This window comes from Nicotiana tabacum, chromosome 8 (assembly GCF_000715075.1).
Source record: "Nicotiana tabacum cultivar K326 chromosome 8, ASM71507v2, whole genome shotgun sequence".
Taxonomy (NCBI): Eukaryota; Viridiplantae; Streptophyta; class Magnoliopsida; order Solanales; family Solanaceae; genus Nicotiana; species Nicotiana tabacum.
This window is the reverse complement of record NC_134087.1, coordinates 28,631,028-28,703,116: the sequence shown is the minus strand read 5'-3', so window position 1 is coordinate 28,703,116 and position 72,089 is coordinate 28,631,028. Positions and strand designations below refer to the sequence as shown.

At 36.5% G+C, this 72,089-nt stretch overlaps 3 protein-coding genes and 1 pseudogene across 3 annotated transcripts; 2 read left to right on the top strand and 2 right to left on the bottom strand.

Annotated features, from left to right (window-relative positions):
* Positions 1-27,591: 27,591 nt before the first annotated feature.
* Positions 27,592-34,769, top strand: LOC107816589 (uncharacterized; annotated as a pseudogene).
* Positions 34,770-35,420: 651 nt separating this feature from the next.
* Positions 35,421-37,096, bottom strand: LOC107816590 (auxin-induced protein 22D-like). Its single transcript, XM_016642315.2, has 3 exons — positions 36,780-37,096; positions 36,524-36,699; positions 35,421-36,061 (listed from the first exon to the last, which is right to left on the bottom strand). The coding sequence occupies exons 1-3, from the start codon at positions 36,962-36,964 to the stop codon at positions 35,889-35,891; spliced, it is 534 nt and encodes a 177-aa protein (XP_016497801.1). The 5' UTR covers positions 36,965-37,096; the 3' UTR covers positions 35,421-35,888.
* An 18,617-nt stretch (positions 37,097-55,713) lies between these two features.
* Positions 55,714-61,590, bottom strand: LOC107775655 (F-box/LRR-repeat protein 17). The gene is made up of 11 exons (XM_016595405.2): positions 60,686-61,590; positions 60,205-60,306; positions 59,632-59,776; positions 59,374-59,558; positions 59,159-59,263; positions 57,963-58,060; positions 57,653-57,870; positions 57,510-57,576; positions 57,326-57,411; positions 56,154-56,252; positions 55,714-55,969 (listed from the first exon to the last, which is right to left on the bottom strand). The coding sequence occupies exons 1-11, from the start codon at positions 61,330-61,332 to the stop codon at positions 55,907-55,909; spliced, it is 1,815 nt and encodes a 604-aa protein (XP_016450891.1). The 5' UTR covers positions 61,333-61,590; the 3' UTR covers positions 55,714-55,906.
* A 5,494-nt stretch (positions 61,591-67,084) lies between these two features.
* LOC142163017 (uncharacterized) lies at positions 67,085-70,673 on the top strand. Its single transcript, XM_075220264.1, has 8 exons — positions 67,085-67,586; positions 67,697-68,041; positions 68,128-68,210; positions 68,277-68,390; positions 69,099-69,193; positions 69,263-69,504; positions 69,592-69,687; positions 69,901-70,673. The coding sequence occupies exons 1-8, from the start codon at positions 67,085-67,087 to the stop codon at positions 70,671-70,673; spliced, it is 2,250 nt and encodes a 749-aa protein (XP_075076365.1).
* Positions 70,674-72,089: the final 1,416 nt, after the last annotated feature.

Below are 72,089 nucleotides of genomic sequence, written 5' to 3'. Positions count from 1 at the left end.
AATTAGTATTTTTCATACAATTTCTGCACTTTTAAAATATTTTAATCAATCCCAGCGTTCATTTTATAAAAAAAATTACTAATTGCATCACAAATAGCTTTAAAATAATTTTTTTGGTTTAATTGTATCATTTACATTTGTACTAAGTCTTAATTGTTGCACAAATAGTTTGTATTTTAGGCTGCAACTGTAATTACTTTACAATTATAGCCCACACATGCATTACTATATTATTTTACCAGAAAATAACCTTTTATATTTTTAAAATATTAAGTAATGCCTATTGGTTATTTTTAAAAATTATTTTATCAATTAAATATGGTATTTAACAAATGGCCCTCTTATTTCAAATTTAGCCTAAATATCCAGCTCAATTTTAACCCCAATTTCAAAATTAAACCAGCCCAAATAGACCCAGCCCAAACCTTAATGTCCGATCCGGGCCCAAACCTTTTCAATCTCAGCCGTTGATCATAGAGATCAATGGTCACAATTAACCCTTTCCTTTTTTAGTTCCAAACGACCCCCCAAACCTGGCCATTTCACACCAACCGCCGCCCTGAAACCCCTTTTCCTCTCCAATTATCTCTGAGACCTAAACCTAACCCTAGCCACCGCCACCCAAAATCAGCCCTAATCCCTTGAATCCATGTCTGTTCTATGGCGTCCTATGGCTGTACGAAGCCTCTACTTACCTCATATCTCCCTGGTTGTTCGATTGTGTGGTTTTTGTGGAAGGACCTCGAAGAGATCTGGTCCAGATCTCGTTTAAGGCTCTTCAAGAGTTTGTCCATGGTCTATGAATGATTTCTATCGAAGTTTCACGGTTCAAAACCTTAATTCAAAGGCCAGATTCTCTTACCCTTTCTCTTTTCTTCGAGAAACCCAATGTTTGGACTTGAATTGGTTCAGATCTCCATAGATCTGGAACGATCCTAAGTTCATCGTTGAATTTCCTAAGAGTTCCTTTACTTCTTTACTAGTTTATAGATGTCTGAATATTTTTGTTATATTAGGGTTTGTTTTCTTGTTGTTTGTTGGTCGAACCTCTAGGTGTCTGAAACATTTTTTTAAACTTCCATGGCTACCCTTCTGGGTTCTTTTACTCCTTTACTACTGACTGATTTTTAAACACTAAAATACTTTAGGTTTTGATTTCTATGACTTTTGTTTGTTTGAATCTCTGTATGTTGACATGCCTTCAAGTTTTCTTCTTTAAGTGTTTTTAAACTAGGGTTCCATCCCTTTAAGTTTTCTTCTGAATTTCTTAAGTGTTTGACTGTGGTTCTCTTTACTTGTTCGACCAATTTTTCATATCTATGTTTTAATCCCTAGGTTTTCTGCTTACTTCACATGATTATTTCAATATTTTACCCATTATTCTTTAGTTCTGTCAATTAAAGGGATTGACTGATTTTGTTTGCCTAATTAGGGTTCAAACTATATTTTTGCTGAGATTGGTACTTCCTTGTGATCTCTTTCCTTATTTGTGACTCATGACTGGTACTACTTGTCTTAATTGGTTTATTAGCCTGATTTATGGGATTTCATTGCTTTAACCGACTCCTAGAGGGTCTTTGATTGACTTATTTACCTTATTGAACATGTAACTTGGTTGTTAATTGATTCTCCCTAATTTAAAGGGTGCTTTCCGAATTCTGTTGAATTATTTGATTGGGTTTAGCCCCAATTAACCATTTAATTTTACTCGCATACCTTATCTGGAACTCTTAATTATTCTTTGCCTTATTTTTTTTACTCTGGTAAGTGCAATTTAATCTCCCCATTCTGACTTTTGAAAGACACGAACACTAGTTCATCTATACTCTCACTCTCTCAAAAACTCTCACTCTCTCAAAAACTCTCTATTCTCTTCTGTTACTTGCAATTCTCACTAATTTAGCCGGTTGTAAGCCAAGGGTGGTTATTTGCACCATCTCTACTATATACTATGTATTCTATCCTTAACTGGTATGTCCTGATTCAATTCACATTCCAAAACTATGTGTTTTCTATATTGCTGTAGTTCATTAGTTGTGATTTCCAATTCTATTTACTATTCTGTTGTCATGTGCTCAATGTCTAACCATCATGCTTAGATTACACTTCCTAACTACTGTATCACTTAGCATGTTGAAGTCTATTCTGACTAGTTTATATGACCACAAGGATCTGTTTACTGTTTAGCATGTCGTTTCTGTTTTGAGATAATTGCATGAGTCTTGTCTGTTCACTAGTAAGTCCAAGCTACATTGTTTGTTTATTGTCTCGCCCAGCATGTCTACATCCTGCTTGTTCTATGTGTGTAATATTTCTAAACTTTGAATTGCTTCATGAAGTACTTGCCTAGTTTGTACATTTGAGTCCTACCTACTCTATTTTTGAGATCTTGTTAAAGCATCTAGCCCTATAAAGAACTCTAATTGTATGCCTAAGACTTATGTGTTCTCAGCATGTCTTTGTTGTAATCTTTGTAACTAACTTATCAATTCCACAACCTCTTGAGAAATTTGTGTATCTGTTTGCTTATACACTAGGATGTATTCTATGTGTCCCCAACCCCCCTCTCTCTCCATATATGGAAACTGTTTGCCCTAAAATGTATCTGAAACTGTGTGTTCTGTGACTTGCACTCTAATTTCATAATATTCTTTATGATTCTTCTAAAACCGTTTTACCACCCAAACTAGTACTAGTTTCAGAAAGTCTTTTCACTCATAAGGCCCTCTTGTACTGTTTACCAAAACTCTTTCAAGCACTCTCACTTAGTCTTAGGTTATTGATTTCTGCCCCTCTGGTATGTGTACTGCTTAGAGGTCCCTGAGATCTCTCTGAACTCATGCATATCAGGGCTAGCACTTCCACACTGCACATAATCAGTCTTTATTTGAGGAAAGTCTGGGTGTGAGCAAAGTCCGAGATCCTTGAGGTCCTTAGGGAACTCTGACGTACCTAGACATGAATTGGGCTATGGAACTTTGGGCATTTAAGACTAGTGAAGGCTTGGTACACCAGGATTACTTTGGGCCTCCTTCAGGCTCCCTATAGCTTAACTTCTATCCTATTTATGTAATTTTTATTCAATCATTGGTTTGTAATAATTATTGTAAACAAATATTGGGGTGACTAGTGAAAGGGAGGGTAGTTTTAAACTGTGGGTAAAGTGGGGTAGATAACATGCCTATAGGGTCCATTTCGACTCAAATGTGTTTTTGTTAGATGACATGCCTATAGGGGTTCATTTGGTTCAAATGTGTTTGTTAGATAATATGCCAATAGGATCTGCTTTGGTTCGAATAAATTCTGCTTGCTTTACTTTTACATAATTAGAAGCCATGCCTATAGGGTCTAAAATCAGCTTAACTGTAGAAATCATGCCTATATGATCTAAAATTAGTTTTAGTTAGGCCTAAAAATTAGTTTAACTCACACTTGTAGATTCTGAATCAGTTTAATTAACTAACTTGCTCATCTCTTCAACGCTGTGTTAATTAATATCACTAAAAAGCATGCCTATAGGATTTTAATTGTCTGTTTAAAATCGTTTACTGTTTTACTGCATTCCTGATCAATAATTAGCTACCATGCTCATAGTACATCACTATTATATGCCTAGGCAAGCCTGTAGGGTGACTAAAATTCTACAAACTGTAAAACTACGCCTTGTTATTTGTGACTGCTCATATTCAACAGGTTAAAGTCAGTAGACAAACGGATTAAATTCTTTTACACTTTGGTTTTAAATCAATACTGCATATTCTCTGCTCACCTAGATATCATGTTCTATGGCTTCTCTTAAATACCTAAAATTGTGTTTAAGACGTGCACTTGCTTGCTCTGTTTGTGGAGGTAAAACATGAGCCTTTTAACTGTTATCTCTTTAAGTTTAGTCCTAATTATTTTGGTTGTCGCCTAGACTTTTCTCCTTTAAACACCTTAGGATGGTCTAGAACTACCTAAATTAGAGGTCCTAAATACCTCCAAGGCCACAAGGAAGGGACGGGTAGTGCACGCATAGGATATTTTTTAAGGTTGCAAGAACACTTTAGGCTATGACCAAGGAGAAGGGAGTTGGGTAGTAAGGATATGATGACTACGCGCTAATGTCACGTGTAGCCCCTCATTGAGGAGTGATTACCGAGCATTGCATGGGTATGATCATGTAGGCTAACCAACCTAGGACCCCTCTTTCCCAATTCCTATGTGTTTTAAATGAACTTCCTTTTCTTTAAGTATATAAGGCAAGTTGTTCAAACCTCTCCCTTGCTTCCCTTATCTGAATTGTACATGTGTTTAGAATGTGAAAACCTTCCATTATTTGTGAATATGTGTTGGAATTATTTACTTGTAAAGGGACTAATTCACATAGTTTAAGTTCGACCGGGACCCACTGTTGTGGACCACGAGGGGTGCCTAACACCTTCTTCTCAAGGTTATTTCGAGCCCTCGTCCTAATCTCTGGTAATGCAAACTAGTCCATGAGTTAATCGCTCTAGGTGCCATAACGCACCGTAATCCGTTAGGTGGCGACTCTTCAAATACCCAATTCCCAAAAGAAAACGGGTTGTTCCCAATTAATGTAAAAACCCAGACTCCGCAAGGAAAAAGGGGGCATGACAGTAAGCTCGTAACAAACCTCCACGCTCTTTATGCATCGGTGGGGAGTATCATAAGTGCATGGCAAGACTACTCAGAGAATCTCGCCTCCTAGTCGGTCACTAACATCTAACCCTGCTAGAGCTACTCAAACGTAAACCGCAACTCTTCCCTCTTAGAGGGTGGAATATACCTATCCAGAAAGATACGTATGAACTGGTCCCAAGTCAAGGAAGGAGAACCTGCTGGTCTGCCAAGAAGATAGGACTGCCACCATCTATGAGCCTTGCCCTCCAGTTGAAAGGTGGTAAAGTCCACCCGTGGGACTCCAATATCCTCATGTTGTGTAGTCTGTCCCTGCACCGATCAATAAAGTCCTAGGGGTCCTCATGTCTCTCACCTCCAAAGACAGGAGGATGAAGCCTAGTCCATCTGTCCAATAGCTTCTGTGGCTCGCCGGTCGCAGCTGGTCTAGGCTTATGTATAGCTACTGCAACTAGATGGGCTCTGCCCACGGGTAGTGCACCGGGAGTCTGATATATGACAATTGCATCCCCAGAAGCCTGAGCGGTAGGGGTCTGTGCTCCCCCTCCTGCCCCTGCTCCTCAATGACAGGATCCTCCACTGGATTCGCTGGTGGTACAACTAGAGCAACTTTAGGACGCCCTTGTCCTCTACCTCGGGCTGGATCCCTCCCTCGGCCAATTTCTCCTATAGGTCGTGATGGCGCCCAACGTCGTTGTTAGGAAAGCCAATGCTGAACTAACCATGTGATTTTTCCTTTTAACAATTTAGAAATAGTTAATTTTTAATTATTAGATAAGTAAAAGGTGATAAATTTAATAAAAATAAAGTGTAAACAATTATAAGAACAAGTGTGGTGAAATAAATACTCAAAAATCATCAAATGTCTACTAGCATATTTTCCAAAACCTGGTGTCACAAGTGTATGAGCTACTAGTAGAATATACAAAATACTAAACTACTATCTGAAATAGAGTAGATAGAAACTAAATACAGAGAGAGAGAGAGAGAGAGAGAGAGAGAGAGAGAGAGAGAGAGAGAGAGAGAGAGAGAGAGAGACTCCAAGTGCTTTAGAATAGGCTCGAAAAAACAGGTCACCACTAACTCTCTGGGTACCAGGGGTGCACGCCGGGATGACTGCCAGATGCACCTGCCTCAGATCCTGCACGATTAGTGCAGAAGTGCAGCATGAGTACATAAATAACATGTACCTAGTAAGTATCCAGTCTAACCTCAAAGAAGTATTGACGAAGGGTCAATATCGACACTTACTATGGGCCAACAAATAAAATACAGAAATTCTAAATAAGCATGAATTATGTAAACAATAATAATAACTCAATAACAAGCAGTGAATAAATAATTCTTCAACTAATAGTAAATTCCAAGTCAATTTTTGTAATTAAATAATTATAACCTCTCAAGCCATAATATAATATCGAGTATACTTAGGCTTCGAGTATTTTCACGCACGATTTATGCCGAGGTCGTATGGCTCAATCCCAATAATATATTGTGTGCACTGTCGAGGGTCGAATGACATGAACCATAGATGTATCTATTAACCTGCCGAGTCGTACGACCCGCTTCCATGAGAATAGAGAAGTTTACTCGCTCGCGAAAGTACTTGCGGCGCAAAAGGACATAGATTTCTCAGAGTTATTAAATATTCCTCAATTCTTTCCCGAAAATAAGAAATCTAACTTGGATGTTTCGACTTTAAAAAATCTCTAGTATCAGCTCTATTTTGAGATAATTAATATGCATAGCAAACATGACAATACAATGAAAGCATGATGTAAATCTAAGACTATCCGGACATCTCATGGAATATAGCCATACAAGACTCTCGTCATCTAGTGAGTACGTAGCTCCCCACACAAGTAATTCACAACAAAAATATATCTAAGAGGATGAGTTCCCTCTTAGAAGGTTAGGCAAGAGACTTACCTCGTTCTCAATTTCATTACCCCAGTTCGCCCTCCGTGAACTATCGTGATGGCACCTAGTCTCTACGACTAGGTAAGCCTAACAAATGCGGAACATAAATGAAACTTGCGGAAGAAATATTCAAAACCAAAATAACTGAATGGAAACAATGGTTATAATGCCATTCGGCATATATATCGCAACATTCCCAAAACCCAGAAACTCACGGAAACACAAGCCTTTGGAATATCTAACAGTCTAACTCCAGAATATCTAACAAGAAGGAAAATACAAAAGGGCAATGTTTAACAGCTAGAATAGAAAGGGACTTCTCGGTCTAAGGACGCGGAAGATGTACCTCGAAGTCTCTAAAGCAGGCAAAGAAGCTACCAGAATCCCACATCCGTAGTCCCAAAATAAACAGGCAAGGGGGAGCTACCAGAATCCCACATCCGTAGTCCCAAAATAAATACACAGCAGCAACAGGAAAATATACATTTTCATATTAAGACAACAAGTGATTCTAGCCTAGCATGGTGCACAGAATTCAAGTAAGTCAGGTTGAACAAATAAAGTAATTAAGTCACTTAGACATGCTTTCCTAAGCTAACAACAGACTTAATAGTGCAAGTAATAGAAACAGGAAAGGAAACATGCTAGTAATTACTTAAAGAAAACCGGATTTCCAACAATTAGCACAAGTACACAAGCGTCACCTCACGTACAAGGCATTTCAATTATCAAATATACCAACTCTAAGGGGAAGGTCCCCCCCACAAGGTTAGACAAGCCACTTACCTCGAATCGGCTCAAAAATCAATCTGCAACCACGCTCTTGCCACGAGTACTCGACTCCAAATAGCCAAAATCTATTCAATTCAATTTCATAATGTGAATAACATTTCAAGTAACTAATTCTACAATTAAATTCTAAGCTAATACGTGAAATTAGGTAAAATGACCAAAACGCCCCTCATGCCCACGTCTCGAAATCGGGTAAAATTTATAGTTTCTGAATTCTCGCACTCTCACAAGTCTAACCATATCAAAATTATCCCAATCCGATGTCAAATCCCCAATCAAAACTCAATTTCTTGGTCTAAGAACGTTTCCCCCAATTTCCACCAAAATTTCAAAAGTAAAGGATGGATTTAAGTGTAGATTCATGAAAATTAGTCTAAACCGAGTAGGAATCACTTACCCAAATCGCCCAGGTGAAAATCTCTTCAAAAATCACAATCTGCCGAGCTCCCAAGTACAAAATATGAATTATGGCTAAAACCCTCGATTTTGGGTTTTAAAAATCTGTCCATGTGTTTCCTTCTCCGCGAACGCGGTCAAATCTCCGCATTCACGAAGCACAAATTTACGTTGACCATTTTTCCTTCTTTGCGAATGCGTCCCCTTCTTCGCGAATGTGAAGGCTCAGCTCTCAGCCCATAGCGAACGCGACCCCCATCTCGCGAACACGAGACCTCCCTCGCGAACGCGAAGGCCAAACCTTCAGCTCCACATCCTATCCCTTCGCGAAAACGATGGCCAGTCGCGAATGCGAAGAACAACTGTCTGCAACACACCAGCAGTTTTTCTGTAACTTCAAACATTAAGAAATGGTCTGGTTAACCACCCGAAACTCACCCGAGGCCCCCAGAACCTCTACCAAACATACCAACATATCCTATAACCTCATTCGAACTTGTTCCAACCTTCGGAACGCACAAAACAACATCAAAACACCTATTTCTCATCGGATTCAAGCCTAAGAATTCCAAAAATACTAAAAATACGCTTTCGATAAAAAAGTCTATCAAACCTCGTCCGAATGACATGAAATTTTGCACACACATCACATTCAACACTACGGAGCTACTCCAACTTCCGGAATTCTATTCCGACTCTCGGATCAAAATCTCACTATCGAATCGGTAACTTCAAAAATTCAAATTTCGGCATTTAAAGCCTAAATTAGCTACGGACCTCCAAAACACAATCCAAACACACCCCTAATCCCAAAATCACCCAACGAAGCTAACGGATCCATCGAATTTCCATTCCGAGGTCGTCTTCACACTGTTCCAACTATGGTCAACTCTCCAACACTTAAGCTCTCATTTAGGGACTAAGTATCCCAAAACTCTCCGAAACTCAAAATAGAACATCCCGGCAAATCAAATTAGCAGAAATAAACTTGGGGAAAGCAGTTAATAGGGGATCGGGGCATAAGTTCTTAAGATGACCGGCCGGGTCGTCACATCCTCCTACACTTAAACATTCATCCGTCCTCGAACAAGCATAAAGATATACCTGAAGTAGTGAAAAGATGAGGGTAACAGTTGCACATATCCTGCTCGGTCTCCCAGGTCGCCTCCTCGATCGGCTGGCCCCGCCACTGAACCTTTACCGAAGCAATGTTCTTTGACCTCAGCTTTCTAAACTGCATGTCCAATATTCTCACTGGCTCCTCAACATAGGATAGATCCTTCTTACCAAATCTCATAACGCCCTTCATAGGCGAAACCCGAAGTAGAACCCGCTCTCCAACCATATAAGAAACATCACAAACCTTCCGGTCCGCGTAACTCTTCTGTCTGGACTAGGCTGTACGGAGTCTATCATGAATCACCTTAACTTTCTCTAAAGCATCCTGAACCAAGTTTGTGCCCAATAGTCGAGTCTCACCTGGCTCAAACCAACCTATTGGGACCTACACCGTCTCCCATATAAAGCCTCATACGGTGCCATTTGAATACTGGACTGATAGTTGTTGTTGTAAGCAAACTCCGCCAATGGCAAGAACTGATCCCAAGACCCTCCAAACTCGATCACACACGCACAGAGCATATTCTGAAGAATCTGAATAGTACGCTCGGACTGTCCGTCCGTCTGATGGTGAAATGTTGTACTAACTCCACCCGAGTACCCTACTCATGCTGAACAGCCCTCCAGAATCGTGATGTAAACTGAGTACCCCTATCTAAGATGATGGACATTGGAATACCATGCAACGAACAATCTCTCGGATATAAATCTTCGCCAACCGCTCCAAAGAATAAGTAGTACACACAGGAATAAAATGAGCGAACTTGGTCAGCATATCCACAATCACCTAAATAGCATCGAACTTTCTCAAAGTCCGTGGGAGCCCAACTACAAAGTCCATGGTGATCCGCTCCCACTTCCATTCCGAAATCTCTATCTGCTAAAGCAACCCACCCAATCTCTGGTGCTCATACTTCACCTACTGACAGTTGAGGCACCGAGCTACAAATCCAACTATATTCTTCTTCATCCGCCTCCACCAGTAGTGCTGCCTCAAATCCTGATACATCTTCGCGGCACCCGGATGAATGGAATACCGCGAGCTATGGGCCTCCTCCAAAATTAACTCTCGAAGCCCATCAACATTGGGTACACAAATCCGACCCTGCATCCTCACTATACCGTCATCACAAATGGTCACATCTCTGGCATCACCATGCTGAACCTTATCCTTGAGGACAAGCAAATGAGGGTCATCATACTGCCGCTCCCTGATACGATCAAATAAGGAAGACCGAGAAACCACGCAAGCTGGAACCCGATTGGGTTCCGAAAGATCCAATCTCACAAACTGGCTGGCTAAGGCCTGAATATCCATCGCCATAGGCCTCTCCGATGCTGGTAAATAAGTCAAACTCCCCAAACTCTCCGCCCGACAATTCAAAGTATCGGCCACCATATTGTCCTTGCCTGGGTGATACAGAATAGTGATGTCATATTCGTTCAGCAACTATAACCACCTCCTCTGGCACAAAGTTAGATCCTTTTGCTTGAACAGGTGTTGCAAGCTCCGATGGTTAGTATAAATCTGGCAAGGCATACTATATAAGTAATGGTGCCAAATCTTCAGGGTGTGAACAATGGCAGCTAACTCAAGGTCGTGAACAGGGTAGTTCTTCTCATGTATCTTAAATTGTCTAGACGCGTAGGCAATCGCCCTACCGTCCTGCATCAACACCGCTCCGAGGACAACCCTCGAGGTATCACAATAGACCATATAAGACCCCAAACATATAGGCAATACCAAAATTGGGGTTGTGGTCAAAGCTATCTCGAGCTTCTGAAAGCTCGCGTCACACTCCTCTGTCCACTAGAACGGAGCACCCTTCTAGGTCAACCTGGTCATAGGGGCTGCAATCGATGAAAACCCCTCCACAAAATGACGGTAGTAGCCCGCTAAACCAAGGAAACTACGGATCTCGGTAGCTGAGGATGGTCTGAGCCAACTCTGCACGGCCTTTATCTTCTTCGAATCCACCTGAATACCATCACTCGATACCACGTGGCCTAAGAATGACACTGAATCCAACCAAAACTCACATTTCGAGAAGTTAGCATATAACTTCTTCTCTCTCAAAGTCTAAAGCACAGTCCCCAGGTGTTGCCCATGATCTTCCCGACTCCGGGAATACACCAGAATATCATCAATAAAGACAATGACGAACGAGTCAAGATACGGCCGGAACACACTGTGCATCAAATGCATAAAGGTTGCTGGGGCATTGGTTAGCCCAAATGACATAACAAGGAACACGTAATGACCATACCGAGTCCTGAAAGCAGTCTTCAGGATATTTGGCTCCCGAATCTTCAACTGATGGTAACCTGAGCGTAAATCAATCATAGAAAACACCTATGTGCCCTGAAGCTGGTCAAAAAGATCATTAATACGAGGCAAAGGATAACGGTTCTTCACTATAACCTTGTTCAACTGGCGATAATAAATGCACATACGTATGGAACCATCCTTTTTCTTCACTAACAAGACAACAACACCCCAAGGTGATACACTGGGTCGAATAAAACCCTTATCAAGCAATTCCTGTAACTGATCCTTCAACTCAAGAGGAGCCATACAATACGGGGGAATAGAAATGGGTTGAGTGCCCAGCAATAGATCAATGCCAAAATCAATATCTCTATCAAATGGCATGCTTAGAAGATCAGCTGGAAACACATCAGGAAAATTTCGTACTACTAGGATTGAATCAACTGAAGAGGTATCAATACTGACATCTCTCACATAAGCTAAATACGTGTCACACCCCTTCTCAACCATACACTGAGCTTTATGAAAAGAAATAACTCTACTAGGAGTGTGATCTAAAGTACCCCTCCACTCAACACGCGGTATACCTGGCATAGCCAGCGTCACGGTTTTGGCGTGACAATCAAGAATAGCATAATGGGGTGACAACCAGTCTATGCCTAAGATAATGTCAAAATCTACCATGCTGAGCAACAATAAATCGGCTCTGGTCTCAAAACCACTAAGAGCAACCAAACACGACCAATAAACACGATCCACAACAAGAGAATCTCCTACGAGAGTAGAAATATAAATAGGAGAACTCAAAGAATCCCGAGATACACCCAAATGTGGAGAAAAATAAGAAGACACATAAGAATAAATGGAGCCTAGATCGAATAGAACCGGTGCATCTCTGTGACAAACTAGTATAATACCTGTGATGACAGAATCGGAGGTAATAGCCTCGGTATGGGTAGGAAGGGCATAGTATCTGGCCTGGCCTCACCCTCTAGGGCAACCTCTACCTCCCCGACCTCCACCTCTAGTTGACTGAGCAGGTGGTGTAGCAACTGGAGCTGTAACCATAGCCTAAGAACTCTACGGGGCACGTTGTGGCTGAGAGGTCTGTAGAAGTGCACCCCTCCCAAGTCTGGGGCAATGCCTCACCATATGACGTGTGTCACCACATTCAAAATAAGCTCTGGGAGGACGTGGTGGTTGTGACTGGCTCGAGCAAGGTCTGTTGGAATAACCTCTGAAAACACCTCGCGTAGGAGGCGCACTAGAAACCGGAGGTGCATAATAAGGCTCCTGAGGCCTAGGATGAGCTGGAGCATTACTGGCTACTGGAAGAGCTAAATAAATAGGGCGACTCATAGAACCCCTACCATGACGACCTGCAGTTGGGGTACGGGCACCAAAATAATGGCCCAACTCTCGAGACCTCTTGGCCTCCCTCTCCTCTCTCTCCCAGGCATGCATACCCTCAATCCTCCTAGCAATGCTCACCACTAACTAATAAGAAATATTCATCTCCAACTCACGAGCCATGCTAGATCTGATACTAGGAATAAAGCCCTCAATAAACCGGCGAACCCTCTGGCAAACAGTAGAAACTAAGGCTGGTGCATGCCTAGCCAAACTGGTGTAATGGACAGCATACTCTGAGACAGTCATAGAACCCTGGCGCAAATGCTCAAACTCTATGCGCCATGCATCCCTGAGGCTCTGAGGAATATACTCTCTCAGGAATAGATCTGAAAACTGAGTCCAAGTCAGTGAAGCAACCTCATCCGGACTGTCTAACTCATAGGTGCGCCACCACTCATAGGCGGCTCCTCGAAGCTGGAAAGTAGTGAAGGAAACCCCGCTCGATCCTGATATACCCATGGTACGGAGAATACGGTAACAATACAGGAGGCTTGTACCTCTTGAACCTCTCAAGCCTCAGTTGCTCCTCCTCGGAAGCCGCTGCCTTGTCCTCGGGCTGAACTGGCACTGCAGACGATACAGGAATAATCTCAGGGACCTGCTCAACATGCACTCGCTGCTCAGGACTGCGGGCGGCGGGAGTCTGTGCCCCTTCCCCAGCCTGAGATGTAGCTATAGTAAGGGGAATCAACCCTGCCTGAGCCAGAGTGGTGTACATGCTCATAAACTATGCCAAAATCTCCTGAAGAGCTGGAATAGTAGTATCAGTAGGCGTGTCAGGTGCCTGAACTCTAGATGGAACTACTAGTGGTACCTCGGCGGCAGCTCGCGTAGGTGCTCTGGTTGCACCATGTGCGCGTCCTTGACCTCTACCCCGACCTCGGCCTCTGACGGCTGTAGTAGGAGGTGCGAGTTCCTGATTATCTTGGGTAGCACGTGTCCTCACCATCTGTGAGAGAATAGAAGATAGAAGTTTAGAATTGTGATGTCAAAATATCGCACGACAAGAAAATCAAATGAAGTGGAATTTTTCTAAAAGTTACATAGCCTCTCGTAGATAAGTACAGACGTCTTCGTATTGATCAGCGAGACTCTAATAAACTGGCTTGTGATCCATGACTCCAATGAACCTAGAGCTCTGATACCAACTTGTCACGACCCCAGTTTGCCCTCCGTGACAAATGAAGTGGATTTATGTTCCGCATTTCTTTTGCGGAACATAAATGAAACTTGCAAAAGAAATATTCAAAACCAAAATAACTGAATGTAAACAATAGTTATAATGCCACTCGGCATATACAACGCAACATTCTCAAAACCAAGTACACTATCCCAAAACCCGGAAACTCACGGAAACACAAGCCTTTGGAAAATCTAACAGTCTAACTCCAGAATATCTAACAACAAGGAAAATACAAAAGGGCAATGTTTAACAACTAGAATAAAAAGGGACTTCTCGGTCTGCGGATGCGACATATGTACATCGAAGTCTCTAGAGTAGGCAAGGGGGAGCTACCAGAATCCCACATCCGTAGTCCCAAAATAAATACACAACAGCAACAAGAAAATATACAGTTTCATATTAAGGTGTGATTCTAGCCTAACATGCTGCAGAGAATTCAAGTAAGGCAGGTTGAACAAATAAAGCAATTAAGTCACTTAGACATGCTTTCCTAAGCTAACAACAAGCTTAATAGTGCCAGTAATAGAAACAGGAAAGGAAACATGCTAGTAATTACTTAAAGAAAATCGAATTTCCAACAATTAGCACAAGTACGCACTCGTCACCTCACGTACAAGGTATTTCAATTACCAAATATACCAATCCTAAGGGGAAGGTCCCCCATACAAGGTTAGACAAGCCACTTACCTCGAACCGGCTCAAAAATCAATCTGAAACCACGCTATTGCCATGAGTACTCGACTCCAAATAGCCCAAATCTATTCAATTCAATTTCATAATATGAATAACACTTCAAGTAACTAATTCTACAATTAATTTCTAAGCTAATACGCGAAATTAGGTAAAATGACCAAAATGCCCCTCGGGCCCACATCTCGGAATCGGGTAAAATTTATAGTTTCAGAATTCTCACACTCTCACGATTCTAACCATATCAAAATTATCCCAATCCGATGTCAAATCACCAATCAAAACTCAATTTCTTGGTCTAAAAGTTTTTCCCCAATTTCAAAATTAAAGGATGGATTCAAGTGTAGATTCATGGAAATTAGTCTAAACCGAGTAGGAATCACTTACCCAAATCTTCCAGGTGAAAATCTCTTCAAAATTACAATCTCCCGAGCTCCCAAGTCCAAAATATGAATTATGGCTCAAACCCTCAATTTTGGGTTTTAAAAATCTGTCCAAGTGTTTCCTTCTTCGCGAACGCGGTCAAACCTCCGCGTTCGTGAAGCACAAATTTACGTTGACCATTTTTTCTTCTTCACGAACGCATCCCATTCTTCGCGAACGCGAAGGCTCAGCTCCCAGCCCATTGCGAACGCGGCCCCCATCTCGCGAATGCGTAGATCAAGGCCCCAGCCTTTCTCGAACGCGGGACCCCCTCGCAAACGCGAAGGCCAAACCTTCAGCTGCACGTCCTATCCCTTAGTGAACGCGATGTCCAGTCGCGAATGCGAAGAACAACTGGTCTGCAACACACCAGCAGTTTTTCTGTAACTTCAAACATTAAGAAATGGTCTGGTTAACCAACCGAAACTCACCCGAGGCCCCCGGAACCTCAACCAAACATACCAACATATCTTATAACCTCATTCGAACTTGTTCCAATCTTCGGAACGCACAAAATAACATCAAAACATCTATTTCTCATCGGATTCAAGCCTAAGAATTCCAAAAACACTAAAAATATGCTTTCGATCAAAAAGTCTATCAAACCTCGTCCGAATGACATGAAATTTTGCACACACGTCACATTCAACACTACGGAGCTACTCCAACTTCCGAAATTCCATTCCAACTCTCGGATCAAAATCTCGCTATCGAACCGGTAACTTAAAAAATTCAACTTTCGGCATTTAAAGCCTAAATTAGCTACGGACCTCCAAAACACAATCCAAACACACCCCTCAGACCAAAATCCCCCAACGGAGCTAACGGATCCATCGAATTTTCATTCCGAGATCGTCTTCACACTGTTCCGACTATGGTCAACTTTCTACCACTTAATCTCTCATTTAGGGACTAAGTGTCCCAAAACTCACTGAAACTCAAAACCGAACATCCCGACAAATCAATTTAGCAGAAATAAACTTGGGGAAAACAGTTAATAGGGTATCAGGGCGTAAGTTCTTAAAACGACTGGCCGGGTCGTCACACTCAAGCTCACTTTCGGTCCACAGATACGCTCTAAATCATCTACTTGGTATCAAACAACCCGAAACAAGCCAAATATTATATAAATAAGTCAATATGTACTCAAAAGTTCATAATCTAACTATTAGAGTAATTACCCAACCCAAATTGGAAGATTCCTAAAATTTACCCCTGGTCCCACATGGCCATATTCCGGAAATTTTCAAAGAATAATATTACCCATAACCTTACGAACTCAAATATATCCTTTTCACCCAATTCAATAATCATTTTTCGTGGTTAAATCCCATTTTTGTCAAAACCTAGATTTTTCAACTAAACCCAAATTTCCAATATTTTACATGTTAAAATCTCCCTATAATCTATGTATTTAACTTACATTGGATAGAAATTACATACCTTCAATAGTTAGGTGAAAACCCCTCTCCAAAAACTCCAAAATTGCCCAAGGGATGAAAGAAATGAGTCAAAAATGGTCTCTATCCCGACTTAAATGGACCTCATTGCCCAACGGTTTTTCGCACCTGTGATGCCACTATCGAACCTACAGTTTTGCTTCTGCAGACAAAACCTCGCAGGTGCGAACCAAGCCCAGGTCGGCCTCCTTCACTTCTGCAACAAACTGCTCGTTTCTGTTTTGAGATAATTGCATGAGTCTTGTCTGTTCACTAGTAAGTCCAAGCTACATTGTCTGTTTATTGTTTCGCCCAGCATGTCTACATCATGCTTGTCTATATGTGATTAGTATTTCTAAATTTTGGATGCTTCATGAAGTACTTGCCTAGTTTGTACATTTGAGTCCAACCTACTCTATTTTTGATATCATGTTAAAGCATATAGCCCTATAAAGTACTCCAATTGTGTGTCTAAGACTTATTGTTCTCAGCATGTCTTTGTTGTAATCCATGTAACTAACTTATCAATTCCACAACCTCTTGAGAAATTTGTGTATTTGTTTGCTTATACACTAGGTTGCATTCTATGTGTCCCCAACCCCTCTCTCTCCATGTGTGGAACATGTTTGCCCCAAAATATTTCTGAAACTGCGTGTGACTTGCACTCTGATTTCAAAATGTTATTCATGATTCTTCTCAAACTATTTTACCACCCAAACTAGTACTGGTTTCAGAAAATCTTTTCACTCCTAAGGCCATCTTGCTACTGTTTACCAAAACTTTTTCAGGTACTCTTACTTACTCTTAGGTTATTAAGTTCTACCCCTCTGGTATGTGTACTGCTTAGAGGTCCCTGAGATCTCTCTGAACTCTGGCATATCAGGGCTGACACTTCCACACTGCACATAATCAGTCTTTGTTTGAGGAAAGTCTGGGTGTGAGCACTGCCCGAGATCCTTGAGGTCCTTAGGGAACTCTGACGCACCTAGACATGAATTAGGCTATAAAACTTTGGGCATTTGAGACTAGTGAAGGCTTGGTACACCAGGATTGCTTTGGGCCTTCTTCAGGCTCCCTATAGCTTAACTTCTATTCTATTTATGTAATTTTTATTCAATCATTGGTCTGTAATAATTATTGTAAACAAATATTGGGGTGACTAGTGAAAGGGAGGGTACTTTTATACTGTGGGTAAAGTGGGGTAGATAACATTCCTATAGGGTCCATTTCGACTCAAATGTGTTTTTGTTAGATGACATGCCTATAGGGGTTCATTTGGTTCAAATGTTTTTATTAGATAATATACCTATAGGATCTACTTTGGTTCGAATAAATTCTGCTTGCTTTACTTTTACATAATAAGAAGTCATGCCTATAGGGTCTAAAATCAGCTTAACTATAGAAATCATGCCTATAGGATCTAAAATCAGTTTTAGTTAGGCCTAAAAGTCAGTTTAACTCACGCTTGTAGATTCTGAATCAGTTTAATTAACTAACTCGCTCATCTCTTTAACGTTGTGTTAATTAATATCACTAAAAAGCATGCCTATAGGATTTTAATTGTCCATTTAAAATCGTTTACTGTTTTACTACATTCCTGATCAATGATTAGATACCATACTCATATGACATCACTATTATACGCCTAGGCAAGCCTGCAGGGCGACTAAAATTCTGCAAACTGTAAAACTACGCCTTGTTATTTGTGACTGCTCATATTCAACAGGTTAAAATCAGTAGGCAAATGGATTAAATTCTTTTACACTTTGGTTTTAATTTAATACTGCATATTCTCTGCTCATCTAGATATCCTGTTCTAGGGCTTCTCTTAAATACCTGAAATTGTGTTTAAGACGTGCACTTGCTTGCTCTGTTTGTGGAGGTAATGAGCCTTTTGATTGTTATCTCTTTAAGTTCAGTCCTAATTGTTTTGGTTGTCGCCTAGACTTTTCTCCTTTAAGTACCTTAGGATAGTCTAGAACTACCTAAATTAGAGGTCCTAAATACCTCCAGGGCCACAAGGAAGGTACGGGTAGTGCACGCATAGGATATCTTTTAAGGTTGCTAGAACACTTTAGGCTATGACCAACGAAAAGGGAATTGGGTAGTAAGGATATGATGACTGCGCGCTAATGTCACGTGTAGACCCTCATTGAGGAGTGATTACCGGGCATTGCATGGGTATGATCATGTAGGCTAACCAACCTAGGATCCCTCTTTCCCAATTCCTATGTGTTTTAAATGAACTTCCTTTTCTTTACGTATATAGAGGCAAGTTGTCCAAAACTCTCCCTTACTTCCCTTATCTGAATTGTACATGTATTTAGAATGTGAAAACATGCCTTTATTTGTGAATATGTGTTGGAATTATTTACTTGTAAAGGGACTAATTCACATAGTTTAAGTTCGGCCGGGACCCACCGTTGTGGACTGCGAGGGGTGCCTAACACCTTCCCCTTAAAGTTATTTCGAGTCCTCACCCTAATCTCTGGTAATGCAAACTAGTCCATGAGTTAATCGCTCTAGGTGCTCTAACGCAAATCTATTAGGTGGTGACTCTTCAAATACCTAATTCCCAAAAGGAAACGAGTTATTCCCAATGAATGTAAAAACCCAGACTTTGCGAGGAAAAGGGGGCATGATAGTAAGCTCGTAACAAACCTCCACACTCTTTATGCATCGGTGGGGAGTATCATAAGTGCATGGCAAGACAACTCAGAGAATCTCGCCTCATAGTCGGTCACTAACATCTAACCCTGTTAGAGCTGCTCGAACTGAAATTGTAACTCTTCCCTCTTAGAGGGTGGAATATACCTATCCAAAAAGATACGTGTGAACTGGTCCCAAGTCAAGGAAGGAGAACCTGCTGGTCTTCCAAGAAGATAGGACTGCCACTATCTACGAGCACTGCCCTCTAGCTGAAAGGTGGTAAAGTCCACTCGTGGGACTCCAATATCCTCATGTTGTGCAGTCTGTCCCTGTCCTAGGGGTCCTCATGTCTCTCACCTCCAAAGACAGGAGGATAAATCCTAGTCCATCTATCCAATAGCTTCTGCGGCTCGCCGGTCACAACTGGTCTAGGCTTATGTATAGTTGCTGCAACTGGATGGGCTCCGCCCATGGGTAGTGCACAGGGGGTTTAATATACAGTAGTCGCATCCCCAGAAGCCTGAGCGGTAGGGGTCTGTGCTCCCCCTACTGCCTGAGATGTGGATGGGTCTGCTGGAAAAAACCAACCTGAGTCATAGAATCCATGAACTGCATCATACGACCCATGACCTCCTGGAACCCTGGTGCGGACATGTAATCCACTAGGGTTGGCCCTACTGCAGGTACCTCCCCTGCTCCTCAATGACTGGATCCTCAACTGGATCCGCTGGTGGTACAACTAGAGCAACTTTAGGACGCCCTTGTCCTCTACCTCGGGCTGGATCCCTCCCTCGACCAATTTCTCCTATAGGTCATGATGGCGCCCAACGTCATCTTTAGGAAAGCTAACGGTGAACTAACCATGTGATTTTTCCTTTTAACAATTTAGAAATAGTTAATTTTTAATTATTAGATAAGTAAAAGGTGAGAAATTTAATAAAAATAAAGTGTAAACAATTATAAGAACAAGTGTGGTGAAATAAATACTCAAAAGTCATCAAATGTCTACTAGCATATTTTCCAAGACCTGGTGTCACAAGTGTATGGGCTACTAGTAGAATATTTAAAACTCTAAACTACTATCTGAAATAGAGTAGATAGAAACTAAATACAAAAGAGAGAGAGAGAGAGAGAGACTTCAGGTGCTGCAGAACAGGCTCGCAAAAGCAGCTCACCACTAACTCTCTGGGTACCAGGGGTGCACGCCGGGACTACTGCCAGATGCACCTGCCTCAGATCCTGCACGATTAGTGCAGAAGTGCAGCGTGAGTACATAAACAACATGTACCTAGTAAGTATCCAGTCTAACCTCAAAGAAGTATTGACGAAGGGTCGATATCGACACTTACTATGGGCTAACAAATAAAATATAGAAATTCTAAATAAGCATGGATTATGTAAACAATAATAATAACTCAATAACAAGAAGTGAATAAATAATTCTTCAACTAATAGTAAATTCCAAGTCAATTTTTGTAATTAAATAATTATAACCTCTCAAGCCATAATATAATATCGAGTATACTTAGGCTTCGAGTATTTTCACGCACGATTTATGCCGAGGTCGTATGGCTCGATCCCAATAATATATTGCGTGCACTGTCGAGGGTCGAATGACACGAATCATAGATGCATCTATTAACTTGCTGAGGCAAACAACCCGCTCCCATGAGAATAGAGAAGTTTACCTCGCTCGTGAAAGTACTTGTGACACGAGAGGACATGAATTTCTCAGAGTTATTAAATATTCCTCAATTCTTTCCCGAAAATAAGAAATCTAACTTGGATGTTTCAACTTTAAAAATTTTTTAGTCTCAACTCTATTTTGAGATAATTAATATGCATAGCAAACATGACAATACAATTAAAGCATGATGTAAATCTAAGACTATCCGGACATCTCATAGAATATAGCCACGCACGGACTCTCGTCATCTAGTGCGTACGTAGCTCCCCACACATCTAATTCACAACAAAAATATACCTAAGGGGATGAGTTCCCTCATAGAAGGTTACAAAAGAGACTTACCTCATTCTCAAGCTCACTTCCAGTCCACAGATACGCTCTAAATCCTCAACTTGGCGCCAAACAACCCGAAACAAGCCAAATATTATATAAATAAGTCAATATGTACTCAAAAGTTCATAATCTAATTATTAGAGTAATTATCCAACCCAAATTGGAAGATTCCTAAAATTTATCCCCGGTCCCACGTGCCCAGATTCCGAAAATTTTCAAAGAATAATATTACCCATAACCTTACGAACTCAAATATATCCTTTTCACCCAATTCCATAATCATTTTTGTAGTTAAATCCCATTTTTGTCAAAACCTAAAATTTTCAACTAAACCCAAATTTTCATAATTTTACATGTTAAAATCTACCCATAATCTATGTATCTAACTTACATTGGATAAAAATTACTTACCTTCAATATTTAGGTGAAAACCCCTCTCCAAAAGCTCCAAAATTGCCCAAGGGATGAAAGAAATGAGTCAAAAATGGTCTTTGTCCCGACTTAAATGAACCTCATTGCCCAACGGTTTTTGCACCTGCGGTTTTGCTTCTGCAGACAAAACCTCGCAGGTGCGGACCAAGCCCAAGTCGGCCTCATTCGCTTCTACGACAAACTGCTCGCTTCTGTGAGCTCGCTTTTGCGGCATGCGTGTCGCACCTGCGACCTTCCCCACTTCTGTGATCTCCTGCATTGCACCTGCGCCTCCACTGGTGTCGTCCCTACCTCGCTTTTGTGATCACTGGGCAGCCCACGTTGGGCCACTTCAGCGGTCGTTTTCTCGCTTCTACGAGCTTGCACCTGCGGCTAGCCCATCGCAGGTGTGATTGCACCAGAAGTTTTGCTCTTCTGCCATTTTTTCCAAGTCCAAACGAGTTCAGTGCATAGTCCGAATGGCATTCGGGGCCCCCGAGGCCTCGTCCTAATATACCCACAAGTTCTAAATCATAAAACGGACCTACTCGACCTCTCGAAACATGGAAAACAACACCAAAACTAAGAATCACACTCCAAATCAAATCGAATCAACTTATGAACTTCAAGTTCTTCCAACTTGCTTCGAACGCGCCGAATCATACTTAAACTACTCGGAATGACACCAAAATTTGCATGCAAGTCTTAAATCACCGTACGAAATTATTCCCCGGCTCGGAATCCCAAACAAACCTCGATAACTCCAAAACCTACTCCAAACCAAATTTATAGAATTTTAAAACCTTCAATGCACCAACTTTCAACTTTATACACTGAAATTATGTCGAGCCATTCAAAACCCGATTCAAACATACTACCAAGTCCAAAATTATCATAAGAACCTATTGGGACCGTCATATCCCGATTTCGAGGTCGTTTACTAGAAATGTTGATCCAAGTCAAACTTAACCCTTTAAAGCCAATACTAAGGAACTAAGTGTTCCAATTTCAATCCAAACCCTTCCAAACCCGAAATAACCATCCCCTCAAGTCATAAAACACTAAAAGCACATATGGGGAATTTTATTTAGGAGAACAAGGATCTAGAAAGGGAATTGACCGATCGGGTCGTTACAGTTGATGGCGGGGGTGAATTTATGCCCGACCTCTCTTACTGGGGTGGAACGGGTCGAAGTTTAATTTGTGTGTGGCAATTTCCCTTGGGATGCTCGACATATCTGCATAGCTGAATTTACCTGGTTCCCAGAGTTTGTAACCAATATAGGCCTTTTTTCTGTGGTCATTGAGGTCCAATTGAATGGCGTCAAGGTCTTCTATGGTCAAATTTGTGGCCTCGACCATTGCGGGATACATGGTCACGTCTCCGGTCTCTCCTTGCATCGACCTCGGTCTTGCTGATTATTATGCCTCTTTTGCCTTGTCTTTTTCTGTTGGGTTGTCGTGCTGTCTATGGCAATACAGTAGCATTCCCGGGACATGAGCTGTTCTCCACATACGTTGAATATTCCCTATAGTGTTGGGAATTTAATTATTTGGTATAGACTATAGGGGATGACTCTCATAGGATATATCTATGGTCATCCCACTATAGCATTGTATGTGGTGGCCTGATCCATAATGTGCAGTGTCATCTCCAGTGTTATGCCACCGGCCAGACGGAGAGTGTAATTTCCCCTGATGTTTGCAAAGCTGCATTATCAAAACCGGTTAGCGTGATGACCGCGACACTATTTTATCCTCTAGTCTTATTTAGGTAAGGACTTAATGATGGATAATGCATGCCCCTCTTACATCATCCACCATGATACATTTGACATCGGTATCTAAAATTCGTAAAGTAATAACGAGGGCATCATTATGAGGAAAAGTCAAATCGTCGGCATCCGTCATCGAAGATGATACTTTCTTCGAGTTCGTCGTATCATTTGCGGGTGATAAATTGCTTGAGCTTGTGAGTGGTGGTGAAATTCACGACGTTGATAGAGGCATCAACGCCACCATCGATGATCATATTGATAGTACGAGATGGTGATGGTGGCTTCAGTGGGCCTTGGTGTTCGCGTCCTCTGACAAAGTTGTTTCTACCCTTGTCGCTTAGCAACTCTTTGAGGTGTTCCTGTTGTAACATATTTACAACTTCTTGTCTGAGGACAATGAAATCTTTTATTTTGTGCCACGTTCCTAGTGGAACTCACAGATGGCGTCTAATTTTTTGGTAGTCGGTTCTGATCTCATCTTCTATAGCCACTTCAACTTTGGTCCAAGTTTCTCAAGAGCGTAGACTATTTCTCTAGGTGACACACAAAAATTGTGTGCGGATAATAAAGGGTGCATACCTTTTTTGTTCCGGTGAGTCCCTATTCTTTGCCAGGATGGGCATTCTTCATAGCGTGGGGAAGGTGCGGCGACCGCCTTAATATATGGTGATGTTGTTCCCTATTGAGTCGCAAAACTGGGTGATCCCTCCTGATGTTTGTCTCTTTATTCTTTTCTAGATTCAATTTGTACTGAGGTTACTTGGTGAGTTGGTCCATTGAGGTCATCTTCATATGCTCGGACCTCAACACAATAGACATTATGGATTTCGTCCCAAGTGGTTAGAGATTTCATCAATTGGTTAAATAGTTTTCTAGTCTCTCTCGAACCATCTCTATTCAACCCGTTCTGGTAGGCAGCGACCGCCATCCATTTGGATACGTTTGGCAGAGTCATCCTTACTTTGTTGAATCGGGCAAGGAAGTCAGTTAGTCCCTCTCCCAAGGACTGCTTTGTAGCGAATATGTCGTTTACTCTTGCTTCGACCTTTTTAGCTCCAGCATGAGCAGTTACAAACTTATCGGCCATTTCCTCGAAAGTCTCTACAGAGCGAGCCAGTAGTTTTGAATACCATGTAAATGCCCCTCCCGTACGAGTTTCTCCAAACTTCTTCAGCAAAATAAAGGACATTTGTTACTTGGTGAGGTCGTTGCCTTTCACGGTGGTGACATAATGGGTCACATGATCCTCAGGATCGGTCGTCACATTGTATATCCTGAGGCAGGACGGCATTTTGAAGGTCTTTGGTATGGCATGAGGGGCTGCATTAACAATGCACGGTTGCTCTTCGAACCTGCCAGCATCGATTTTTGGCAATAGCTTATGAGCGCCCAGTATCTTGTCGAGTCGTTCTTAGTGTTCTTTCATCTGATCTCAGAGAGCTTTGTTTTCATTCTCCATTTCCTCCATCCTATTTAGAATGATAGCGAGGTCATTTTCGCTTGCACTATTAGTATTATTGTTTGTTATACCTATCATCGGAGGGCTTGGTCGGTTACACTGCTCGTCCGTTTGTTGTATCATGCAAGCTCTTGTGGTTTTCGTAGTCATGCCTGGACCGGGTCTGTTGAGGATGCTCACCAGCGTGTCGGTTAGCCATGCTTCGAGGAGGCCTCTTTTTCATTGGGTTTTGTTATGCTGCAGCGGGGGGGGACCTCTCACGCCTAGGGGAAGCGCTGGGCAGCACGTCCTCGCCTACTGTTTCGCAGCTCTTGTTGATAGCATTCATGAGGTTGCTGGGGAGATCATTTGTTATTCTCGTCCTCTCTCCTTGGTTATGTGCCATGTTGGTTTCTGTACGTACAAAGAGAGAAGAAGATCTTTGGGGTTTGCGAGGTTAGTGACTTCCGTTAATTACGGATCTGAAGGAAACTATAAAATTAACAAAGAAATCACCACAGACGGCGTTAAATTATTTGATAAAAATGTAGATCTCGGTTTAACTAATTAAATTTATATAAATGAAGGTTAATCTTTGTTAACAATAATATCCTAAAAAGAAATTCCTAGTGGTGTAACAAATGATGCGCAGATCTGCTCCAACAGATATATATGACATCATGCAATAGTCAATAGTCAAGAATCAAAATAGAAGTAATGCAATATTGAATGTTGATGAACAATAATAAATGGTATTTATATAAATAAATGTAAAGGAGTCACCCGAGACAAGATGGAAGTAATAAATTCTCTCTGACAATCCAGAATGATGAATAAATCTTTGAGTGCCATAGATATTCTCGGATCTAGTGGAAAAGTGTAGGCAAGAATCTTCGAAAAAGGGTTATTTTTGTGTGATTATAATTGAAACCTGGTTTTCTCTTTCTCAAGTCAAAAGTGTCTTTTACAAAACAGCAAAGGGCCAAATATATCCCTGTACAATGAGAATATATTTAAATATAACCTTTGTTATACTTTGGATCCAAATATATCCCTACCATAATATTATTGGTTCAAATATACCCTTTTTCTTTTACATTTATCTAAGGTGGACATTCAGTCATACGTGGACTGACATTTGATAAAGTGGAATGTCACATGGCATGCCATTTTAGTACCCCTAATCTATATATAAAAGACTAAAATTTGAAATGCAATATTTTTCATGGTAGGGATAATGGTGAGAATAGTGGTAGAGGAGTAGGAAATTTTAGTGGTAGAAAAAAAACTAGAAGAGAAGGGTAAAATGGGTTAGGGCGCTGAGGTGGCAAGCCATGTGGCATCCACCTCATCAAATGTCAGTAGCATGCAAGATTAGATGTCCATTTTGGGCAAACTTAACGGAAAAAGAATATATTTGAACCAATAGTATAATTACAGGGGTATATATGGAGCCAAAGTATAACGAGGGGTAAATTTACACCTTTTATGATAGTGCATGGATATATTTGACCCTTTTCCGTTTACAAAATGAATATCACATGTCTCTTGTCATTGTCTCTCTTTTCTTTTATAGGGAACATGTTTGTAGAAACCCTAATAGTACAAGTGCAGAGAATATCTACTAACAATATTCTCCTTCAAGTCCTATCTTAAAGCTAGCCATTATAACTCTGTCAAGGGCATACAACATCGGCATCTAGGGGTGTTCATAAAAATCCGAAAACTCGAATCAAACCGAAAACCAAACCGACCAAAAAATCCGATACTTTTTGGTTTGGTTTGCTCTTGGTTTTGAAATTTAAAAGTCGATCAAATTTGGTTTGGTTTTGGTTTTAATTAAAAAAATCGAACCAAACCGAATATAGGAGTAACTATTTTAAATTTATTATTACACCTATATATATATATATATATATGTGTGTGTGTGTGCGTGTGTGTGTACTTTTATACAAAGTTTTAAAAAAATTATAGTAAATATTAATCGTTTGCACTTTTAGTACAGTTCTTTACCTTTACATTCTAGTTTAATTGGTAGTTTTCTTTTGTTAAGTGTAAGAATCTATTTTATGTTAAAAATAATATATTTTTAATTGAGTCCTTCAATTATTCATCACTATTTGATTCAATTATCATCAATATATCTTGGTAAATAATAGACTTCTCAAAGGACAATTGATTTAATAGTGTTACGTTGAAAATGTGATCACCGAAATGTGTGTTTGGTAGTGTATGTCTTATATTTAAGAAAAAACCGACAAATAACCAAAAAAACCGAAAAACCGACATAAACCGAATCGAGAAAAAACCGACTTAATTGGTTTGGTTTGGTTCTAATATTTGAAAAACCGACTTAATTGATTTGGTTTCTTTTTAGAGAAAAACCGATCCAAACCGAACCATGAACACCCCTATCGGCATCGATTATTGACGACTCCTCGACTTTGATCGTTGGTGACTCTTCGACCACGACCTTCATTGTTGATTAGATCACTCCGACCCATGATGACCTGGAGATGCTTTACCGATATCATTTTAACTTATATTCTAGAAATAGATTTTGACTCATATACATATCTCATGACATGTATCAAATCAAATGGCAAAAATTTTACTTTGTCTTTTAAATCAAATCAAATAGATTTACATGAAATAAAACAGATGGAATATTTAGTCCAACATAAAAGTTGAAAAACATATTTGTTCAACGTAAGGGGGTTGACTTTTAGCACGAAGATAAAATAGAGCAAACTAAAAAAAAAAAGATAAATAAAGCTGCTGATTAACGAACTTAGAAGCAAAGTCATCCCAAATCCTTATTACGATTTCTTCTCTCTCTCTCTCTCTAAATTTCTCTTACATTCCAAATTTGGGCGGCAAGAATCTCCTACTTTGCGCTCACCTGCTGTTTTCTGAAACATCAAAATACAGACAATTTCTTATAAACAAAAAACAGACCAAGATCCTTAACCTGCATCCTCGGACATGGCTTCTCCTTTTTCTTAAGATCACACGCTTCCCTTTCTCAAAACATTTCCACAAAAAAAAAAGTTGTTCTTTTTTCTTCATTTTGTCCTTCAAATGCTCTTTTTAGCTGAATCCACTTGTAACTTTAAGGCATTTGCAAGATAACAAGTAATACCCAAAATAAATGAAGTTTTTTTATCAAATCAGCGTTTTCTCCTTCATTTTCTGTGTTCTTGCAACTGGGTCCTTTTCTATTGATAATTTTCATCAAGCGTAAGCCGTTTTACTGAATTTTGTACATGCCCTTTTCTGCATGCATCTTAAAATTTACTTCTTTAACTTTGAATTTTTGCTTTCTTTATAATCTTGGAGTGGCATTAGTAATGTCACTAAAAAAAAAAAAAAAAAAAAAAGCTGGAATTAGCTATAAACTTGGTGTTAAGTCTCTCGTAGCTAACATAATTTTTTGTTAATTCGTCGTTAAATAGGAGTAGCAACGGATTTTCTGTTTAGCTACATAATTTGTCTGTTGCTATTTTAGTAGTGTGTGGTTCGTTCCATGATATTTGTATGGTACACTTAGCAGTTGCCTCTTAGTCTTGGTATCAGCATTTCATATAGTTTTTTGTGCATCGGCTGGCGTAAAATATAGCTACACAATCAGGTCAAATACTAGGTAATTACAAGTAAATCTCTGATAAAAATCGTAATTGACCTGCTATCACAGGTTAAATTCACTACTTTATATTATCAGTGTATATAACTTAAAATAGTGTTTTTTTGAGGTATCATATTAGTATGATAAAGAGTTATATCAATGAAATTTATCCCCAAAAAGAAGCTATTTTATTATTAAAAATCTATGTAGTGTGGACCAATAATGTTTATTGAGCATGAAGGGCTTCAACTTTTGATAAGATTATGCCATTTTGTGGCTTAGTGGAACTGTTGATGTTGTTTCATTAAACTTTACTTTGTTTGGTTTCAGTTTTTTCTTTTTTCGTACATATTGAGACTGTTACTTTTGCTATCTTTGAATTGCTTCATGTCTTTTTGATGTTTCTAGATATTGCTATGGTTATATTTGACAGGTTTCCTATTGTAGAGCCTGATACCGGTCACACGAAACTTCGCCTTTCAAGAGAAGGACTAGAGGCAATAGAGAAGATAACAACACCCATTGCAGCTGTTGCTGTATGTTTTGCATTAATCTCTTGGTTATTGACCAAACTAAAAATATTATGTGACCAAAAAGCTTTGAAATATGAGTCACCTTGATATTATTTGGTGATTTGAGTTATTGAATAATTTTTGCACTGGCGAAATATGTTTACGCTGAAGCATTTGCTAAACATCTGTTCTTGTTATCTAAATTTCCTGTTGCACCTTCTCTTTCTGTATTATAACATTGCTGCTAAGAATTTCACCAGGTGATTGGCCCATATCGTTCTGGAAAATCGTTCCTCCTTAATCAGCTTCTTTCCCTTTCTTGTAATGAAGGTGATTCCTCAATGATTGCTAGTTCAATTCCCACTTCTGTTTTTACTTGTTAGGTTTCTGCTAATTGGGCAGCCTTAGGTTTTCATGCATTTTCATAAGCAACTGATTTTTCGAGCTCTATGTTTACAGGTTTTGGTGTTGGGCATATGCGCGATACTAAGACAAAAGGTGAGTATGCAAGATTTTGCTGGGTGCTGTCTGTCCTAGGGAGATGTAGACATTATTTAACATGATGTTTACCTTTTCTTCCAGGGATATGGGTTTGGGGTACTCCAATAGAGTTGGACATCAATGGAGTAAAAACTTCTGTTTTCTACCTTGACACTGAGGGTTTTGAAAGTATTGGAAAGTCAAACATATATGATGATCGGTAATATGAAACCCCTGAGAGATAATATTTCTACAATAATGTGTGACTAGTCATGTTTTTCTATTCTCTGTTATGCAGGATTTTTGCCCTTGCAACTGTTCTGAGTTCCGTGCTTATATATAATTTACCTGAGACGGTTCGTTTCTCTGTCTATGACTTCCACTCTCTTTGTTTGCGATATTCGGAGTGGATATCTCTTAGTCTTTTCATCTTCTGTTGCAACAGAAAAAAGAATTAGATATCCATAATACTGAGTGGTGGAATAAAGATATTAGTAATCAATGGATGAGAGATTGGTTGTTGCGTCAAGTTACTTGTGCAAATCTATGCTGTGTTAGGTTAGGATGCTCATTTAAATGATGCTACATAACAAAGTTTAAATCAATGCCCACCAAAACTTTGTTTTAAGTGCAAGCATGATGTATATATTGACAAACAAAATGCTTTAGAAGATGTACGCATTATGTTTGGGCTTGTGTATTACTGGAAAGAATATGCAGGGTTCCACAATTATATATATATGTGATAAAAATACTGTCTGCGGTGAGCCGGTGACCTAGTTCCTTTAATCAGGTTTTCTCTTATGGTAGAGTAATTCTTGTGAGGTAATTGACAAGAGCAATAATTAAGAAGGGCTAATAGATCATGATACAAATGTGAGTATTTTTCTGCTGAGAACAGTTAATGAATAGAATTAATCTTAATCTAGAGTCTCCTTCAAGCTCTGTTGCATTTAGCAATATTGAAACTGGTTGAGTCAGATATGTATTGCTCTGTTATAAAGAGTATCTTAGCTGATTCAAAATCGTATCTGCTACTATTGTGCAAAAGCAAATGCTTTATTCTGTCATTCATATAATCCACGTGAGAGGCCAGCACGTGCAGAGTTAACAGAACAAGATTGTACTGAAGATGTACAGTCCTTGCCCCACATATTCATGTCTAAATAGATTGAATATTGGTGTCTTAATTAATATGCTTCAGGTTGTGACTCTATGGGCGGAAGCTTATATACTAGCCTCTCGGTACAAGAAAGATCGACTTCCTTAATGGTGTTTTGTGCATTTGTTTTATGTTTTAGATCCGTGAAGCTGACATATCCCGACTGTCATTTGCACATGAACTTGCTGAAGAGTTCTATGGAAGGTCCAATTTTTAATCAATTGTTTCAAAAGTTTTCAGTCTCATGTTATGACTTTTTTGTTTCTAAGTTATTCACAGCCTCTTTTCTTTTCTGACTATGTTGTTTCATCGATGTTCATCACTTTCCAGAGTGAAGGTAAGCATTTATCTTTGATTTATCTTTCACCTCAACAAAGGGCCAAAGAAAGAAAGGAAGAAACAGATTCTTAACAAGATAAGTGACATGCTTATGGGGTGGATGTTGTGTAGGGGCAAGGCGTCGCTTTCGAACCTGCAAAACTCCTATGGCTTATCCAGCGTGATTTTCTACGTAAGTCGAGAAAAATTGCCATATATGTTCCTAACTGCATTTTAATAAATGTGGATGTCGTGTGTTTATGGAATACAGCCTCCAATATAATCTATTTGTTACTATCAACAGAAGGAAAATCTGTGCAAGAAATGGTCAACGAAGCTCTGCAACGAGTCCCCAATAGTGATGGTTGGTTCGCTTATCTTTATTTGCACGTATAATAAATAACTTTAGTGTCTATTGAAAAGTTAACTATGGTTTTATCTTTATGTTTCTGCAGGTAATAAAAATATTGATAAGGTACTTCTATATACTGCATTCTGCAAATTATAAAGATACTTGCATAAATAGGTATGTTTTACTTGTTCGTTTCATCATATCAGGTGAATCAGATTCGAGATTCGTTAGCTGTAATGGGCGACAATAGCACCGCCTTCAGCTTACCACAAGTATGAACTTACCTTTGCTATGAATTATTACCCGTAAAACGGTATAGTTAAATTTATATGTGGTTTATAGACAAGTGAATTAATTTGATCCAAAAAATTAGACAAAAATATAAGACTTAGCCATAAAATCGAGATAAACGACAGATATCTTGGTTCCGAACGCAAAGCTACCAGGAGCAATAAGAACAATGCACATAAACAAGAAAGTAAAATGTTATTTGAGCTTTTGATGAAGTATAGTGTCTGTTTGTCAGAAAATTCGTGTCTTTACCATGATGATAGAGCTCTCTATTTATAGTTATACCTAGGAAACAAGGTCCTAGGATTAAGCTCCTCTTTAATGACAATTATGATGGCCATTGAAGAATGTGTAACGGTGGACAGTGAATGTCATATTCTCTGTAACGGATCATGCACTTAATGCTGTAAATATTTTTCATTGAATACTACCAGATGGCGACATTTATTTTGTCTTTATGAGTATCATTCTCTCCGATGACAAGCGGGATCATTGCCTCCAGGTTTGGCTATCCTCTGTCTTCGGTTCCACATGTCGCTTTCTCATGCGATCATTAAATATGAACATAATTTACCCCGTACAATGCATCAATCTTTTCTTCTTGATTTTGTAATTCACAACTTACCGCAATGACAATAGTTGACTTGGATTCATTTAGACATCAATCTTTGTTCATTGATTTTTTTCTTTGTATGCTCTTATATTATTCCTGTATACTAATTTCTTGATGTTATTTGTTACCTAGTGGTAGACACCAGGCACTTCATTATTCTTCTTATGGTTAGCAGTTGTTGTCTCTCCAACAATTCTGTTGCTCCAAAATAGATTAGATAATCTTCTTGTTTTTGGAGGTAGGTGTGGGTGGAGGAAGGTTTGGGATAGTAGGGAAGGGGAAAACAAATAAATTCTTTGTACTAGAATTTGTTTAAATATCCGTAAGCAGGTGTATCTGTGGTTAAGCTATCTATATTACAATTCCAACTTAGTGTTCATCAAGAAACACGAGGAGCTTAGCCCCCCCCCCCCCACCCCCCACCCCACCCCCTTCCCATTTTGTGGAATAATAAAGATGCATGCTGAGGATATTGTAGCAGCCTTGATATCTTGTCAGCTAAGCATTTTTCTTATTAGAACTTGGAATGATGCATCAACACTCTTAGCTTTTCTGCAGCCTCATCTTCAGCGTACGAAGCTTTGTCACATGAAGGACGCTGAGCTGGATCCTGATTATGTCAAGAAGAGGGAGCATTTGAAAGAAGTTGTAGCATCTATTATTCGTCCAAAGATTGTCCAGGGTAAATCTCTCAATGGAAAGGAGTTCGTATCATTTCTTGAGCAGGTTTTTGTCTCTTATCTGTTAACTTTCCTTCTTTCCGTTCAACTGCTTTTTGAGAACTGATGCGATTGTTCTAACCCTGTCTCTTTAATGGTAAATTGGTGTCAGATACTTGATGCCTTGAATAAAGGAGAGATCCCAGCGACGGGTTCCCTTGTGGAGGTTTTTAACAAGGGTATCTTAGAACAATGTCTAAAACTGTACACTGACCAGATGGCTAACACGGTTTTACCTATGCGAGCAGAGTCTTTGCAAAAAGCTCATGAAGAGCAGAGAGATGCTGCAATGAAAGTTTTTGACGAACAGCATTTTGGTCGTCAGCATGCAAGGAGATCAGTTGATCAAATGGAAGAGGAGATTAAAAAGGTTAAGATTTAGAGTAGCAAAGCATGGTTTTTATGCATCCCTATAAATTTTGCTTAATTTCATGTATTTGCAGGAGTATGAGAATATCATGTTGGCAAATGAATATCAATCCTCAAAGGTGTGTGAGGCTTTTTATACTAGATGTGAAGACAAAATGGACGAACTTCAAACCCTCAGGCTTCCTTCAATGGCAAAATTCAACGCTGGCTTCCTCCAATGCAACCAAAGTTTTGCAAGAGAATGTGTCGGACCTTCTAAAAGCAACTATGAACAGCGAATGATGAAGGTTTTCCCACACTTAGTTTTTAGCTCTTTCTAACTTCATCATTGGATTTTTTTATTACTATTTTTAATTGTTGTGTTTAATGTAACCTACTCTCAGCAGTAAAAAATGTATATATCTTATAATTATGCAGATGTTGAGGAAATCAAAATCATTATTCATTAAGGAATACAATCAGCGACTATTTAATTGGCTGGTGGTTTTCTCACTTGTTATGGTGGTGTTAGGGCGGTTCGTTATAAAGTTGTTTTTGGTCGAGATTGGCGCATGGATACTTTTTATCTTCTTAGAAACATATACAAGGATGTTTTGGTCCGCTGAGTCACTTTACTACAATCCAGTCTGGCATTCTTTTCTAGCAACTTGGGAAACACTTGTGTATAATCCTATCCTTGATCTGGACAGGTGAACTAACTTTACCTTTTATTGCTTAAATTTAGTATCATTTTTAAGTATCTTTGTGAATTTCTAATTTTCTGTTTCTACGAAGCATAGTACAAGAGTATTGTAGGAGCCATTAAGCAGAGTTGCTTTCTGTTATTGTCATTCATGATGTGTTAGATATGGCCATCCTTGTGTATCATTGTCATATGACAACTAGGCACATTTTGTAGTTACTTCATTTTGAAGCTCAAACTGTAAAAGAATTTTAGTTTTGTAGTCTTGAAGTAAAAGTAATTTCTCCGTTCCATTTTATATGACATTTCTTTTTTAGTAAAGGACAACCCGATGGACTAAGTTCCCGCTATGCACAAGGTCCAGGGAAGGGCCGGACCACAAGAGTCTATTGTACGTAGTATTCTCTAGACTGTTTCCACGGCTCGAATCCATGATTTCCTGATCACATGGTGTAACTTTACCAGTTACGCCAACTTTTTAGTATGTTTCTGAAAGAATGATCTTTTTATTTTTTTAAACTCTTTAAATTTCTCATTCTACCCTTAAAGACATACTCTTATAGTCGTAGAAATGTCATGGGATGTTTGAGATGACAAAAACTGAGGGTCCTTTTGTATGTGCCAAAAGTTTTTTGTGTTTTCCTTAACCTCCATGTTTAGTCAAACATTGCAATATAAACTGAAACGGAGGAAGTAGTGTTATAGCAGCGGATTTAATGACGATTGAGGATATTCTAATATTTTGGTTTCTAAAAGTTTCACTTGTTTGGTGCTGCAGATGGGCAATTCACATTTGTGTGATAGCTGTGATACTTGTGGTTTGTTGGCGATGTTATGGGAGAAGGAACATTAGCTCCATGTTGTTGTTACCTGTGTACAGCAGTCATAAAGATAGTCGAAGATCAGAGTAGTTGATCAGTAGCTTCTTAGGTATATACAAATGTTACAAACTTTTCATTTTCAATTCTCTTTATACCCTTCAATCCAAAATTGTAACATTTGGAAATGTTGTATTGCTATCATTCATTCTCTCTTTAACACTAACAATACACAACAGTTTACTTCCCTCCAACCTGTAACCTTCGTTTACTACTGTTATTCAGAGGCGGATCTAGGATATTTAGAACATCGATACACCACTAAAGAAAGGAGTAAAAAAGTATTAAGTGAGAATCGATCCCTATTCCTTTGGATAAATAACTTAGTATTCTATCAAGTGCACCATTCAGTCTTTTTGGAGTATGAATACCAACAAATAATATTAGAATAATTTTAGAAAAATACATACATAAAATACGTAGTTTGGCAAAGACTATGGGTTCACATGCCCTATAATCTAGCTTGTAAATACGCCTTTGCTGTCATTATACAATGAAAAGTAAGACATATAAATTGGAACTGAGGAAGTATCTTTTACTGGAGGGATTAAGAGGGTAGAAATAAATTACATTTTGAATAGAGTTCTACTTTTTTAGTTGTCTTCTATTGCTTGAGTAGTTTTGTGGTAATTGCTCTAGTCATACATTTTTAAAATGTTTATGGGAAAATTACGTTTACTCTAAAATTGAGTATACCCTTAAAAAAAATTGCGCTTATAACTCCGTATTACAACACTTGTTTTGGCCAAAAAAACTACAATACTAATTGAGCTTTTAAATGATTTACTGCTTTTCTCGGATTCAGTTTAGCAATTAACATTCAACATAACATTTGATATTGCGCTAATTTTTTAATCTCTGACCCCATATTGTATATGTATATGTATATACTCTTTGAAAATATATAGCAAATTCTTCAAAAAAACAAATACAAAAAACTCTTTGTACAAGAAAAACTGAAGCTATACATTCTCTATACAAGACTAAAACCATGGAGATATAAATCCCCAGCCTTCTCTCTTTCTTGTTCACGTTGATTTGATTGCAGATCTGAGTATATTTCCCAGCTTAGGCTTAGGATTTTATACGTAGCGGCGGATACAACAATGAGTTCACAGGCTTAGTCTTTCTGAAATGACGGATCCAACAATGAGTTTGAAGATTAGGCAGATCTAATCCAGTACTTTGAGGCCGAACCTTATACTATGTGTCGTGAAAACACAAGTACATAGAGTTAGATAAACATTTTAGAACTCTTCGAACGCAAGACACGAAAACATCGTCTAAATTCTGGATTCGTCACTGTCTACAAAGATGCTAAACCTTTAGCGTCAGATCCTTTCATAATTCTAAGTCTTTTGCAAGAGTTGATGAACATATCCCAAGGTACATCCCCAGCAAGCATCCAATCACCATCTTTGTCTTCATAAGTTGGTACATAATCAGATCCATTGTAACCTTCTCTTTCTGAGTATACTCCTGAAATTCATAAATAAAAAAGAAAAGGTAAGACTTTGATCCAGCAGGTACGATTACATATAGGACTAAATGCGAGGCAGATCTATGGCGGGTTAATTATGTGGATTCAACTGATTCATTATTTTCAGCTCAATCTATGTATGTATGTAGAAAAAAAAAAGTACTTTCGTCCAATTGATGTGGCGGTGTACAAAGTTTCAAACAAGTTTTTCGTTGATCATAAAAAATTTCATATGTCTTTTAATTATTTTGAACTGTTATTATTGTGACTTGTATTACTTTTACATAATTTTCAAATATGCAAATTTTGTTCCAAAAAAACAGATTCTATGTCAGAATTCAGTCAAAATTAAGATTCTGCGTCCTAATATACGGTCAAAATTTGACATATAAATTGGAACAAAAGGACAACATATATACATCTAATGAATTCGCTCTCTAAATTTTGAAATATTAACTTACCAATGGAGCACTTGAACATGTTCTCTAAAGCCTCGAGTAATTGTGAGTAGCTTTTGTAAAGATTAAGGTCAATTTTTCTAAGGTAAGCTGCTCCATCCATGCTCACTTTCACGTAGCTTGCTTGTAAAACATTCTTTCTGTAAGATCGAACTGGTGGCCAACCAACAACTTGTGCTCTGAGAATTATCAAAACAAAAGTTGTTAATACATCATTAAAATATTCTAAAAGAAAATATTGTCACATAAATTGACTTACTTTGGCACGGGCTCATCAGTATTTCCATTATCCATCTCTGATGAAAGTCTTTTGTTGCTAACTTTAGCACCAAAATTAGTAGAAGATGATGGCTTCTCGTGTTGATCATCTGACCCAGGTAAACCTAATCTTAGCTCAGTTGCCTTTAAATTCAGATCATCTTTCTCGTACGTTACAGCTGCCATTTCTATTCTTGGATGATAACTTATTTGTTTGTGAGTTTTCCGATGAAATCTTGAAGTAGTTCCGATGACAAATTAAAAAAAACGAGATGAAGAATAGTTTGCAATTGTTGTGAATAATGAATGAGAAGGGAACGTAGGACTCAATGTTTTATAGGATGATTAAAGAGAGACAATCCGTAGACGACTTATTCTCTCTGTGCATGAATTTCCTAACACGCCAATTATTACTTCTTCACGCCCTTTCTACCCACGCGCTCCCTACAAATTAATTATATTCATGTCCAAACACAACTCTAATTTTTAAATATCATTTTCACATAAATTTTTATTTTTTTATTTTTTTAAAATTTTACAATTCTTATGTCCAAACGCCCACTAGGTATTCGCTTTCGAGTCCCAAATAATTTAAATTTGTATCTTATAAGGGCTATTAAAGGAGGAAAGCACTTCATATTAGAATTCTTTTTAACTACTTGAACTCGAGAAATTTAGTTAGGATGAATTGGACCACAATCCTTGTTAGTTCAGAGATTATGGGGCACGTGAACCCATAGTTTTTATGTAAAATAAGATAGTTTACGTACATATTTTTTAAAATTGGTATAATATCAATTGTTGGCACTCATGCTCTATGAAGGCCGGATGGTGAACTTAGTTGAAGGTTGAGTTTATTTAACAAGAGAATAGAGATAAATTCTCACTTAATACACTTTTTTCTCCTTTTTTTAGTAATATACTCATGTACTAGAAATCCTAAATCTGCCCCTGTGTTGGTTCTCTCAATTTATTTTATGTGACTATCTTTTTAGCACTTTTTCTGGTCCATCTACTTAATACTCTTTACTTATGGATTTAATTTAAAATATGCACTTTATAAATTTTAAAAATTTATCATTTTATCTAATAACATACTTTTATAGTCATATAAATAATACGAAACATTCAAAATTATAGAATTTAAAATTCTCTTTTTCTTTCTAAAATTCCTTACCCAATCAAAAGCCACCATACAAATTAAAGCGGAAAGAGTATATTTTCATAAAAATGATCCCTTATACAAATTTTGGGCTATTTAATTTAAACAATTATGCAACAAAAACACATATTCTCTCCATTTCAATTTATGTGAACTTGTTTTCTTTTAATAGTCACACAAAATATGTGCCTTATTTTATATTATAAGTTTAAAAATCTTCTCTTTTTTCTTAAATTTCGTACTCAATCAAATAGGAACACATAAATTAAAACGAAGGGAAGGGAGTATATAACATATTAGAATAACAAGTTTAGTTTTTTTTAAAGATTTAAATAAAACGGGTAAGAGTGAAAAGTGAGGTGGCACGTGTGTTCTACGCGCGTTTGGCGTAGGATGGTCCCAGAACACGGGTTGTAAGTGAATTTGTCGGTCACATGAGAGACATGAATGAGTCGACTGAAGTGAGATGAGGGAACATGGAACAGACACCGACAACTTGAGGTATTTAAGGTGGTGGTCCAGAAAATGGACGGTCCAGATTTGTTGTACTGAGATTGACCGAGTGAATTCAGGAGCGTTGGATCATGCGGAAATCGTTAAAGGGTAGTGGGTCAAAACTTCCCGCATGTGAGGTGGGTCCCAAGCATTTTGGTTTGATGAGGTTTTAGGTATGGGCAAAAAAGCTACAATTGTTTTTTAATTTTCCAAAAAAAAAAAAAAGTATATTGCTTTTCATTTACTTTTTTTTTGGCTAAATAGAAGGATTTGTTATTAATAAAGTAGGAAATTAAAAAATATCAGTACAACATGGAACTGCATCGTTATCCCTAAATAGTCTTTGCAAAATAGTAAAAAAATAAATAAAGGTTGTTTACTTCAAAATGCGTCTTCGCACTCACCACTTATATGTGAGTCCAAGGTACTCCCATATTTTGCTAAAATATGTGCGACTTGATTCCTTTCACGGCAGGTGTGCCTAACGGGCAGTTGACCCACTGCCTCAAGCAGGAACCTGCGGTCATGTAGAAAATTAACATAAGCTAAGCTTTGGTGTCCTCTTGCTTTTTTATTTCTCATCTCGTATATTTGATATCTGCAGTCGAGCTCCGACTAATTGATACCCACTCAGTATAAAATTCACTAATGGAGAAATGCTTCCTGTGCCTTACCAAAAAAAATTATTGCTAGAATTTGGACCCAAAATCTCTAACGAAAGTGAAGGAATTCTATTATTCTTACCACATCATAATAGTGAATGTAAGTTACATGAATTATGCATTATAATTAGTGGACCTACCTTCAAATTTGTTTAGAATTTTATATTGTTGCTAGTATAGTTTATTATATTAATTCTAACTATAATAAACTCTGAAGTGATAATAATTGTGTAACTATTTAGCAGAAATTACATGGATGAACTATGCTTTATTTAACTATAATTATTAATATCCAGCCATAGTTAACTACCATATAAACAAATGACATATGCTATCACCTTAAATTTATTAGTAACATGAATCATTTGTTTAAGGTCCAAGTTCAAGGAATTCTGATGAACATGAGATAGTGTGGGAAAAAATAAAAAATAATTAGATTTACGGCCGGTACTTGAAAAATAGCCACAATTTTAAAAGTAATTGAAATTTAGTCACTTTTTATGTAAAGATAAAATATAAACAAAAATACCTTTAAAAATACAGAAATATTCTAGCATAATATAATGGAGTTCAAATTTTTTTACATATAAACTTCCAACATAATGTGTTGGAGTTCTAACATAACATACGCAGATGCGGAACTAGGATTTGAAGGTTATGGGTTATGACATCATTGAACCCTAGCTCGTGTTAGTTACTGGGTTCGCAAAAAAAAATTCTATAAATTTAATGAATTTTTAATACAAATACAGGATTTAAGCAAAAACTACTCGGCTCGTCTCAATCCGTAGCTACTACACTGTCTCCGCCCCTGAATATGCGGGAAGTTTATATGCAGGAGCTTCATAATCCAGCATGTTATGCTAGAACTTTCTGTGTGAAATTCCAACATAATATGCTAGAAGTCTATACACAGGAGTATTATGCTGGAATTTTCCGTGTGCTGGAGTTCCAACATAATATGCTGGAAGTTTATATACAGGAGCTCCATAATCTTGCATATTATGCTGGAACTTTCCGTGTGCTGGAGTTCCAACATAATATGCTGGAAGTTTATACGCAGGAGCTCCATAATCCCGCAAATTATGCTGAAAAATTCAGTGTTTTAGCAATATAGTGGCTATTTTTCAATAACTTTGCAAACGCGGGCTATTTTTCAATTATCATTCCGAAAACTGACTTATCCGCGCTATTTTCACATAGAGTGTGCTGCTATTGGGTTTTCTTTTTTGTTGCCCACAGTTTGCTAGTAATTTTCCAAAACCATGGGATTAATTCATCGTATTCCATTCAAAATATGTAGAACAGTGACAAAAGCACTAATGAAACTGCTAGCCGCCGTTGTTTGCAATTTAACCAAGTATTTTGTCCACAAGATTCCTGCTAATCAGACTAATCTATTGCCAGCTCATTTAACAATCGTGTAATAGAAAAAAGATCGAAGAACCATCAAAGATTAATACGGCAGGATTAATATATATGAATCCTCAATCTTTAACATAAATCTCGAGTTCGAGTTATTTGCATGAAATTAAATTAATCGAAGTTAAAATATGAATATGTTAGGTGGAAAATAAAAAAGCGATAAAGAGAATGAAGAGATACATCATTCTCATCAAATTGCTAAGCTTTTGAGAATTAATGACATACCTAACTTTGTTCATATAACGTTGAACGTTCTTCTCATAAAATAAATATGAAAAGAGGAAGAATTAGGAAACGAGTGAGAAACCAGGACAAGTCTGATGTCCCTAGGTTTAAATGCATTGATCGTACCTTCGCCAATTTCATCCACACACTGAACTTTTTTGGTCATTATGCAAATGAATTCTTAGTCCCTACAGCTAATTTTCAGCATAATATAGCTGTAGCTATGACTACATTCTCACCTCATTTTCTCTTCGACAATGCGTATAACATTTTTTTGGTTTCCAACCCAATCAGGGGCGGATCCACGGTATAAATGTGGTTCACATAAATTCGTGATCCTCGAGTTAAAGTAAATATATAATGTGCATAATTTGGCAAAAATACATATACATATTTAATGGAACCCATGATCAAAAGATGCGAAGTGGTTCACTAGTTTTGGTACCTTATTTCCGGCAGCCTAAGGTCAAGGGATTGAATCCCTTACCAAATGTTTTGTTTCATTTTTTTCTTAACTTCTTTTCTTTCTATTTTTACTAACGTAATTTTTCTTTTTATTCTTTAAATCGCTAAAGTAATCAATTCCCAATTTCTCAGTTCCCACACGCCTAACGTTTACTCGATTTTCCCATCCCGGAATAATACACCGATCTTCTCGGAATACTAGATACGCTTCTGCACCCGATGTCCGGGACTTATTTTGGGATTCGATTAATCATAGTGTATTTGTTTTTGTTTTAGGATTTCAAAGGGAAATGTAAAATGATACTCCCCGATCTCAAATATTATTAGTCATCTTGAGGAATCAATTTATTTCCAAATATTTGAGGTTATAGAAATACAAGAATATATGACTTGAAAATATAATACACAGTACATCGTCCTTTTATGTTTAACATTGTATTTACATGAACCGACAAGCCTAAAACTTTTGAGACTTTGGTCAGAAAATTAAATTATAAACCCCAAAAGAAACAGGCTAAGACATTCTCATATCCAGCAAAGCTTACATATTTTGGGTTCCCTAAAGGCCACACACTTACATGGCAAAACTAATCAAAACAGAGAAGCATTTTATTAAAGTATTTGTCACGTTACGTGTTTATGTAGAAACTCATATATATATATATTATATTAAAATCACGAAGGCCCTTAGCGAAATGTCGTTCGCCTTTTTTACCCTTTAAAACTAGAGTTCAGACTAGACAAAATAGTCTTTTAAATATTATCCTAATATTTAAAAATATTTATTTAATTATCTCCCTAATATTTAGGAATGGACATTTAATTGTTTCCTTTATATTTAGGAATAATCATTTAATTATTTTCTTAATATTTAGGATTTCAAAATTAATTAAAATTTTAGATATTAAATCACTCCTTATTCAAACTATATACAAAACTTCTATAATCGAAGAATTTAAAATAAAGAAAAAATTTAGCTTTATAAATTCTTTCCTTTTAAAATTCATTACTTCTAACACCAAAGATTTAAGCAATAACTCTTAGCTAAATATTAAAAACGATTTTACTTAAATATTCTCTTACCAAATATTTGGAAGTTTGACCCTAGATGTCGTATCAATTTAAAATCTAAGAACTAAAATAAATTCAATTTAAGGAATTTATTTAATAACAAGACAATACTTTAGAATGGAAAAGAATGATTTTCTTAACATAATTTTCTATTATATTTTGATTAAATTAAGTAATATGATATCTTATTTATTAAATGCAAACTGAGATATATTATTCTTAATTTCTTAAGGATTATACAAAGTTCAACCAAGATATTATCATAGTTGGGTAAATACTTACTCACACCATGTGTTTACACCAAACTATATTAACTCACTATGGTTAATTAATTTAATTAGATGAGAATGAATATAATTTACTATGGTTAAATGATTGAAATCCATATGCAAGACACATGCCATGTATCTATTGGTTATGTGTAAACATCCAGTGCGGGTAATAATAATATATTTTTAATTATTTTATTACTTTCATATTAAATTAAAATTAAGAAATACAAATTATGAGGAATAATTGGGATCTCAAATTAATAAAAATTTATTTATTATATTTTTTCTCTCACTTAAACTATGTAGGAAATTGTTTATCTATCTATACTATATTAAAAGCACGAAATCCCTATTGAAATATCTTTTTTGCTATTTAAAAGCTAATTTTACTCTAGATAAAATAGTCATTTAATTATTTTCCTAATTTAGGACTTCAAATCAACTAGAATTTTACTTACGAAGATCCTAACAATTAGGACTTCAAATTGAATTAAATTTTAACTTATTAAATCATTCCTTATTTGATCAGTTTTTTATAAATATTCTTTTGGAGTTTAGTACATTTCATTAAAGTTATTTTAATTCTTAGCCTATGAGGTATATAATAGTATGTTTCTCTCTCTAAATTATCAATAATTGATTGCCTAAAATATGAAACATCCATCAACAATGCATGTTCGCCTTTTTCCTGTTAACATTTAAGAGTTTTGATTATCTCAACTTTAAATTTCTAGAAGATTGAACTAAAATGATGTTAATTTAGAAATAAATTAAGCTACAGTCATACTATGCGAATTTGTAACTACGTTTCATTTTTTAAACTTAAGATAAACTAATGCATTTGGAACTCTTGAAATAGCTATATATTTGTCATCCTCCCCCAATCCCCCCCCCCCCCCCCATAATTTTAAAAAATTGACCTAATAATGTGAACTCTTGAAATTTCAAAGTTGTCAATAGCATAGTGCATTTAGAGTGAGTTTAGGATAGTATTAACTTTTATTTGGTGTTGGATAAACGTGCAAAGTAGGGAATTTAGACTTAGATCAATAAGAATCTAGATAATTTGTTTACACAAGAAGAGGTTCATTTGGCTTGTCTATAATTTTGATTAACTTTGAATGAACAATTATTTTTTTGTATAATAATATTATGAACGTAGAGTTTACAAAGAGTTGTTAGATGAAATAACAACCTATCATATTTGTATCTTATATAATTAAATATTTATAATTATAAATACTATAGAACTAATTACATTAAATTCTTTCAGAAATGTTGAATTCAACTATATATTGCATCAATGTACTAATATTTATTTTCATCATTTAAACATATATTGCATTGAATTTAACCTCCATCGCTATGTTTCTATAATTCATATATATTTTATATTGACTAACGTGATGCACACGTGCAACGCACGTACACTAAAATTATAGTATATTAAAAGCACGAAGCCCCTTAGCGAAATGTCGTTCACCTTTTTTATCCTTTAAAAATAGATTATATATTGGACAAAATAGTAATTAAATAATTTTTTTGATTTTTAAGGCTTTGAAATCAACTAAAATTCTCTTTCCTTACTTGAATTAGGTAGAAACTACTAATTTTAAAGACTTTTAACTCAACTAAATTTTACTTAATAATTCCTTCCTTATTTGAAATTACCCATATTTCCTAGAACGTCCAACAAAGTAAATGTTGATTCGTTAGGATTCTAAAGTTTTAGAAGTGATTTAAACCACTTTTTTATTTGTCCTCATTGAAATTAATAACTAAATTTTTATAAACAGTTATAATGCAAAAATCCTATCAACTCAATCAAAATTATCGAAGTCATTATGTAGAGCTCCTTTTTATTTATTTTTTATATAATTTTTTAAGGAGTATTTGTTCTAAAGTTCACCTTTAGCTATTGCCTTTTGCTTTCACATAACAAATATTTGTTTGCAAGAAACTATTTTGTCATCTATCATAATATGTTGATGAACTCTGTTTATTTTCAACCTTTGTATATGTTTAAATTTCTTCTTCTGTTAAATTTCGAGCATCCAGATATTTATTGGGGTTCTTTGAATAAAATTTTATATTGGATAAAATTATAATCTAAGTTAATCTTTTTAATATTTAGAACTTTATAATCAACCGAGATTTTCTTACTAAATTATTTCTTACTTGAACTAACATAACCTTAATAAAAGAATGTTACTATATTAGTTTATGGTGCACGTTACAAATTTAGTGATAATATTGCTTCTCTTCATGTTTTCTCCATGCACACGTTGTGTTTTATCTATATTTTCTTTTTCATTAGTTTTAATTAATTATTTTAGACTAAATTAGATTAAAATAAATTTGTTGGTGATAAATATATATAAAATTATAAGAAACAAATATATCAGCATAAATATGCATTGCATAGATATAATTATAATTTTCATTAATATTTTAAATGTTGGATATTACAATTTATTTTTAAATATTGAATTAGCTAATATTTTTATTCTATGTATTTTAATTATCTTAGTAAAAAAAAGACTAAGTACGAACTATAACTAAAGCTGATAATTCGTTGCCACTCCTTCTCAATTAAAAATTTATAACTGGTAATACAATTAAAATCAATTAATTTTATATGACTTAATTATCTTAGCAAAAATAAAAAATAAAAAGAAAGAAAGACTATTTATGAAAAAGCATGTTTGATCCTCAGGTTATATAATAGTATGTCCATTGCCTTTTAATCAAATCTATAAATTTTATGTACTAAAATTTAAATACACATTCTAATAGATATTATTATTTGATATAAATTATTTCAATATCCATAATTATCATACCCTTTAATTCAATATAAATTCTAAAAATATTTTGGAAATGATACTTAACAATTGTACATAGTTTAATAATTTTTATATGATTAGTAAAGTTTTATACTAATTAATATGAGATATATGCGCAAAGTACAAAGCCCTTTAGTGAAATTGTCTTTTTTATCCTTTAAAAATAGATTTCACGTTAGATAAATTTATAATTTTAAGTTGCTTTTCTAATTTTTAGGTAGAAAATCCCAATATCTAACACATTAAATTTGTTTAACTTTTTACCATATATGAATTTCCTTATTTGAAGTCCCTTATTATTAAAGCTATCTTAAACTATACGATTTTCTTACTTTTAGAAACTTTAGAAATTATGCATTAGCAAAATTTTGTAGGAGTCAAAAGCACAATGATTCCTGGAGCACAACAATTCAAAATTGACATACTATTTAACTATTTGAAAGTAGAATTTTTATTGAATAAAATTATAATTATAATAAGTATATAAATTTGGGATGAGCGAATTCAAAATATTGAGAACAAATAATTAAGTCGTTAAATTAACTGATTAGCAAAATAATTCGATGTAACTATTTTTAAATTCATCGTATAAGTAAAAAAAAAACTCAAGTTGATAAAACTCTTAAGGTACATAAATTAATGGTGAAAAAAGTAAAAAAAATTGATTATAATATTAAACTAAGAGTCAAATCGATAACAATGCAAATTTAAAGCAATAAGGACGAAATAGCAGAGGATAAAATGTATTTAAAATGAGTTACCATTTGTTTTTTTCCTTTCTTAAATTCAGTCCAATAGGTGACATATATATATATATATTATAATACATTTTATCCTCTATTTCTTATATATACTAAATATGAGTAATTTATTATAAAATATTATTCAAAATTAGTTATTCTTTAAACCTTACATTATCACTATCAATTTTTAGGAGGTATAGCGCCAATTTTTTCATCCTAAATTTCTAAAAGACCAAAAGATTGAATTTTAATTTTGAAATTCTGATAAGTCCTTTTTAAATAACAAATAAGGCATCTGAAACTTTTGTAGTATATGGCATCTTTATTTATTGATCTATCTAACTGGGAATAATATTTGTCATTTTCAATTTTTTTTTAACTTTTAGTTTATATTTTTACGGAATTCTTAAAAACTTATATATTCATTGATACGGGTACATGCGCAAAGCGCGTACCCTAAGACTAGTATATATATATATGCTTAATTAGTATTACCTGTATGATAGCTGGTAGGGGTGTACATAGGTCGGGTTAGTTCAAATTTTGTAACCAAATCAAACTAATTGTGTCAGGTTATTAAATCTAAAGACCAAACCAAACCAATAAAACTTGTGTTTTTCAATCTCGGTTTTTCTAGGGTTATTCGGGTTTTTTCGGGGGATTTTCCGATAAAATCTTCGTAGCACAAAACATATAACTTGTGCTCAAAATATTTCGTTAATCCTAGTAAGATACAACTATATAAGGTGTTTCCTAAGAAAATAATATAAAATATAAGATGTGTCATGGCATTATCCTAAAATATCCAACAATAAAGACAATAAAATTATGTAATATAAATATTGCTAATTAAAAAGCCATAATAAAATAAATATAATCTAAAAGTACTAAATCATGCTAAAATAAGTAGACTAATAAGGAACTATTAATTACATCACTAAATGCAAAATAAAAAATAAAAATAGGTTATGCATTTTTATCTAAATTATTGCAAAATAAAAAATAGATATTCAATACATTGTCATTCGTAGTATTGAATTGAATGTCTTTTGTTAGCATTATTATTGATTTGATTTTGGTTTGGGCTTTTGTTAGCATTATTTAAGTTACTAATATTAATAGCTATAAAACTTATTGGAACATTCAAAAGTTTTAAGTTCAACCTTGAAATAGTACCTTAAAAGATAAAATTATGAAAAAAATTTAAGAAATATTTATAAATTACATCACAATAAGTATATTTATATATTAAATATATCTAAAATTTCTATATATGTAATGTCGGCTTAGCTTGGTTTCGGTTTGACTTTCTTTATCTAAAACCAAACTAAACCACTTATGGTCGGGGTTTTTTTTCCAACATCAAACCAAATCAAACCAAATTATAGTCGGGGTTTTTTTCTCGATTTAACTCGGATTATTGGGTTGGTGCGATTTGTCGATTTTCTTTGTATACCCCTAATAGCTCGTATATAACTCCCCCCTCCCCCTCCACCCCCACCCCTTTACCCAATTTTAGCTCGTATATAATTGAACCCCCACACCTTTACCCAATTTTTTTTGGTTTCTCACCTAGAGTCTGTTATCTGCTTTAGAACCAAAAATATATTCTATTACCTTTATTAATAATTAATATCCAAAAAGATTACAAAATATTCTTGTAAATTATGATATGACCTATACCGGTATATAAGTAGTTTCAAGACTATGTTAATCATACACTGAATTTAAAATACCAATAGAAGTGGAGAGTTCCTTCAAATAGCAAAAGATTATGTGAACTATTAAATCATATGATATTGAGCATTTTCCCCTCTCTTCTCGAGAAACAAGTCGGTTATTCCTTTACAAAATTGTGCTCATCGGGAAGTTCACTTTAAAGGTAAAAGTGTTTCATATCAAAAGCGACTACATTCTCATAATTTTAATTCGAAACTTCTAATTAAAAATAAAGGTTTACTTACTATCCACGACAGCTCATCTTTACAATATTGCTAAAAAAAATTGCTTAACACAAAAACCAGACAAAAGAGATGGAGATAAATTTTGTAAACTATTGGCAGACAGTATAAACAGTCTCAATTGCAAATATTAATTGCTCTCAAAGCAACATAAAGCATCTTCTATGAAAAAAAACAACTAACTGAATTTCAATCTCAAGTAAGCCTGAATCGATTATATAAATTCTGAATGACCCTCACTAACTAATCTCATTTCAATCCAATAGATATTTACAAAATCTTCCCACAAAATAAACTAGAGCAATTTGAATGATAATTTGTAAGACAAACGAAACAAGAGTAGCAACTAGCAAAAGGAAAAAAACTTTGCAGAGAACAATGCATGTGAAATACCACCGAGGATTACGGTAGAATGAGTAGAATTCTATCCTTGATCAGAAATCTCGAGTTCAAGGGAAAAAAAATCCTCATAACGAGCGATACTTCCTTTAATCGGTCTTACTTAATACGAATCTATATTAATCGGGGTCACAAATGACAAAACCTATACCAGAACAAGACATGTGGAATGAGTTAAATCCCAAAAAGAAAAAGGAATGAGTTGAATCCGAAAAGGCACGCACGTATGAAGTATTAAATAGCGATAGGGAGATGTGGGCCTAGCCGCACGTGTAATTGAGTTCTGGACTTTGGTACCATTTGAATACTTACTTTCTTGTCTGTAGGTATGGGTTGGCTTTGGGTCAGTCCATGGCCCATTAGCATGTTCTTGTGTTTATTCTTATCCACTTATTCTTCAATATTCCACCTCATATTCATGTCCATTCATACATCAAACTTCCCAGACACAAAGCATTCTATTTTATTTGAGTAAAGATGAAAATTATATAATTAAAAAGGTAAAAATTGGAACTTTGTTATAAAATATAACCCAAAATAACAATATAGAACAAGCAAAACAAATTAAGAGATATAGATACAAAGAGAGGAAGAGAGATTCTTATTTCTTCTTCAATTATGTGTATTTTCCTATCTATTACAAGGCCTTTATATAGGCATAAAAAGTGAAGAAAATATGTCATGGAATATGTCATTGAACATACAAAATATGTCATTGAATATGTCATTAAGCATTTGAGATGAAGATCATGGAAGAAGAGTAGACATCCATCATAATGTGATATTTATCATAACACTCCCCCTTGGATGTCCAAAGATAATGTGCCTCGTTAAAACCTTATTAGGAAAAAAAACTCTATGAAAAAAAAATCCTAGTGAAGGAAAAAGAGTACACATGTTTAGAAATACGCCTTTTGGTTGCCTCGTTAAAAACCTTGCAAGGAAAACCCAGTGGGACAAAACCTTGTAAGGGAAAAAGAGTACAACGCGTATTAACTCCCCCTGATGAGAGCATCAACTCACATCCTTGAGTCTTCGCATCCCAATTTTGTACACCAGTTTCTTGAAGGTTGATGTTGGTAGAGATTTGGTGAACAAATCAGCCATATTATCACTTGAACGAATTTGTTGCACATTGATATCACCATTCTTTGAAGATCATGTGTAAAAAATAACTTTGGGGAAATGTGTTTTGTCCTATCTCCTTTTATGAATCCTCCCTTCAATTGGGCTATGCATGCTGCATTGTCTTCATACAAAATTGTGGGTAGTTTTTCACACTTCAAACTACATTTGTCTCGGATAAGATGTATTATAGACCTCAACCAAATACATTCTCGACTTGCTTCATGAATAGCAATTATCTCAGCATGATTAGAAGAAGTAGTCACGATTGATTGCTTAGTCGATCGCCAAGATATGGCAGTGTCGCCACATGTAAACACATAACCTGTTTAAGATCGAGCCTTATGCGGGTCAGATAAATACCCAGCATCGGCATAACCAACAAGATCGGGATTGCAATCATTGCCATAAAATAAGCTCATGTCGGTAGTCCCTTTTAGATATCGCAATATGTGTTTGATCCCATTCCAGTATCTCCTTGTAGGAGCAGAGCTATATCTTGCTAAGACATTAACCGAAAAAGTTATGTCAGGCCTTGTAGTGTTAGCGAGATACATTAGTGCACCAATTACACTAAGATATGGTACTTCAGTACCAAGAAGCTCTTCATTCTTTTCTTGAGGTCGAAACGGGTCCTTATTCACATCAAGTGATCGAACAATCATCGAAGTACTTAATGGATGTGCTCCATCCATGTAAAACCATTTCAATACCTTTTTAATGTAGGCCGATTGATGAACAAAAATCTCATTTGTCAAATGTTCAATTTGCAAACCGAGACATAATTTTGCCTTTCCGAGATCTTTCATCTCGAATTCCTTCGTTAAATAATCAGTTGCCTTTTGGAGTTCTGTAGGAGTTCCAATAAGGTTTATGCCATCAATATATACGGCAAGTAAAACAAATTCCGATGTTGTTTTCTTTATAAAAACACATGGACAAATGGCATCATTTATATAATACTCACTAAGATGGTTATACCACATTCTTCCTGATTGCTTTAGACCATACAAAGATCTTTGCAATTTGATTGAAAATGTTTCCCGGGAATTTGAATTCTGTGCGTTAGGCATTTTAAATCCCTCGAAAATTTTCATGTATATCTCATTATCAAGTGAGCCGTAAAGGTAGGCTGTAACTACATCCATTAAATGCATGTCAAGCTTTTCATGGACAGCAAAACTAATGAGATAACGGAATGTTATAGCATCCATAACAGGAGAATATGTCTCTTCATAATCGACACCAGGCCTTTGTGAAAATCCTTGTGCAACAAGGCGTGCCTTATATCTTTGTACCTCATTTTTCTCATTCTTTTTGCGTACAAAGACCCATTTGTAGCCAACAGGCTTAACACCATTAGGTGTTTGGACTACATGCCCAAAAACTTCACATTTTGCAAGTGAACTTAACTCTAATTGGATTGCTTCTTGCCATTTTGGCCAATCAAGTCTTTGTCGACATTCTCCAACAGATTGAGGTTCAAGATCCTCACTTTCTTGCATAATGCTAGATGCAACATTATATGCAAAGATGTAATCTGCCACTATATCCATTCGATTCAAATTTGTCTCAATATCGATTGGATTTATTGATAGTTCCTTATTTTCTTGAGTCTCAGGCTCATTGATTTCCTCATGAATCTCAGGATTGGTTAAATCGTGAATTTCTTTATGAGACTCTTTCGTAGTGTCATCTTGATCATTTGTTTTTCTTTTTCTAGGATTTCGATCCTTAGAACCTAATGGTCTGCCACATTTTAGGCGTGCTTTTGACTCATTAGCTATGACACTAGAAGATTGTCCAATAGGGACATCAATACGGATTGGAACATTCTCTGCAGGGATATGTGATTTTGTTATCCTTTTCAAATCCGTAAATGCATCTGGCATTTGATTTTCTATTTTCTGCAAATGGATAATATTTTGCACCTCTGTGTCACAAATAGATGCACGTGGATCAAGATGAGACAATGATGTATTTTTCCACAAAATTTCACGTTTTGTTTCACTAATTTCTCCCCCTAATTTTGGGGAAAATGTTTCATCAAATCGACAATCTGCAAAACGAGCAGTGAACAAATCTCTCGGTAATGTTTCAAGGTAACGAATAATGGAGGGTGATTCAAACCCAACATATATTCCTAACCTTCTTTGGGGACCCATCTTGGTGCGATATGGGGGTGCTACATGCACATATACAGCGCATCCAAAAATTCTTAGATGAGATATATTAGGTTCATGACCCAAAACTAATTGCAACGGGGAATATTTGTGATAATTTATCGGTCTGAGACGAATTAGCATTGTTGCATGTAAAATGGTGTTACCCCAAACAGAAGTGGGCAACTTCATTTTCATGAGTAACGGTCTTGCTATCAATTGCACACGTTTAATTAAAGACTCTGCAAGGCCATTTTGAGTGTGAACATGAGCTACAGGATGTTCCACTTTTATCCCAATTGATAAGCAATAATCATTAAATGCTTGGGATGAAAACTCAGCAGCATTATCAAGTCTAATAGACTTAATTGGATTATCGGAAAATTGTGCCCGTAATCAGATTATTTGTGTCATTAATTTTGCAAACGCGAGGTTGCGAGATGACAATAGGCATACATGAGACCATCTAGAGGATGCATCTATTAAGACCATAAAATATCTAAACGACCCATTAGGTGGGTGAATAGGTCCACAAATGTCCCATTGTATACGTTCTAAAAACGCAGGGGACTCAATTCCAACCTTTGTTGGTGATGGTCTTATAATTAACTTGCTTTGATAACAAGAAGTGCAAGAAAATTCATTATTTAAAAGAATTTTCAAATTCTTTAATGGATGCCCATTTGAGTTTTCTATGATTCGTCTCATCATAATTGATCCAGGATGGCCCAATCGATCATGCCAAAGTACAAAATTATTGGAAGCAGTAACCTTTTGGTTTAAGGTAGAATGTGCCTCAATTGCACTAATTTTTGTCCAATACAGGCCACAAGATAAAGATAGGAACTTCTCAATAATTCTTTTCTAGCCAGAGACATTCTTGGTAACGATGAGATATTCCATATTATTCTCATCTATTGTCTCAATATGAAATCCATTTTTGCGGATATTTTTAAAACTCAACAAGTTCCTCTTGGACTTGGAGGAGAACATTGCATTCTCAATGATAATTATTGTTCCCATAGGCAGAGTTATAGTAGCTCTTCCAGAGCCTTCAATTAGATTACTACTACCAGAAATTGTAGTAATATCTGCCTTACACATACTTAAATGAGAGAAATATTTCTTCTCTTTGAATATTGTATGTGTCGTACATGAATCAATTAAGCAAATATTTTTATAATTGAACTTTGATCCAAGTTTGCTTTGAAAGATATCCATATTTGCTTCCCATAGTTTGACATACAAAAGAAGTATATGAATAAATATTAGTATTTTTAGAGAAAAATGGAAAAGAAATAAAGTTAAACCAATAATTCAATAGTAGCCTTTAATGCATTTTCTGGCAAATTCTAATTATTATACAAATAATTACGCAAAAAAAATAATACAAGTACACATATGACTAATACAACTACAACAAATTTATTTACACGTATAAATTATTTGCATTTTCCTACACATTGTATGAAACTTAATTGATCCGTGTAAGAAAAGAACATACTCATAAAAAAAATTTAGGGTAAAGTAACAAAAGTTGTTCCAGGGTGCTTGTAAACCTTTTCTTAAAGAGAATTAAAGCAATGTATAGGAAAGTTAAAATCGTTAAAAGATCATTGAGACTAGAATACTAATTAATAGGATATTACTCATTGTTTGTGAAATTTATAAAATTTCGAAAATAAAAATATTCTTAAGAACTACATAAGAAGAATTATAGAGTGCAATAAAAATTTCAAGATGTTTATTCATTACATACTACGAATAAAAAAGCATAAAAATTAAATTGCTAAATCATCTCTAAACACAGATCCATCACCGATCAAGTGGTTTATTTTTTCATTAGGGTACTCAAAAAAAATCTGTCACATCCAAGTGGGTGATGTCAAATTCATTGTTTCGTTCAGCCACAAGTAGAAGAGAAATCAACTGAGAGTACTTTGTGAAGCCTTTCTCTCGGTACTGTTGTTGCAAGACCATATTGGAGGCATGAAACGTTGTAAATGTTTTTTCAAACATATCATAGTCACTGATATTATCTCCACAGAGTTTCAATTTAGAAGTAATTCTAAACATAGCAGAATTATATTCAGAAACAGACTTAAAGTCTTGAAGCCTAAGATGAGCCTAATCATATCGTGCTTGTGGAAGAGTGACCAACTTTAAGTTGTCATATCTTTCCTTTAAACCATTCCACAAAACAAATGGATCTTTCACTGTGAGATATTCAATTTTTAACCCTTCATCAAGGTGATGGCACAAGAAAATCAAAGCCTTAGCACAGTCTTGTGTAGATGCTTTATCTTTATCTTTAATGGCGTCTCCAAAACCCATTGCATCTAAATGGATTTCAGCATCCAATACCCATGTCATATAGTTCTTGCCCGAAATTTCAAGGGCAACGAACTTTCTTTTCATAATATCAGACATTTAAAAAAAATACAAATTTGAGAAAAATTATACCTTAATTTTCTCAAAGATCTTCTTGAGATGGTAGAGCCTCGTGCTGATAACATGTTATAAAATATAACCCAAAATAACAATATAGAACAAGAAAAACAAACTAAGAGATATAGATAGAAAGAGAGGAAGAGAGATTCTTATTTCTTCTTCAATTGTGTGTATTTTCCTATCTATTACAAGGCCTTTATATAGGCATAAAAAATGAAGAAAATATGTCATGGAATATTTCATTGAACATACAAAATATGTCATTGAATATGTCATTAAGCATTTGAGATGAAGATCATGAAAGAAGAGTAAACATCCATCATAATGTGATATTTATCATAACAAACTTGTAGTTGTGTGTGTACAATTCTTTTTTTTAATAATTGTGGTGACCAAACCAGCTTGTGCGCACTTGACTAATTATACAAAATACCTACCACCTCGTATCAGCAATAGATACCAAGTAACTTATATAAATCTTTTTTTAATTGACATAACTTTTGGTTTGAGGGACCCACTCTTATTAATGAGCCAACTATTACACGAAACACGTCCACTATGTTGTTAAAGGTCCATTCTAAAGAGCGGAAATAATGCCAGGTAGAGCCAAGCACATTATTTAAAATATATTCACAATTTACAATATATTTAAAAATTAGCCAATTTTGTTCAAACTTCAAGACAAGGCGTCTTAGAGTTTAAACTTCAAAATTCAAACTTCAGGATATCGTGTTCTAAAGTTCAAAAATTATGTTTAGAAGTTCGAATCTTATCTCCTAAATTTTAAATTAGTCCAGGACTAGTGTCGTGAATTTCAAATTAAGAGCTCAAAAATTCAAGACAATAAATCTTAAATTTCCAAATTCAGGACAATTATTATTTTGAAGTTTGAGTGAGTTAGCTAATCTTTAAATACATTATAAACCGTAGATATATTTTAAATAGCAAGCTTAAAAGTGGCTATTGCTACACTTCTCCCTTCTAAGGAATTGGTTTGAATCTTTCAATCATAAAAACGCTTAAGGTGCAGCATTCTATGATTACTTGTTTATATCAAGATGAAAATGAACTTACTCCAGCAACGTTTTAGTTTCCATGAGAAAGAAAAAAGAAAAGAAATTCTATGCTGAATAAGTGAATTAAGTCCAAAACTATAATTTTCATGATTAGTTATTTGGTCGAAGTAATTTCTTGTCAATCCCATTAGTTAAACCACCGTCCAACAATTTATCTTTTAACTAAAGTATAGATATATAGAAAAATCTGTTAATGATTTGAAGCAATTGAATGCACATCATCATTGCTGAGAGACCCTTCAAAGATTAAAAATTATTGGACATTTAAATAATGGTCTAATTTTTCAACTAATTTTACTCGAACTCAAAATAGAAAAAGAACAAAAGAAAGTCACTTTAAGTTTAGATACAAGATAGTCTAAAGTAGAAATGCCACATTTGCCATATCAAAACGATACTAAACAATGGATTTATTGTGGGGGAAACTTTGGTCTTTTGTTTTCGCAATATGTGACGTCTTTTTACCACAAGTTTCATAGAGTTACTTGTTTATTGAGAAAGGGAATACAATGAGCAGTTTCTCCTGTTTCTCTTCATACAACAAATTGTTATAAACTAACAATGGCAGCAGAAAACAGGCACTGTAGACTAACTTACAAGCACAGTACAACGGCGGCGCTTCGAAATCCTCTTTTTCTTCCCGTCAATTGGCTGCAAAACAAGTAAACCATGTCACCCTCTTTGATAGATATTTGAAAAGAGAAATAAGCTTCTACCCATTATTTCACTAGAATAGAAATGGGAACAGTACTAAACAGATGTCTTTAGTTCCATTCGGATAAATAATATATGAAATGAGGAACATAGCATCCAGTAAGTCATTTCTTAGTATTACCTGTGGACTGAATAAATGTGGAACCATGATCCTTTTCGAGCCATCAGGAAGACGTTTGCAATGAAAATGATCTTCTGCAGTTATAAAATCATTGCAAACCTGCATGCAACAAAAAGGGGAATCAGAGTTAATAAACACATTCTAGAAATATAATCGAAGTGCCCTTCGTTTAACTTCCCTAGAAACTTTTAGATCACTATTTTTTTTTTATTTGCACCGGGTGTCCGAGTCTCTAAGAGTCCGACTAATCCCAGGGGTATACAGGCCCTCGGCAAGGAGTTTCCCGCAAGTGCACCATGGTTAATTCAGGTTTTACCCAATCCGATGGCCCTCAAAAATTGTTTGCACCCAGTGGATTTCGAGCTTGACACCTTGAAAGGGAGTAAACCCCAAGGCTCAAGTCAATTGCCACCAGGCCAAGGGTTACTTTTAGATCACTATTTCATGCAAATGTTTCCGTTTCACCCGGAAATTTTTGTTCACAATTCCGAAAGACATCAAAAGATAACAAGCAGGGAACATAGTAATAAGTGTCTTGAAGAGAACACAAAGGAGGTTTGATTGCTAAATAGCAAGAGTCGAACACAATCATAAGAAACAAACTGACTTGCCAATAAGAAAAGAGTGAAATTGCTCTGCCACCAAGAATGTGGCCACGTTCAAACGGCATACTGGTAAAGAAGGCCGTTGCAATATAACTCATGAGCTGTGAGTTTGATGAGCTGATGCAAGATGCTGAGTTGGCATGATGATGAAGCAGCTTTTTTTTTAATTGCAGAAGATACTTTAGATATTCTTCAGTCGTGGGCCTACTCTTACGATTTATCAGTTGTGGACTTACCTAGTCTTACGATTTTTCAGTTGTGGTCTTGTGAATACCTAGTCTTTAGGCATGTTTTTTTTTTCAGTTGTAGTCTTGTGGATACCTAGTCTTTAGGGATGTATTCTGTTGGTTGAGTAATTCCTGTTTATTAGGAAGTTTCTCTTTCAGATTTTACTGTAATTCTGTTGGGAACTTATTGTATTTCAACAGCTTTCATTAAATACCAATTTGAGACTTAATAGAGACTATCTTTCCCTGTCCTCTGTATGTCTTTTGTTAACACACATCCAGGGGGGATAAAGCAGAATTAAGATGAAGTTCAGAACGTGGGAAATATCCACTAGTTTACCTGATTCTGAAGGGTTTCAACCAACATGTCCTGGCAACCTAATGCATGAACACTTTCCAGATTGGGGCACTGGAGTAACAATCTTTCTGTAAGGAAAGGTAAAAATGATTAAAGTCAATTCTAGCGAAAATGCTTTATTTTCCATAAAGCTCAAAGGCTTAAGAGGAACATCAAAAAAACAGACCTGGATTCAGATTTATACAAGAGTTCAGGTTCAAATCTTTAAGTTCTGGACAATTCAGATATAATGCCTGCATGAAAATTTCAGTCAGCTAAAGCAGAAAGGAGACAAGGAAAGCTTAGATGCTATTGACTGAAGAATCTCACATCTAATCCAGAGCAACCCCATAAGCTGAGTTTCTTCAAGCGGGTATGTTTAATAATCAGTTTTTGATATATAAGGTGCATTTTACTGTTTGAAGTTCTTTGTAACTGGAGATCATTATTTTCCTGAGTTGTACTGTCTAGATTCGGATCACAAATGGTCATACCACAGTCCATTAGCTCTAGATTAGGCAACTGAGCTGTAGCAAATTGAATGCCACCTAAAAGAATCCAACACAAATTCCAAACAAATTAGTGAACATGCAACAGGTTGCTGGGTTGGATAATCAAGGAAGCAGATATGAATGTTTACTTGAAGTGATATTTGGACAAACAGCAATGAGAAGTTTAGACAATGTCTCTGGGAATACATTGCATATCATTCCAATGCCACTATCACTAATGCTGGACCTGCAACAACAAAAAAAGCAATAGAAAATACTACCCTCAATTTCCATTCAAATAAATTAGTTGCTTCCGAAAAAAAGAAACAAATGCAATATAGGACCAATAACCATGTCTACTGAAGGTATACTTTAAGATGATATCCAAATTTCACGTTAGACTAACTTCCCTAGATCCTATTGCATATGTTTCCTTTCCATGACTTGTTCACTTTTTTATATTGCATTTCTTTACTGCTGATATTGTGCTTACCTGAGCCGACGGTCTATCGGAAATAGCCTCTCTACCTACACAAGGTAAAGGTAAGGTCTAGGTACAAACTACCCTCCCCTGACCCAACTTATGAGAATATACTGGGTATGTTGTTGTTATTGCCTAGATCCACAAAAGCAAATTGATATCCTAGTCAACCATCAACTATGGTTCAATTGCAACCACTATGTTGGTTGGTGATACAGCTTTCAGTATATCAACTAACAGCTTCTTTGGATGGTTGTTACCCATTATATTGTATTGTATATTTACTTTTAATACAATGTTTGTTTCAATTGTTACTTAAATCTTATTGTATCGTATAGTTAAATTCATCGTTTCATAACAATGAAAAGTGTCAATTTATGAAACGGCAGATTTGGTTTGGTGACGTAGTTTCCTTGCTTTTTCCTATCATCTTGCCCTTCCTTATTATTGAAAAATCATATTTTATTATTTAACCTACTTTTTTATATAATAATTCTACTTTGTATTCTATTTTTTCTTAATAATGTTGCAAGTTTATTCTTCATATTTTTAGTGTGTGACATCATGAATCGACAGCAAACGATACAATCAATCCAAACGTTGTATTTATCAAACAATACAATACAATACAATATGATAGATACATTATGAAACGATATGTAACAACAATCCAAACAAGCTGTTAAGCTCCAGTTTGTTTTGTTTAAGGGGCTGACTATTCTTTGTGGATCTGCAGACATACCAGGAAGCAAATAACCAAAAGAAGGAAACTCAACCAGTGTATCGATTACCCGACATTCATTTACTTGTTATCACCCACAGTGTGGAGGAACCACAAAAATGGCTCAGGGAAGTAAAACTTACCCGCTTAAATCAAGCAACTCTAGGCTTGAGTAGCTTGAAGCAATAGCTGCAACAGATGCATCAGTTATTTCTGACCCCAGTACAAGAGAAAGCATTTGTAACCCCCTGATGTGCAAGGTAGTAAAACAATTATTAACAAGCTTTATCAAGGGAAAATCAAGGTGCCTTTCAGAAAAGAAGGTCATAAGAGATCCAAGTGGATGAACATTGCAAACCTTAAATTTGCTGCTGTTAAAGCAAGCACAACAGCATTTGTAAGCCGGATGGAAGCAATGTGAATGCTCTGGAGTCTAGGACAGCTCCTTCCAAGACCATCCACCATGAGAGTTAGATCAGTGGTATCATTTTCTTGCCGAGAAAAATCCACAGAAATTTCCTTCAAGTTGGGGCAGTTAAAGACCTAGAGAGGTGAACACACATCACGCATATGTTTGCAGCCCAGAATAAGTACCATAACATCATACGCTATTTACCATCTTAGAGTGACAATAGAGATCTGAAAGCCAAAGAGTGGAGAGACTGGTTGAACAAAGAGTAAAACCCCCAAGATTAGAGCAGCCTTCCATCTTGAGATTAGTAAGACATCTTTTGTCAGCAACAAAACGACCCAACTCATCCCTGCATTAGATGGCATGGCTTTCATAAAATATATAGAGAATGCAATTTGCATCCCCTTAGCAACTATATATTGCATGAACCTAAATATTAGATAGGCCACTCCCACTATGCAGCTAGAGGACTTTAACTAAATGATTAGTTATCACAAAATAACAAACGTTCCAATTGGGGTACCAAATAAGTGACTATGCAGAAAAGGCATTTATGAATAATTCATGGCATCAATTCCCAAGATTGCAGAAACTATGATTTACAGACGAGGTTTTTTAACCTAGCATACCCCTTTCCTCCCAAAACCGAGTTCATTGAACTCAATATATTGCAATTGAACAAGATTAACTACGCAAGAAACATGTCCATTGGCAAAAACAAAGGGTATTACTAACAAGACTTATAGCAAATTAGAGAACTAAAGCATAGTAGCATACCCCGTGATCCGATTGACTGAGGTACCAGATGTGAAGATCTCTATCGAATCTAATTTCGGGCAGGAAAATGCAATGCATGCCAACATGGTAGCATCAACATCACTGTAAAATAGAGACCATCAGTAATAATCAATCAAATGTACATTCTGTTACTACGTATTACACAACATCATTTAACTCAAATCTAACCTAGTACCGCACAAAACTTGCATTCCAAACTTATTACAAATTTTAAAAGAATTTAAGTTATACACACTGACAATAATTCTGTATTCAAGGTTATAACATTATACAGCAATTTCATTGCAAATTATCAAATGTTAAACAAATTACAGTTTTTTTTGTTAGTATTTACTTTCATTGTTCAATCAAACTTCATTTGTTAAATAGAAAAAGTTTAGTCCTTTTATATTATTATTCCTAGATCCGATTGACAAATCCTAGATCCGACCCGCCATTCCATTTTTTTGAAAGAACCAACCTTTCCATTGTAACAGAAAGCTTAACAAGCCCAGGACACTTCTTCAACACCGATCCAACAAGTCCAATCTGGGCCTTCACCGGAACCCGAAGTCTAAGTTCCTCGGCAGACTTCCAGACCCTTCTAGAAGTATCCCTCCACCCTTTACAAACCCTAGCCGCCGTTAGCAACGCCGGAGGCGGCAATCTCTTAAACACCTCCCATAAACAATACCCCGGCAACTTTCCGGACCCGATTACATCCGATTCATTATCCGGATCCAAAAAAAACTCATCTTCCTCGTCATCAGATTTACATGAGTCAGTAACATCAATGTCATCGAATGAAAGTGCTCGCCGGAGTTGCGGGAGTATAAGACGTTGCTGCGGCGGCGGAGGAGGTGGCGGCGACTGAGGACGGACGACCGAGAGTGGAGAAGGCAAACGGAATGATTCAGGATCGGGACTGGGATTAGAACTAGGACTAGGAGTGAGATTAGGGTTTGGATTACTAATAGGATTAAGGTCCTTAGGAAAACTACAAACGTGGCCTTTTTTAGGAACACCACAACGACCACAGGTGTAACTACCCCGTTTTTTGCCTCGCTTAGGGAGGATAACGTCGGCGATAGGAGTGGCGGTGTGGGGGTGGTGTAGGCGACCCTGCATTTGTACTTTGCCGGCGCTTAGAACAAGTGACGGATCCAAAATAACTTGCAGTTATTGAAGTGTTAGATATATATATATATATTTCAGCTTTTAAATCAGAAATAATGGTGTCTAAATTTGGAATCCGCCACTTTTCGCCGGCGACAATGAAACTGTGAAATGTGTAGGTGAAAATGAGGTTAGAAATGAGTTGAAAACTTGAAATAAAGGGCGGGGGTGTTTAGTGCATGGAGGGAGAAAGGCGCGGGCTTTTTGTGCATTTTGGCGCCTGAAATCTCTCCAATTTTCTTTTTAGTAATTACTGTAATTTTTATTTACTAGTAACACTAACAAAATATATAAATGTTAAAGAATTTGATTATCAAAGGTAAAACTTAAATACAAAGAATGGTCTGGTTCAGAGTTTTTATAAATTTGTGCAGGAACTCTTAAATAAGTACTCTTATGTGAGATGTGATAATTATATCATTTTACACCCTCCTATATAAAAACAAGTGAATTTTAAAGCAAAATTACACAATATAAGGAAACTATTGTACAACCTATCCAGGTACACTATGCTAGCGTTTGGCCATAGATTTCTAAGTTTGTTTTGAAAAATCTTATTTGGGTGAAATTTGGTATGAAAATGAAAATATGTTTGGACATATGTTTTCAAAACATATTTCCCAATTTTATTTTAGAAAAACATGTGTATTATTAGGGATTTGGCACAAAATCAGCTATTGAGCTAGTTTTGGGATTTGAGATTTTGTCAAAATATAGGCAAAATTTATGACCAAACATGTGTTTGCCAAATAAAACTCAAGTTTATTTTGGCCAAACGGATCCTATATAACTCTAAAATAAGTTGAATTAATATCTTAAATTATGTATTCGGCCAAACATTACCATATTAATTAGAAAAATAGAATATAATTTTCTTTTATTTTGTTTCAGTCATATATTTTATTAGACCGGTGAGGCGATGGTAACCAAAATATACCCTCCTCAAATGGCCCTGAAATCAAAAAACCAACCAGGAATAGAGTTGAGAATGATATTAGAATTCAATACTTATATAGGAGTATTAATAAGTTTTATAAGGATATAATTTAATTAATTAAGTAAAATTACACTACTTGAAACAAAAAAGAATAATTATGAATGTGTGCGTAACACGCAAGAGACTTTTTATTTTTGGGATTGTAAATTTGTAATTATCTCTACGACTTGTGCATTGTATACACTATACTGTTACTTACGTAGTCTAATGGTTAGTGGCGGATCTAAAATTTTAAATTCGTGTGTGCTAGCCAATTAAAATTCCAAAAGAAGAAGGAAAAAGAGTTTAGTTATGAGTGATCACTCAATATTTATCCAAATATTTTTATAATCCTGTTGAGAAAGGGGTTACATAAGGGCATTTTGGTATTTTCCCTTATTAGACTCCATCAATAGGAATAAAGAAGGCGGTTAAGTCAGTTAGCCATGTGGAGCTTATATAAATATACACTTGTAATATTCAATTTTTCTAATTAATGAGAATAACACATCTGATACTATCTTCTTCCTCCTTATTTCTATCTTCTCTCTCATTCTCTCTCGTCCATCTACTACTTCTGCTACTTCATACAATTTCATGGTATCAGAGCATAGCTAGTAAATTCTAGCTTACGATCCATTACAATTCATTTCTTTATTAGTTAAGTTTACTGTTTTCTTTGTCTCTGTCTCCTTCTTTAAATTGATTCTTAAACTTCTTGATCAATAATGGCCATTCCTTCAAATCAAACAAACGAGGTACATGCAACAACTCCAGTTCCTCCGGCTCCTGTATTAGGGGTGAATCAAATGCCTGGAATAGATTACAATCACCCATTATTCCTATCTCCGGCAGATGTTAGTGGAATTCAAATCATCTTATTTCAATTGACAGGTATTGAAAACTACTCTATTTGGTTTAGATCAATGAGGGTAGCTCTGTTGGGGAGGAACAAGTTGGGGTTGGTAGATGGTTCTTGTACTAAAGAAAAGTTCCCAGAAATATTATGGAATCATTGGGAAAGAGTTAATGCAATTGTTCTTTCTTGGATTATGAATTTTGTGGCTAGTGGGTTACTAGGTGGAATTATGTATGCTTCAAGTGCATAGGCTGTGTGGAATGATCTGTTTGAAAGATTTAATAAAATTGGTGGTGCAAGATCCTTTAATCTTCACAAAGAAATTGCTACCTTATGTCAAGGAACTGCGTGTGTTTCTGTTTACTTTTCAAAATTAAAGGATTTATGGGAAGAATTTGAAGCAGTGGTCCCATCTCCGGGTTGTGATTGTGAAAAATCGAGGGATTTTATAATACATTTGTAGAAACTGAAGTTGTTTCAGTTCTTGATGGGGTTGAATGACTTATATAGTCAAGCAAGAAGTCAAATATTGTTAATGAGTTCAATGCCTACTGTGAATCAGGCATATGCTATGATAATCAGCGATGAGAGTCAGAAAACACTAGCAGCTTCAGCAGGGCTATTAGGTGCAAATCCAACAAATATATCTGATCAATATGAGGTGGCTATGTACTCAACAACAAGTGGAAATCAAAGGTTCAATCAGAAAACAAGGAAAAATTATAATGTTCAATGTGATCTTTGCAAACTCAAAGGCCATAACAAAGAAAAATGTTACAAGACTGTGGGATATTCACCAAAGTTTAAACTCAGAAAGAGAGGGGGAGTTGGGAATTACAATGCTCATAACTCAATGGCTGAGTCTATAACTCAAAACAATGGAAATGCAGGAAATGCAAGATTCAACAATGCAGCTGCCTACAATGTTCTAAATGAGGACAATATGCAGAGCAGTCAAGCCACTGGTGATATGTTTGGACAATTCTCTGGGTTAATAGATGTTGAAAATCAGTTTGTGGGAAAAAAAATAGTCAGCTATCCAGCTATACATTCACCAAAGAGCAGTACGAACAGAATCTTCAGTTACTAAACAGTAACAATACTGGACAAACTTATAGTGCAAATGTAGCAGGTACAACTAAGTATTTTAAAGAATGGATAATAGATACTAGGGCTACCAACCATATGGTAGCAGATTTAGGCTTGTTGGATAAGTCTACTATAGTACAAACTCAGTATCCAAAAAGAGTATTCATGCCTAATGGGAATATTACTCAGGTCACTCACACTGGAGCCAGTACAATATCTAGTAGAGACACAATAACTAATGTGTTCTCTATCCCTGAGTTCAAATTTAATCTTCTTTCAGTATCTAACTGACAAAAGAATTGAGGTGCTTAGTAGCTTTCTTCCCTGATTTTTGCATTTTTCAGAAACTCTTCACTGGGAAGGTGAAAGTGATTAGTAGAGAAAATGATGGGTTGTACATTTTAAGAAGTCAATCAGAAGGAAATAATTCTAGTGAAATTACTCTAGCAGCTACTGAAGGTGCAATTACATATGAGATCAAACCAGCAAAAGATATAGAGTTGTGGCACAAAAGATTTGGACATGTATCAGCAAATGTCCTTAGAAATTTACTACCTGTTACTGTAGAGGTTATAACAGAAAGAATAAATAGATGTGGTGTATGCCCATGTCCAAAACAAACAAGGCAGAGAATAAATAGATATGTTGTATGCCCATGTGCAAAACAAACAAGGCAGCCTTTTCCTACTAGTTGCATTAAGTCTACTGCTTCTTTTGATCTGATACATGTAGACATTTGGGGTCCCTATAAAGTGCCTACATTTGATGGCAACAAGTATTTTCTAACCGTGGTAGATGATTTCTCCAGAAATACATGGTTGTTTTTACTCAAACTCAAGTCTGATGTATGCACTGTTCTTCAACAATTCATAGTGTTTGTAAAAACTCAGTTCAACAAAACAATTAAAGTCACTATAAGTGACAATGGTACTGAATTTGGCAATACAAACTGCAACAAAATATTTACTAATTTTGGAATAGTTCATCAGATTACTCGAGCATACACGCCACAACAGAATGTTGTTGCGGAAAGAAAACATAGACATCTTTTAGAAGTCACACGAGCAATTAGATTTCAAGGGCATATACCTATAAAATTATGGGGATACTGTGTGTTGGCTGCACCTTATTTGATTAATAGAATGTCAAGTTCTGTCTTGGATAACATGTCACCATATGAGAAGTTATATGGAAAGAAGCCTTCTCTAAAACATATTAGGGTTCTATGATGCCTATATTTTGCAAACACATTGCAAGAACAAGATAAATTAATGCCAAGATCCAAGGCAGTTATACATATGGGGTATGCAACTTCTCAAACGGGATATTTACTCTATGATTTGAATAACAAAATCTTTTTTGTTAGCAGAGATGTTATCTTTAAAGAAGATGTTTTTCATTCAAAACTCTCAATCAAAGACAAAGTCTACCTATGTTCACAAATAATAGCTTTCAGTCAATACCAGATGATACATTCGACCAATTCAACATTGAGAATCATAACATTGTTCAAACAAATGAAGCTGGGAATACTAATTTTCAAATAGGACAAGCTGAGGGCATTCACAACATGGAAGGTTCAAATCAGCAAACCTCAAGTTTAATAATTGAGCCTATACAATGCACTACTTATGGAGCCTTACAACAATACACGTCAACTAAGCTAACTACTGATATTTCACCTTCAGAAGTCACTAATATACAACAGACTAATTTATTGAGAAAATCAAGTAGAGACAAGAGACCACCTCTTTGGATGAAAGATTTTGTTTCATTAAACATTCATCAAGATAAGCCCTATACATTATCTAAGTTCATATCATATGACAATATCTCTCCTACCTATCAGTCATTTATTGCTGCTTCATCTTCTATTTCTGAACCTACAATATATCATGAAGCAATTAAGGATCCTAGATGGATAGAGACTATGAAAAATGAATTGAATCCTTACAAAACAATCACACTTGGGATATAGTTATACTACCTGAAGGAAAATCTCCTATAGGATGTAAGTGGATTTACAAAATAAAATACAAGGCTCAGGAGAAATAGAAAGATTCAAATCAAGGTTGGTTGCAAAAGGATTTAGTCAAAAAGAAGGAATTGATTATCAAGTGTTGACATACAAGTTGTCTAGCACATGTATACACATGTACTACATCATAGCTAGCACATTATATGAGTTGTATAGTAGGTGTAATACAAGTTGTGTAGCACATGTATACACATGTACTACATCATAGCTAGCACATGTATATGAGTTGTATAGTAGGTGTAATTAGGTGTATGACAACTAATAGATTAGGTGAATTAGTATTATAAATAGGCCTTGTAATCTTCTCTTCTAGATATGAAATATAGAACTTCTTTGGTTTCTAACATGGTATCAGAGCATTGAAGTTTTTTCATCAGTTTGTTGTTGGAATTTTTTTTTTCCCCGTTCGAATTATTTTTGTTCAGAACAGTATTTCGCTGCTTTGATTCTATTTCACTATTTCCGGCTATTTTTTGCCCCGGCCGCTTCTTTACAGATTTTTCTACTCACTATTCCGACCAAAGTGGTACTGTCAGAATTTTTTTTTCCTGACAACTTTCATTTTCCAAGATCACTGTTCCGGCACTGTTCACTATATTGTTCACTGTTCACTGCATTGTTCACTATTCAAATATTACTATTCAATGTTCACTGTACTATTCAAATATCACTGTTCACTGAACTGTTCAAATTTCACTGCACTATTCTTGACTATTTGATTCTGCTATTATTCGGGTGCAAGATGACTGAAACGAAACCTACCGTTGATGTCATTCCGGTTATGTCCAAAATTACGGAGAATAAGTTCATGGGTTCCAATTACATGGATTGGAGTATGACGATCCGTCTCTATTTGCGGAGCATCGACAAAGAGAACCACTTGGTTGATGATCCACCCAAGGATGAGACTAAATCAGTCTGGTTAAAGGAGGATGCAAAATTGTTTCTCCAAATCAAGAATTCGATGCACAGTGAGGTAAATGATCTAGTTTCTCATTGTGATTATGTGAAGGATCTAATAGATTATTTAGATTTTTTGTACTCTGGCAAAGGAAACTTGTCTCGTATGTATGATGTGTGCCAGACATTTTACCATCCATACATGCAAGATCGCTCTCTCACCACTTACTTCTCAGAGTTTAAGAAGGTGTATGATGAGCTTAATGTTATATTGTCGTTTAGTCCAGATGTGAAGGTACAACAGGCTCAGCGTGAACAACTGATGGTCATGAGTTTCCTTTCTGGTTTTTCTCCTGAATTTGAAGGGGCCAAATCGCAGATTTTATCTGGGACTGCTATATATTCCTTAAAAGAGGCCTTTACAAGAGTGTTCATACTGAAAAGTCTCATCCAGGTCCGACAGCCACGATCGATAGTGGTGCTCTGCTTAGCCGCGTCCAAAAGAATAAGAGTCATAGTAATCGCAATCGGAGTAGCGATAGTCGAGACCTAAAGCAAGGGGAAGTTGAATGTTTTTATTATCATGAGCTCGGTCATACCATACGTTATTGTGTGAAGCTTCAGAATAAGAACAAAAGATCTCAGTATGCCAACATTGCCACTTCCGAGACTATTTCACCATCTCAGTCATCATCTCCTCCTATCAATACTATCCCTGAGTCAGGTAAAATCACTAAGTGTCTCCTCTCTTCGTCATCTAAATGGGTCATTGATTCTGGTGCCACAGATCATATGACAGGTAACTCTAAACTCTTTTCCACTTTTCAGTCACATACCCAATGTTCCACAGTTACTTTAGTCGATGGTCTACCTCATATGTTTTAGGGTCTGGCACTGTTAACCCAACATCTTCTCTTTCCCTTAGTTCCGTCTTAAATTTGCCTGATTTCTCTTTCAATCTAATATCTGTCAGTAAACTTACGCGTACTCTAAATTGTTATGTCTCATTTTTTCCCAATTATTGTCTTTTTCAGGATCTTACGACAAAGCAGATTATTGGTAAAGGTTCTGAGTCTGGGGGTCTCTATGTTCTTGAATCACAGGTGTCGAAATCCATTTCTTGTTCAACTGTGTTGTCTCCCTTTGATGTACACTGTCAATTGGGTCATCTATCCTTGTCTAGTTTGAAGAAGTTATATCCTCAGTTTCAGAGTATTTCCTCTTTAGATTGTGAGTCATGTCAGTTTGCTAAACACCATCGCCTTCCTAAAGTTTCTAAAGTCAATAAACGGGTCGACTTACCTTTTGAGTTAGTTCACACCGATGTTTGGGGTCCATGTCCTATTATCTCTAAAACTAGTTTTAGATATTTTGTTACCATTGTGGATGATCATTCTCATATTACTTGGTTATATTTAATGAAAAATCGTTCGAAGTTGTTTTCAATTTTTTGTGCTTTTTGTGCTGAAATAAAAACTCATTTTAATGTTTCCGTTCGTAATTTAAGGAGTGACAATGCAAAAGAATATTTTTCGGATTTGTTTAAAGATTATATGGCTACAAATGGTATTCTACATCAATCTTCTTGTGTTGACACCCCTTCTCAAAATGGGGTTGCAGAACGAAAAAATAGACATCTTCTTGAAGTAGGCCGAGCACTCCTCTTTCAAATGAAAGCGCCAAAATGTTTTTGGGCTGATATCGTCTCTACAACTTGTTTTTTAATAAATCGTATGCCATCTTTTGTACTTCATGGTAATATTCCTTACAACATTCTTTTTTCCTCTAAGCCATTATTTCCTATTTAACCCAAAATATTTGGTTGTACTTGTTTTGTTCGTGATGTTCATCCACAGGTAACTAAATTAGATCCAAAGGCCCTTAAGTGTGTGTTCTTAGGGTACCCACGTCTTCAGAAAGGTTATCGGTGTTATTCTCCAGATCTCAAAAGGTACTTAGTGTCTGCCGATGTCACATTCTATGAAAATTATCCGTTCTTTTCTTCATATGTTTATAACAGTCATGAGGAAGAAGATGATACTTTGGTCTACACTGTCACACATCCAGTTAGTTCTCCAACACCTCTTCCTCAGTCACCCGTTTCCCTCGATCGACCATCTGAGCAGCCACCTGTTCTTCGTGTGTATACCAGGCGACAACAAACCTCAGAACCCGATCTTTTACCTACTTCTGCTTCGTCGGTAGATCCAACCTCCTGTGTTTCAGATCCTAGTTTGGATCTTCCTATTGCCATTCGCAAAGGTACACGACAATGTACTTATCCTATTTCTTCTTTTGTGTCTTATGACCATTTGTCTACTTCTTCTAACTCGTTTATTGCATCATTAGATTCTGCTAGGATACCTAAAACTGTTCGTGAAGCATTGTCCCACCCAGGTTGGCATGCTGCAATGATAGAAGAGATGATGGCTTTAGATGAGAATGGTACTTGAGAGTTGGCCGATCTGCCCACTAACAAAAAGGCTATTGGGTGTAAGTGGGTATTTGATGTTAAGTTTAACTCCGATAGGACAGTAGCTCGCCTTAAGGCACGCCTTATTGCAAAAGGGTATGCACAGACCTATGGAGTCGACTATTTGGATACTTTTTCCCCGGTCGCCAAGTTAGCTTATGTTCGATTATTCATTTCCATGGCAGCTACTTATGATTGGCCTCTGCATCAGCTTGATATAAAGAATGCTTTTCTACATGGAGATCTTCAGGAAGAAGTATATATGGAGCAACCACCTGGATTTGTTGCTCAGGGGGAGTGTGGAAAGGTATGTCGTCTTCGAAAATCTCTTTATGGGCTGAAACAGAGTCCTCGTGCTTGGTTTGGCAGATTTAGTGAGGCTGTTCTAGAATATGGGATGAAGAAAAGCAATTGCGATCATACGGTGTTTTATAAAAAGTCTGATGATGGTATTCTTTTATTGGTAGTATATGTTGATGACATCGTTATTACTGGAAGTGATATTACAGGAATTTCAACTCTAAAGTCTTTCCTTCACACTCAATTTCAGACGAAAGATTTAGGGCAACTAAAGTATTTTTTGGGAGTTGAAGTTACACGGAGCAAGAAAGGCATCTTCTTGTCCCAAAGGAAATATACTCTTGACTTGTTAGCTGAAACTGGAAAGTTGGGATCTAAACCATGCAGCATGCCAATGGTTCCTAACACACAACTCGTGAAAGAAGACGGTGAGTTATTCGAAGATCCAGAGAAATATAGGAGATTGGTTGGGAAACTGAACTATCTTATAGTAACTCGTCCCGATATCGCATACTCTGTCAGCATTGTGAGTCAGTTTATGTCTTCCCCAACAGTCAGGCATTGGGCGGCTCTGGAGCAGATTCTTTGTTATCTAAAGGGATCTCCAGGTTGGGGTCTAGTATATAAGAATAATGAACATACTAATGTAAGCACGTGATTTTTGCCCTATGAAAGAATTACTCCCAAAAAATTCAAAATAAAACGATTTTCCTTTGTGTGCAATTTTGAGAATTTTTGTGACATTTTGGATAATTATTTGTATTTTTCTGTGCATGTTTATTTGTTAAACTAATAAAAAAATACAAAAATATATCGCATTTGCATTTAGGATTTAATTCTACAATTAGGAATAATTAGGTTTGTTTTACAAGAATGAAAATTACAAAAATATGCATCGTTTGCATTTTTAGCATTTAATGTCCAATTGTACAATTTTATACTTAATTATTACTTAATTGTGTGTTAATTGTTATTGGGAGTTAATTTGCCCTTTTATGAATTAATTTAGTTCTATATGATAATTTAAGGATTTTAGAATTTAGTTTCAGTTTAAGAAAAAATAAAAGAAGAAAAGAGAGCAAAAAATATAAAGAAAATCGGAATTGGGCTCTTCTTAAAATTCAAGCCACAGACCCAAAAAATACCCAACCTTCCCCATGACCCGGTCCATTTCAAACCGGGTCGACCCAGTCCATAACCCAAATACCCAACACCCCTCCTAATCTTCATTTCATTTCCTAAACCTAAAACTAAACCATCCCCCCTCTCTCTTCCCCTCTTCTTCTCCAAAACTCCCAAAAAACCCTCCAATGGCTGCCTCACCTTCACACACACGCACAACCCCTCCATCGGCCACCCTTCACCAGTCGTCGAACCACCATAGCCATCCGTTCGTTGCTTCTACTTCTGCTTCGTCTCCAAACGACCACCTTCTTCAGTCGACCACCAGCGTCCATCGCCAAGACCACCCCTGGAAGCGCAGCTGCTATCTCGCCGTTCTTCAGCTCAACCAGTCGCCCAACCCGCACCCTCACGTCCATACACGACCAAACAAACCAGCCACCTCCCCTCCTTCTCTTCTCCGCCAAGCACCAGTTAACCCATGGCTGCTACTTCCTCGTCGATCTCCAGCAGACCCAAACGTCTCACCTTCCATGCTGCCTTGTCGAGCATCTAGTTCAAAACCAAACTCCATCGAGCTCCAGTCACAAGCTTCACCATGAGTGACCTCATGCCACAAAGATCCGCCACGAACGACTACCCTCGAGGTCCAGCTCCCATGGCTGCCCCTTTGCTGCTTTGTCTTCTCCATGGCGAGCTCAAGCTCGTCCATGGACTACCCCCCATCACCATCTCCCTTGAACCCATGGACAGTCCAAACGACCACTCATCTTCACCTCCTCGACGACCATGGCTACTGCCCATCCAGTTGAGCAGCATTTGCTGCCATTGCTTCGAGCTCCAGCCATGAGCGAGCGAGCAGCGACAATCCTATCTCAAGCTCAGTCCGTCAAGCTCCGGCTCAGCGACGCAGCAACAGTCAGGCCCGTCGTCATTTTTCGTCGTCGAGTTA

What these genes read in the sequence shown, in the direction of transcription:
- LOC107816590 (XM_016642315.2), bottom strand. Translation starts at nt 36,964, where the DNA reads ATGGCAGCTGTAACGTACGAGAAAGATGATCTGAATTTAAAGGCAACT. An exon ending in ACTGATGAGCCCGTGCCAAA is followed by an intron (nt 36,700 to 36,779) that starts GTAAGTCAATTT and finishes GATAATTCTCAG; the next exon opens with AGCACAAGTTGTTGGTTGGC. An exon ending in CATGTTCAAGTGCTCCATTG is followed by an intron (nt 36,062 to 36,523) that starts GTAAGTTAATAT and finishes TATGAATTTCAG; the next exon opens with GAGTATACTCAGAAAGAGAA.
- LOC107775655 (XM_016595405.2), bottom strand. Translation starts at nt 61,332, where the DNA reads ATGCAGGGTCGCCTACACCACCCCCACACCGCCACTCCTATCGCCGAC. An exon ending in TCTATTGTCACTCTAAGATG is followed by an intron (nt 59,559 to 59,631) that starts GTAAATAGCGTA and finishes TCACCTCTCTAG; the next exon opens with GTCTTTAACTGCCCCAACTT. An exon ending in TTGTCCAAATATCACTTCAA is followed by an intron (nt 57,871 to 57,962) that starts GTAAACATTCAT and finishes GGATTCTTTTAG; the next exon opens with GTGGCATTCAATTTGCTACA.
- LOC142163017 (XM_075220264.1), top strand. Translation starts at nt 67,085, where the DNA reads ATGACTGAAACGAAACCTACCGTTGATGTCATTCCGGTTATGTCCAAA. An exon ending in CTGTGTTGTCTCCCTTTGAT is followed by an intron (nt 68,391 to 69,098) that starts GTACACTGTCAA and finishes GTTCATCCACAG; the next exon opens with GTAACTAAATTAGATCCAAA. An exon ending in TATTCTCCAGATCTCAAAAG is followed by an intron (nt 69,194 to 69,262) that starts GTACTTAGTGTC and finishes TGTTTATAACAG; the next exon opens with TCATGAGGAAGAAGATGATA.